At 41.1% G+C, this 72,089-nt stretch overlaps 1 protein-coding gene across 1 annotated transcript; it reads left to right on the top strand.

Moving 5' to 3' along the window:
• The first annotated feature begins 25,072 nt into the window (after positions 1–25,072).
• On the top strand, positions 25,073–45,798 carry LOC122038803. The gene is made up of 3 exons (XM_042598748.1): positions 25,073–25,269; positions 45,415–45,481; positions 45,550–45,798. The coding sequence occupies exons 1-3, from the start codon at positions 25,073–25,075 to the stop codon at positions 45,796–45,798; spliced, it is 513 nt and encodes a 170-aa protein (XP_042454682.1).
• Positions 45,799–72,089: the final 26,291 nt, after the last annotated feature.

The raw sequence follows: 72,089 nt of genomic DNA, 5'->3' as shown, positions 1-72,089 counted from the left end.
CATCGATTATCAGCATCAGCTTCCTATTGGTGACACGTGTGTACTTGACATCATATATGTACCTTTGTTACTGTATCCAATGCCTCATTTGATCATCTAACGGCTCACAATTGATCCCGTCCTTTATATTGCTAGGATCCAACAGTTTCCCTTAACTAGTCTTTTTGAAAAATCCTTATAAACATTTGGCGAAAACTCTAAGACTTCATCATCTTTCCCTTGACTCTCTATTCTTCTCCGATCCTTTCTCTCCAAGAAATCGGGGTATAGCGAGTGGTATACTCAATGTTCTTCCAGTTTCACCCTCCATTAGGCTTATGAACTCAAGGAGAACTATGACATTCCTTCTTACATAGTTTTTCTTGTTGGAGCAATCCCAATGATCCATGAGACCATGTGTTTTGATGTTTGGACAAAGAGTTTAAATTAGGTTCACCATTGTATTTGATATGTGTATTTGAGTTGTGCAGGTTTGCAGGATACACATATGACTTAGGTTGATGGCTTCGGGTTCAGTGAAGAATGGAGTATCCAAGAGACCATGGACAAGGCAACAAGGACAAGGGTCGAGAGAACTGACTTCGAAGCATATGCGAAAGATGGCATTGGGATGAGCTACAGGCTTGGGTGCATCCAAGGGATGAGAGCCAAAGGAAGTAAGCTTGAAGATAAGAGGTCAAAGCTGCAATGAAGAGTCAAGTGAGTCGTAAGGGTGAGGGTCTGAGTACTGAGAGATTGTACTTGAGTACCAGTCGACTGGTGGTTTCATCACTACTCTCGAGTTACATTCGAGTCTAAACTATTTTACAACAGGAAATAAAATAGAAAGGCACGACGCGCAGGTCGCGTATCACATATACAACACGCATAATCACACAAAAATGGCTCGCAGGCCATATTATGAATTACAATACATGTAACCAATCCAATTGGGGGTTTTTAGGCCATGACCATCACAAATCATACATAATTCTAAATTATGTATTTTATATAAATTTCTGTAATTTTATTATTGTTTTTTATGATTTTATGAGTCGCAACTTCCCGACGGTCCCGTTTAGCGATTTTCGGGTGCGATAGCAGGACAATACCCCTTGCGGGGTTAGGGGCAGCACCCCTTCTCGCAAAATGAGTCTCACGAGTGTCCCACGATGATCTTACAACGCCTTTAGCCGTTGTCCCAAAATATTTTGGGCGAGACCTTACCGTTACGGAAGGTGTTTCTCGGTAATCGAAGCCTACAAGTGTTCAAACACTTGTTGCTTTGCTTCTACGAGAAAAATACTCTTAAAACCCATAAAATTAATAAAATCACAGAAACTTACAGAACTATAATTTTTCATAAAAATTAAAATAAAACAAGTACACGCTTCGCACGTGACTCTGATACCACTGTTGGGCCTTTCGGGCCGCAAAAACCACTTTTTACGTTGCGGGAACCCAGAAGTCTTTCCACCAGATCCGTACAAAGATTAAAATTTATTCATGTACATGTTTGTAATCCTAGATCTACCTTAGATCTACATGAAATGAAGTATACCTTTGAAGCGAAGCCCTTTGCAAATCCCGCTCGTCCAAGGTCCGTCGGATCTCAAGTGTGTTTAAGTGTACACACCTCTATGGAATATCCACACGGACAAGAGATGGAAGAAAAACACTTAGAGTGTGCTAGCACTCTCAAGGTGTTTCGGCCAAGGAGGATGAGAGGGAGAGAAGAGAAGAGATGAGGAAGAAGGAGTGAATGAATCACAAAAATTGTAACCCACACAATAATGTGGCCGGCCACTTCATGAGGAGTTTTAAACTCCATGGAATACCAAGAGTCATGGCTCTTGGTATTCTTCATGAGGTGGCACACACATAATCCAACCTTGATGATGTGGAACATCATCATTGGCCCACCATATGCCAACACACAAATGATGTGGCATTGGTCAAGTCAAACTTGACCTTTCATCTTCCCTCTCAAGTCAAGTCAAACTTGACCTCTTATCTCCCCATGGTTGATCAAATTTAACCATTGGTTCAAGTCAATTTGATTTAATGAATCTCTATTCATTGAATTAAATTGACTCAATGAGTCCAAGTCTAAATTAGACTCATTTAACACATGAATCAAATTGAGTCTAACTCAATTAGTTTAATTTAGATTACTCTTAATCCAATTTGGTTCATCATATGAACCTAATCCTCTTGGTTCATCATATGAACCCATTCTCCATCTAATTGCCCTTTATGTGTGACCCTATAGGTTCTTATAACGTTGGCAATGCTCCTAAACCCATTTAGAATCATAAGTAATGAGCGGTATCTAGTAACACATCATTACTACCCAAGTTACAAGAATGTTGAGATCCAACATCACCTTGTGACTACTAATTGTGACCATTCACAATATATGATAATGTCCTTCTATCCTTGACATCTAGATTGATCAAAAGAGGCATAGACCGTGTCATCCTCTAATCAATCTATATCTTGAACTCCAAGTAGACTCACTCTAATCAAATGAGCTCAATATCTCATATTGACTCATTTGGGCATGGTCATGCACTTAGTGGTCTCACTCTATCAAGAATAAGCTCACTTATAACTCACACTGGGGCGAGAGTCTGGGACAGCCGACCAGGAAGGTCGTTGGGGGTGAGAGCATAGCTCACTTATAACTCACACTGGGGTGAGAGTCTGGGACAGCCGACCGGGAAGGTCGTTGGGCGTGAGAACATAGCTCACTTATAACTCGCATTGGGGCGAGAGTCTAGGACCCGACCTGGACGCTCGTTGGGCGTGAGAGCATAGCTCACTTATAACTCGCACTGGGGCGAGAGTCTGGGACCCGACCTGGACGGTCGTTGGGCGTGAGAGCATAGCTCACTTATAACTCGCACTGGGGCGAGAGTCTGGAACAACCAACCGAGACTTCTTAGGTAAGCCCATTCGGGGACAGATGCTGCCGACCTGGGTGTGAGTTTCCGACCAGGGATTGCTTGGAGGGAACACTCTGACCTCGATTGCAATCAAGAAATATACAGTATCAGACGTAAGTGAAGATAAAAATTATTAAAACCTTACTCAACCCTCGGGAAAATGATGTCGTGTAGCCTTGCAACATTCGAATTTATCTCCCGCCAATTTTCTTTGCCGCTTCCCGAGAAGATCGCATGGCAGACGCTTTCGTACGCCCGCTCCCTCTCATGATTTCCTTATCACGTCTATCATTAATACGCTTCCTAGGGTAGTGACACCTGTCCCACGCCTTTATTGCTTACGCCATATGACGCCGCCAACTTAACTCCTTTTTGTACATGACTTCCCATAAGGGTATGTCGTTCTATGATCGGACGGCATTGGGCGCTTTACCTAAAAATATACTCAACTCATCTTTCGGCATTCCCCAGGAAAACTTGCTTTATAAACCCTAAAGGCAGTCCGCAGTCGTCGTCTTAGCGCTTCGACCACCATCACCACCTCGTTGTTATGCTCTTCCGGTGCCTTGGATCTTCCCCTTCTCGACTCCCCCCGCCTAGTACTCTTCATACTTTCGTCTGATTTCTCCCTCAACCTTCCTCATTTTGATAATGGCGGACAGTAAGGCATTCTTCTGGTATTCTTATTACATTTCTGGCATAGACGACCATGACTTGTCCATGATCCGTTCTAACCTGGAACTTAACGAAGATTATGAACTTCGACTCCCCACACCCAGTGAACATCCCTCATCTCCTCCTGAAGGCTTCATGACTATTTTCAAGGACCAGCTTCTAGGAGGCCTTCGTTTTCCCCTACATCCCTTCATCTCCTCCCTGAGCCAATACTTTGTTATCTGCCCTTCTCAATTCGCTCCCAATTTCTTCAGGGCCATATGCAGGCACCGTCATTTTATGTCGCGTATATCAGATCCCCTTGACCATCCAGCTATTTCATCATTTTTATTCTTTCAAATGATCTGAACCAAGGGTATTCATGGTGCAAGCTAGACCTGGTTATAAATTCTTTTCTGACATGCCTTCTTCCAACAAAGGTTGGAAATCTTGTTTCTTCTTTATTAGATTACCTGAGCCGCTGATCGGACCAGCCCAATGGCGTTATGATCTTCCTACTAATCTTCCTATGAACCATCACCAACCCTCCTGCCACGCCGCTTCAGAAAAACTCCAAGGTGTGAGCGTTCGCTTGTCTATAATACTATTGGAAGGCTTTTTGTACTTTTTCGGGCTCAGCCCAGTTCGTGCAGCGATAGGAGCTCCGTTAGGTAAGACCCTGCTTTCCTTCTGGCTATTCTTCGCTAACTGAGGTATTTCTCTTCCACTTTGCAGAGGTTTCTATGCTCCGGGCCTATTCTTCAAATATAAATCAACAATCTCTTGCTGTTTTGAAAGCCCTGAGCGTGGAGCTTAAACAGGGCCTGGCAGCTTCCTCACAGTCTGTCCCTCCTGTGCCAGCCCGGGCGAAAGCCCCCCATATTCTTCCCCTGGATGCTGCCCCTCGGGAAGACCTTACCACATTAGAACAGCCCGAGGGAGAACGAGCCGCTTCTCCCCCTCCCGCTAAACGACTACGTCTTCAACGCAAAAGGAAGAGGGTTATTCCTACGGTCTAGGCGTCTCCTCCGCCTCTTCCTTCCGGCCAGCGTTCATCCGCAGCCTCCCAATCTTCTGAGGCTAAGGCTGCTACTCCTGATCGGGAGATTGCTCTAGGGCCAGAGGTTCCCACCTTGTCGCCCAGAGTATCAGCCCTACACCCGTTCGGGCTCTGTCTCCCGAACATACCTCTCTTCCCGCTCGGGCCTTATCTCCCGGGCAGATCCCTCTTCCCGTAATGGACCAACCCGGGAGCTCTACCACTTTGTCTGCCTCGTTTCCTATGGCTGCTCTGGCCTCCACTTCTCGAACCTGGGAGAGAATCCCCAAAAAGTATACCTTCACTGCCTCCTGGAGCCTGCCTTCCTCCACCGATCCTGATGCCACCAAGAAGCTGCGGAAGATGCCCCTCCTGCTATTGGCTTGGTTCAACTACAGGGCGAGCTAGCCATGTCCTAGCAGTCAAGCAATCGATGATTCTGGAACAATCTGCCAATGGAAGGGTTGGACCAAGCCTCTCGCTAGATAATTTCTGTGAGTTTTCTTTTATCAGGGCTCTTCCTCTGGAATTCCTTATAATCCTCCCTTCTATGTCTTATGTAGGCCTGTTCCGCCAGCATGAGTGCGATCCAATATGCCGCCAACTTGCAGAGGGAGTATGAGGTATTGAAGGCTCGTCTTCAAGAATTGGAGCTACCGCTTACTCCCCGCGATCCGCTCAACCCAACGCCTGTCGACTTGGCAGGGTATCTTTGGTTGATTGGGGAGTGTGCTGAGTCTGCCCGAAGCATCTCCCATGCAGCTTTTGACAAAATAAAGACCTTAGAGGTGGCTCTGAAGAATAGCGAGTCCAAGTTGGCTTCGGAGGGGGAGCGTCGTTGCTCGCTCGTGGCTGAATTAGAGGAGAAAGATGCTAAGTTGACCTCTTTATCCTCCGATCTGAAGAATTTACAAGAAACACAAGAGACTCTTCAGAAAAACTTAACAGAGGTTCAGAATCAACTAGCTTCCAGCGCCGACTGGGAGAAAGCCCTCTAAAGTCGTTGGGAGGCCAGTCAAACCACATTCAAATCACTGCAGGCCGATCTTCTGAAGGCCCAGGAGACTGCTTTCCAGGGTCAAAAAGAGTTGGTTTCTATCCGAACCGATGCTGAGAAGACCCAGGCCGAGCTGGCGGATTATCAGGCAGGTGAAGCCGGTAGTCTTAGAGCGTACAGACTATCCTACGTCACCTCTCCTTTCTTCTTGAAGAAGATGGGAGGTTTGATGAACCTTATGTTATGTTGCGGAGCGGCCAGCGGGGCTCGTCAACTATTTGAGCAGGGCCTACTCCACTTTGCACCTTCAGAGAACTTTCTAGACGCGGCCTGCCTGATGCGTGAACTTCTCGCAGGGTCATATCCTACCTTCAAAGACGACGACGACCTCTTTCTCCTCCCCGTGTCTCCTACTGATGTTGAACTTTGATGTAACAATGACATTGCCAAACCTTTGCCAATATTATTTGCATGTAATTTCAAATTTGTTGCTGTCTCGAACTACTTAACCTTTTCATGATATGTTATGATATGACTGCCTATTTTCGATCTTCCCTTGGCTCGTCAATTTCTTGACATTACCTTGTGTATTTTCAGATTGGTATGAACTATGGCGTTATGGATGTATACTTCGACCTTCTGGTTTCTAGTTTAGGTTTCAACTGGTCCCGATCGGGACTCACTTCCTTACCCCGACCTGTTTCACTCTCCTTTCCCCACTGACCGCCTTGGCTCAGCCAAACACCCTGGTCTGCTTTTTTCCATCTTAATCCAGTATAAGATAATACTAGAGCGGGAAAGCAAGGGTTAAGAGTTCATAGGACACTTATAACTGTTACGTCTTTTCCCAAAGTTTATCTCCTCGTACTTCGCACCGACACTTTTCCAGATATACCCTTAGGCGTTATTTTCTAAGACGATCCATTGGCCCTCTTTGCTCCCGCCAATTGTTGTGGACCGTGGATGATAACTGACTAAATTGCCCCTCTACCCAGCGGCTATAAATACTTCCCCCTCATCTCTACCTCCCACCTTTTCCCCGCCTTCTTCTTCCTTCCACCTGAATCCATTGTTGCGCTTAAACCTCTATTTTTGCTTCAGTAGCTTCTTGCTTAATTTTTTCTCCTTCTGTTTCTTTTCACATGGCATCCTCCTCTCATCTGTCTTCTCTAGCGGCAATGTATTTTCCTGGCTCATCCATCTTCGATGAATTAAACCTGGATGATCTGCGATATACCTACGGAGTTGCTGCTAACACACATGTGATCATCCCAACTGGAGTGCATCAATTTTCCGCCCCTCCCAACGGCTATTGCACCTTCTTTAAAGAGCAATTTACGGTCGGCCTTCGTCTCCCTCTTCACCCTTTCTTTTCTGATGTGTGCCGCTACTTCAAAATTCCCATGGGCCAACTGACACCCAATTCTATAAGGCTCCTCTGTGGATTCATAGTACTCTGCAAAGTATGTGAGCTATCCTGGTCTGCCCCTTTGTTCCATTACTTCTTCACCCTTCGACGGCAGGAAGAAGGCTCATTCCGCTTCCAGCCGCGCATTCGAACTGCTTTTTTCTCACCCCTATAGCCTCCTGAAACGAACTGGAGGAGCAAGTTCTTCTTCATTCAATTCCCTCATGAAGTAGAATGGCCCCTGCAATGGCAACCGCTACTTCCCTCGACCCCGCAATTAGGAGAGTTTCATCGTGATACCTCTTATATAGAGGCTTCATCTTGCTTAATAGGATGGCAGCTGAATTTAATGCGCTTATTATTTGAGGAATTGTTGTCCTATTTCCGACTGAGCCACCTTACTTCTGAAATACCTCACTCCCTGGGTAAGCTTCTCTTTTGGTTCTTTTGTGACTTCATGCATTTTGTTTTACCTACTATAACTAACCCCCTACTCTGCCTTGTACAGCTGATGCTTTAACCCGTGACTCAGAAATTCAACCTCTTCCTCTAAGTGATACGGAAATAATGCGACGCGGTCGAGTCATCCTAGAAAGGAGATCGCTCCCCTACTCGACTTCAACCCAGGTCGGTATGACTGCCTCTGCAAACCCCCAACCCAGTCTTCCTCCAAAAGCCTCGTCTACTTCCAGGCCTGCCTCCTCTGCTCGTCCCAGAACCTCGCCTACATCCCGGCCTGCCACCTCTGTTCATCCCCGGGCCTCGCCTACATCCCGGCCTGCCGCCTCTGTTCGTCTCCAATCAGCTGATCCTTCCCGACCGACTTCTAGCCCGGGTCGCGACCGTGGTCGAAGATTAGCCAACGTAACTTATGCCAGCCCTGCCTTCAGAGAGGCATCTCAGGCGGCTCGTCGGGCACGTTCTATAAATGACCGCTCGAGTCGGGATACACAGTCCTCTTCTCGACGCAGGGCTCGACTGCCTTCTGAGGATTCTGACTCGAATGATCGGCCTTTGGCTCATAGACTTCGCCGCAGAGCCCCCAATCCTAGCCAAGACTCAGGCCCTTCCGCTGTTCCTCATCTTCGCCTCCTATCACAACCACTACTCCTATCCCGAGCCAGACAGACGCGCCTCCTGATCCTCCTGAGGTTCCGCCCGAGCCTCCACTAGCTCAACCTTCACCCTCACAACAGCACCAGAGCACCGAAGCTGGCCCCCCACCTTCTTTTTCACCCACCACCTTGTAACACCCATGGGGTCCTTAGCAAAATTCTAGAATATTTTATCATGAATAAAGAAAAAATATATATGTTTTAGTTAAATTTTGCTCCTAGCCGAACACTTAAACAAATAAAATAAAAATAAAAATATATAAGGTCTAGGACTTGAACTCTAGATCTCTCATTAGATGCCTGAATAAGATAACCACTAGACCAAGAGAAATTATTGTTAGAAAAGAGAGGGAAACCATAATTGAATGCAAGAAGAAAAGGCTCTTCTCTTAGAAGGAGAAGTGAGAGTTGTCCTCTTCCTCTCTAATGAAGAGATGCTCTAGAATATTCTTTTCTTACTCACCAAGAAGGGATGTATCTAGACTTTTCTCTTAATTATGAAGAGAGTAAAAGAAAGGAGGAAGAAAAATATATTTTTCCTTCCTCCTCTCATGATGAATAAAAGGAGGAAATTAAAATGAGTTGGCATTTTTCCTCATTCACCTTCCTACTCCCTCCTCCTCCACCGTGACCTTTTCTTCACCATTACCTCTTCTTACCGAGACCAAGGAGCAAGGAAGCTTCCCCTCTCTAGGAAGGATCCACAACAAAGGTTAAATCTCTAAGGAAAACAAGCGCAAGGAAGTGAGTATCCCTTCACTGCAGTACAAGTAGCTTCGGTTTAAAATGTTTTTCGAAACTCTAAAAATTTTCTTGCAAGAATGTGGTCAAGATAAAGAATAGGTAGTCACTTAGGGTTAACAAGTGATAAGAGATGCTTCATGTTATAGAAAAAGAAAAAAGAGAAATTTAGAGCCTTATTGCATGTTTCGGCCAAGGATGGAAGAGAGGACCTAGAACAAGTTTTCTTTGATCACATGCTTAATTTTTCTACTCTATGATATATGAATTTCACATGTTGTTAGTTAAGTCTTCATTCTTCATGTTGTGAAAAAAAAGAAGAGATACCTATCTATATGGTTCGGCCAAAATTGATTATAAGGCCTTAGGTCAAGAATTTTAGATAGAAACCATACTAGTTGTACCTCTTTGTGATGTATGAATTTTTACATGTTTATAACCAAGGTTTTTATGCTTCTTATGGAATAAAATGGTATGAAACCCTACTGATATGTTTGAGCAAATTGAAATAAATGGGTTAGGGTTAAAGTTTTGAACTCAAATATGCTTAGATCATGAAGTACAATACCTTGTATGCACTTAGATTAAATGGGCTTGTTATATGTTTAAGTTTTATGCTCCTTATGGAATAAAATGATATGAAACCCTACTGATATGTTTCGGCCAAATGAAAATAAATGGGTTAGGATTAGAGTTTTTGAGCTCAAATAGGCTTATTCTTGAAGTATAGTGCCTTGTAGGTACTTGTACAATGCTCTATAGGTACTTAGATTAAATGTGCATGTTACATGTTTAAGTCTTATGCTTCTTATGGAATAAAATGATATGAAACCCTACTGATATGTTTCGGCCAAATTGAGATAAATGGATTAAGGTTAGAGTTTTGAACTCAAACATGCTTATTCATGAAGTATAATGCCTTGTATGTGCTTAGATCAAGTTTACATGTTATGTGGATAAGTTCTATGCTTCATATGGAACCAAATGATATAAGAACCCTAATGATACATTTCGGCCAAATTGAGATAAATGGGTTAAGGTTAGAGTTTTGAACCCAAACATGCTTATTCATGAAGTAATATGCCTTGTATGTGCTTAGATCAAGTTTACATGTTATGTGGATAAGCTCTATGCTTCATATGGAACCAAATGATATAAGAACCCTACTGATATGTTTCGGCCAAATTGAGATAAATGGGTTAAGGTTAGAGTTTTGAACTCAAACATGCTTATTCATGAAGTATAATGCCTTGTATGTGCTTAGATCAAGTTTACATGTTATGTGGATAAGTTCTATGCTTCATATGGAACCAAATGATATAAGAACCCTACTGATATGTTTCGGCCAAATTGAGATAAATGGGTTAAGGTTGGAGTTTTGAACTTAAACATGCTTATTCATGAAGTATAATGCCTTGTATGTGCTTAGATCAAGTTTACATGTTATGTGGATAAGTTCTATGCTTCATATGGAACCAAATGATATAAGAACCCTACTGATATGTTTCGACCAAATTGAGATAAATGGGTTAAGGTTAGAGTTTTGAACTCAAACATGCTTATTCATGAAGTATAATGCCTTGTATGTGCTTAGATCAAGTTTACATGTTATGTGGATAAGTTCTATGCTTCATATGGAATAAAATGAGGTTGAAACCTACTGATATGGTTCGGCCAAGATGGATTAATTGGGTTAGGAAAGAGTTTAAACCTAACCAAACATGCTTATGTATTTTCATGATATGTAGCCTTTGATATATAAGTAGATTAAGCTTTCATGCTTTATGATGTGATGAAAATATGCTTTACGATATGTTGCATTTCTATGTCTTATGATAAGATGTGCCATGTTTATGATATGATATGATAGACTTATGACATGATAGGCTATGGTCATGATATGATATGCTAGACTCATGATATGATATGCCATGTTCATGATATGTTATGCTAAGTTCATGAGATGATATGCCAAGGTTGATGATAAGAAAATAACATGTTATACTTTATGTTATGATAAGAACATGTTATATAATGCATGTGTGAATGGCTTATGTAAGAAGAAAAGCCTAAAGAGTTGCTTCCCTTAAGTTGGGACCAAGAGCATTCTTCATGTTATGAAAAAGAGTTGCTTCCCTTAAGTTGGGACCAAGAGCACTCTTCATGTTATGAAAAAGAGTTGCTTCCCTTAAGTTGGGATCAAGAGCACTCTTCATGCTATGGTAAAGAGATGCTTCCCTTAAGTTGGGGATCAAGAGCTCTCTTCATGATATGACAAGAATTATGACATGTATGATATGATGAGATATGATATGCATGATATTTTACTTTGTATGGCTTGTACCAAGGGTGGGCTCCATAAGCGCCCCGGGGTCGACGGACTATGAACGGACCTCGTTAAGGGATGGGCTCCTCAGTACGCCCCTAGGTCGACGGACTATGAACGGACCTAGATCCCTAGTAGGTTCGGGGCTAGCTACCCTGTCCTAGGGATTGCGCGCATTTATGTTTACATGTGGTACAAGCCGGGACCCTTTTCATGATGATGATATGATATTCAAGTATGTATACTATATGTTTTGAAAGAAGCATGATGCATATGTGCATTCCATGATACATGTTTTAAAAATATACATATTGCATCTACATGCACATATTATGAAATTATGTTTATGCACCTTTATGAACATGTATGAGTTATGATACATGTTTACATGATATGATAGGCTTCATGATATGTGCTTACAGAATGTGATATGAATCATGATATACACTCACATGCTATACTCTGATATGTTATGCTCCTTATGTGATATGATATATTATGTTCTGTTTTCCCTCATGTTATGTTATGAGATGTTATGGTTTTTACATGATAAGATATGTTCTATGTTATGATTCTCCATGCTATGTTATGCTATGCTATGGTTTCTACATGTTATGATATGTTATGTGTTTTTCGGATTTATGGGTAGGCAAGGATCTCACTAAGCCTTTAGCTTATAGCTACACGTTTTCTTGTACTGCAGATAAAGGCAAGGAATGGATTGTTTAAGGGGAGCAGAGCAAGAAAGGCAATGAGGATGTGTGTGGAAGTGCTGGTGGATAGATCTATTTAAGTTTTTGAATTATCTAAGTTATGCATGTGAACAATGTTGGACCTATGCTTATGATAATGTTCAGCTAGTATGATATCCTACTCATGTTATGTTGGTACGTTTGACTTCACATGACATGTTAAGAGAACTAGATGCATATGGTATATGTTATGATATGAAAAAAAAAATTAATTATATATGTCTTCCGCTGCCATGAATCCATATGCATTAGTATAATTGATGTCTATGTTTTAGTGACGTCCGTCCCTCTGGGGTGGCCTTAGTGTTACTTGGAAGGGCGGGCGTTACAGTTTGGTATCAGAGCAGGTCTACCTTCCACTACACACACATCAAGCCTTTATCCTGCCGCTCCAAGTAAGAATTTTATGCTTAAATTTTATTTTGATGTGATATTTATGCTTGATCTATTTCTTTATGATGTTTAATAATATGCATGCTTATTATCTTATTTATTTAGTTATCACATTTTTAGCTTAGATATATATGATGGTAGATTAGGAACGATAACAACCTTTGGGTAGCCTGGTCATGAATAACGATAACTTATATTAGTTTATTGTGATTTATGAAGATAAAGCATGGTTAGAACACGAAATACCCGAGCAGATGAGATGGTACCTCCACCCGATCTGATGCATGTGATTACCGAGCTCCAGCGTCAGGTCACGGAACAGCAACAAACGATCACTGCATTGATGAATCAGCAAGGGAATCCTGTTACCCCACCAGGGAACCCGAATGTGATACCTATTATACCTGCGGCTGTACCAGTACCTCCGGCACCGGTACCACCGTTAGTTCCTATTCCAGTGATCCGACAAGAGGCATACCTGATTCAGTGGCAGAGGCTGAAGCCAGAAGCCTTCTCCGGAAACTGTGAGCCATGGGATGCTCAGGCGTGGCTTAAGACTGTGGAAAGCATCGTGGAGCTTTTAGATTGGCCCGAACATGAGAAGGTTAAGTGTGCATCATTTTGCCTTACAGGCGACGCCAGAATGTGGTGGGACCGAGTCAAAGCAAGGAGACAGGTGAATCAGATGAGATGGACAGACTTCGAGACTGAATTCCTTGAAGAGTTCTTCCATATGCGGGTGACCAATAAACACTACGACGAGTTCACCGAGTTCCGGCAAGGTGACCTATCAGTGAATGAGGCCGTGAAGAAATTTAACCGATTAGCACGCCTATGTCCAGAGCTGGTCAGTACAGAAAGAGAAAGGGTCAGACTTATGCTGAAGATGTTCAGACCCGAAATAGCCCTAAATGTGGCCGGCGGCGTTAATAGACCACAAACCACCGAGGAATTAATTAGCAGTGCTCTGATCACTGAACACTATCAGAAGGCGATGAATGAGGGTAAGAGTCAAGCTCAGAAACCTCAACATATCAGAACCAACTGGAATGGAAACTCCAACGGTAAAAGAAAACAATGGAACTGTTCTCAGGGTGGTTCAGCGAACAAGCAACCTATGTTTCCTCAGTGCACCACCTGCGGAAAGAAGCATCCGGGAAAATGCCGTGTGGGCACGAATAAGTGCTACAGCTGCGGATTGGAAGGACACTTGGCCAGAAATTGTCCTACTAGATGCAGACACCTCAGCAGCAGAATATCTAGAACAGATGTGCCCCCTCACAGCTACTGTTGGTGCGGGTAGCACTAATGGTCTAACCCAGGTTTTGATGAATGACAAATAGGTTAAGTTAGTTGTGTTGTTGTCTGACACTTTGATCGAGTATGCAGGAGAAGTCCAGACAGGTCGACGGGCTGACCAGATGTCTGGCACGAAGTCCAGCTAGGTCGACGGGCTGACCGGATAGCTGGCGAGAAGTCCAAGCGGGTCGACGGGCTGACCGGACGCTTGGCGAGAAGTCCAGCTAGGTCGACGGGCTGACCGGATAGATGGCAAGAAGACCAAGCGGGTCGACGGGCTGACCGGACGCTTGGCAAGAAGTCCAGACGGGTCGACGGGCTGACCGGACGTCTGGCAGGTAAGTGAGGTAAGTCACTCGAGGGGAGTGACTGCGAGGACGCGTTCCCGGGAAGGGAACATTAGGCGTCGATCCGGCTTAGATCCATTTCGGATATCTAAGTCGAGATCGTGACTAGATTCCGGTCTCGGAAAGACGGAATCTAAGTCATACTTTGCTTATTTATAAAACTGTGCTAACAATCTTTGCTGCAGGGTACATTTGCCTCGGACTAACCTTTTCTTGCAGGAGAAGGACTTTCTGGAGAAGAGGGGTCCGGGCGCCCGGAGGTCCGGGCGCCCGGAGGCAAGTTTTATCCCCAGGACGGCGTTGACACTTGGAGCATGCTGGTTGGGAGTGTTACGTCACATTCCAGGCGCCCGGAAGGGATCCAGGCGCCCGGAGCAGCATATAAAAGAAGCCCCAGGCAGGAGCTTCAAGATATTAGTCTTCTGAGAACTCTGAGTCCAATCACTCTGCTGCTCTGCGCTCCAACGACGTTCACAAAGCTCCGACGACTCACTCCGGCTCTCTTTTTAATTCATTGTTTGTCGGTTAGCTTTGTTTTCTTTCTTTTCATTAGCAATATTTGTACGTAAATTGTAATTATCCGAATTGCTAGTGAATTACCCAACAAAAGTACTCAAGGAGTACGGGCCTTCGAGTAGGAGTCGTCACAGGCTCCGAACGAAGTAAAAATCAACAGTGTTCATCTCTTTACTTCTTTACTTTTCCGCTGCGTCTTAACTCGAGATTTTCGAATCGATATTCACCCCCCCTCTATCGAATCTAACGGTCTTACAAGTGGTATCAGAGCAGGTACCGCTCTGATTTGGTGCAACCACCAATCAGACAGGGGGTGAAATCATTTTTTTTAACAATTCCAAACTGATATTATTATCTTTTTGGAAGATTTTTTTCTCGTTGCATTTAAAATCTAAATTGGTACAACACCAACTTAGAGTTTCTATTTCTCCCGCATTGCTAATCCAAGACGAAGTCTTGGGATTTTTTTCCAGTTAATTTAGTGTGTGCAGGATAAGATGTCTCAATAAGAAGGCTTCAGCACAGTACGTCCTCCCCTATTCAACGGGGATGACTTTTCGTACTGGAAGAGGAGAATGGAGGTCTACATGAAGACAGACTACGACCAATGGATGAGCGTCACAAGGGCTTACAAAATTCCAGTAGACAACTCCGGGAACATAGTAGATCCTGAAGACTGGACAAATGATATAAAGAAAAAGGCATCAATTGAAAACAAAGCCATCAATACTCTACACTGCGGACTAACACGAGAAGAACTGAACCGGGTCGGACCGCATCAAAACGCTAAGGAGCTTTGGGATAAACTGATCGAGCTGCACGAAGGAACAAGCGACGCGAAGGTAACAAAAAGAGATTTGCTGTTAAATAAAATTTTTAATATAAAAATGCAGGAAGGAGAAACGGCAAGTCAGCTCCACGCGAGGGTCAAAGATATCCTCAACGGTCTCCACGCGATAGGCCACCAAATGGAGAACCGAGACTTAATCAGGTACGCGTTAAATGCTTTTCCGCGAAACAATTTGTGGGCATCAATCGTAGATGCCTACAAAATTTCAAAAAATTTATCTAAATTAAAATTGGATGAACTCTTTTGTGAATTAGAACTTCATGAGCAAACTAACGCCGGGATCAAGAAAGGTGTAGTTTTATTTGCAGGTTCCTCTAAAGAAAAGAAGAACAAGCCCGAATCTGAAGAAGATTCCGATCAAGACTCTGAAGACGAAGAACACCTGGGTAAGGAAAAGGTTCACCAGGAAAAAGAGAAGCTTCAGCAAACAGGATCTTCAGAAGATCAGTTCGCCAGCCGACTCAAGAAATGTCACATGTTTCGGATGTAACAAAAAGGGGCACTACAAGAACGAATGCCCAAGATTGAAACTTGACAAACCAAAGTCAACAAAGAAGAAAGCCCTCAAAGCAACATGGGACGATTCCTCATCAGACGAATCGGAAGGAGAAAAGCACCAAAGTCACCTCGCGCTGATGGCTCGCGAAGCTGAAACGGAAGACGAATCGGAAGACGGGTCCGAGCCACGAGTCCGCACTCGTTTCTGAAGGTTCAAGAGGTATACCTAAACTTAAATCGTAAATTCTTTAGAATTATCTCGTGTTTAAATAAAAAATTAGTTAAATTGGAAAATAAAAATAAATCGGTTCTTGAGGAAAATCAAAACCTCAAGGAACAATTAAAAAATTCAAATCCAACTCAAGATCGAACACTTGAGGAAGAGAATTTATCATTAAAAAATGAAATTAATAAGTTAAAAGAATTGTTGGAAAAATTCACAACAAGATCTAAAAATTTAGATTTAATTCTAAATAACCAAAAGGCATGCTATAATAAAATCGGACTTGGATATAAGTCAAACTCAAACAAAACCTTTAAATCATTATTAACCCAACACAAAGCAACTAAACAAGCTTGGGTCCCGAAAGCGTGCTTAACCACGCAAATAGGACTTAATCAAATCTATATACGTAAAGATAAAATACATTATATAAACTTGAATAAATCAGATCAAAAACTAAAATATAAATCTAAATTAAAATCAAAATTCAAAACTCAACAAAATTTAGATTATCACCAAGTTGATTATAACTATAAAAAGAATCGACACAAACCCAAAATCTAAATTAATGGCCAATAATTCAGGGGGAGGCTCCAGAATAGCTGGCACCTCCAAAACTAACCTACCCGACAGGGTAACCCAAAACAAACTAACCCGGCAGGGTAATTAGGATTAGTTAAAGAGAGACCAAGTTTAACTTGACTCATGGTACTAGTGAAGTTTTTGGATGATAGTACGTTAGGGAAGCTTGGGCATCGCATGTCTAGAAAGATATGGCTTCGATCTGGTGCATTTGGCCAAGTGGAACTGACCGAAGCTACCCTTAAACGAATCCTAACCAGTTAGACCAAGATTTAGTACTAAGTTCCGTGGATAGAACTATTCGGAAAACTTCGAAAGGTTGGTTACTTCTAATGATGTCCATGTGACTCACCAAGCTTAGAAATTTATCCGAAAAATGCCTATTTGTGGAAACCAAAACTAAATCTGAATCTAACACACGTTAAACCAAAACTCCATAATTAAAAATCTAATTTCATCTCACAAAATCATAGGATTCCCTGATTGATAATATAGATCGGGTGAGATGAATAAGGCTTAAAAATTAATTTCAAAATTTCAAAATTTTAAACTTAAAAATTATTTTCAAAATTTTAACTTAAAAATTATTTTCAAAATTTTTAACTTAAAAATTAATTTCAAAATTTCAAAATTTTAAACTTGAAAATTATTTTCAAAATTTTAACTTAAAAATTAATTTCAAAACTTCAAAATTTTAAACTTAAAAATTATTTTCAAAATTTTAACTTAAAAATTATTTTCAAAATTTTAATTTTAAACTTAAAAATTATTTTCAAAATTTTAACTTAAAAATTAATTTCAAAATTTTTTTCAAAACTTTAACTTAAAAATTATTTTCAAAATTTTAATTTTAAACTTAAAAATTATTTTCAAAATTTTAACTTAAAAATTAATTTCAAAATCTCAAAATTTTAAACTTAAAATTTTTTTTCAAAATTTTAACTTAAAAATTATTTTCAAAATTTTAAATTTAAACTTAAAAATTATTTTCAAAATTTTAACTTAAAAATTATTTTCAAAATTTTAAATTTAAACTTAAAAATTATTTTCAAAATTTTAACTTAAAAATTAATTTTAAAATTTAAACTTAAAAATTATTTTCAAAATTTTAATTTTAACTTAAAAATTATTTTCAAAATTTTAACTTAATTTCAAAATTTTAATTTTAACTTAAAAATTAATTTCAAAATTTTAACTTAAAAATTAATTTCAAAATTTTAATTTTAACTTTAATTTTAACTTAAAAATTAATTTCAAAATTTTAATTTCAACTTAAAATTTAATTTCAAAATTTTAATTTTAACTTTAAAATTAATTTCAATTTTAACTTAAAAATTAATTTCAAAATTTTAATTTTAACTTAAAAATTAATTTCAAAATTTTAATTTTATCTTAAAAATTAACTTCAAAATTTTAAACTTAAATTAATTTCAAAATTAAGATTTTTTAAAAATTGATAAACTAAGACTAACATAAAAATCCTACTTGTTGTAGGAAACCAAGTGGATTTTGGACAGTGGTTGCTCCAAACATATGACTGGAGATCACACCAAGTTCACTCAATTAACCTACAAAAGCCTAGGAACAGTTGCCTTTGGAAACAACGGTAAACTCAAGGTAATTGGTATAGGTAATATTGAATTAAAAATAGATTTCATAATTACAAATGTTCTACTTGTTGAAAATTTTAAATACAATCTTCTGAGCATAAGTCAATTATGTGACACTAGGTATAAGGTAAATTTCTATCTACAGAATGTTTGATCAAACATCTAGATAATCCAACTATAAGCCTAAAAGGCTTTAGAAAAGACAATATTTATGCCATTAACTTAACCACTTCTTCAGTCAAGTGTTATTTAACACAAAAAGAAGAAACCTGGTTATGGGATAGAAGAATGTCACACACACATTTCAGAAACATAACTAAATTAAATGGTTTAGTTAGAGGCTTACCAAAATTACCTAACTTAGATTTAACGATATGTAATGCTTGTCAACAAGGCAAACAAACAAAATCTACCCACAAACCAATTAATGAATCCCAAACCAACTCAGTCCTAGAACTTTTACACTTAGACCTATTTGACTCCCATGGAGTTAAATCAATAAATGGAAGTCTATACTGTTTAGTTATAATAGACGACTATTCTAGGTTCACTTGGGTCAAATTCTTAAAAAATAAAGATGAAACCTTTGAAATTTTTACAAATTTCTGCAAACAAATTGAAAATGAAAAAGGCATAAAAATCAAAAGAATCAGAAGTGATAATGGAGGAGAATTTAAAAATCATAATTTTGATAAATTTTGCCTTGAAAATGGCTATCATCATGAATTCTCTTGCCCTAAAACTCCCCAACAAAATGGAATTGTAGAAAGGAAAAATAGAACTTTACTTGAAGCATCTAGAACTATGCTAAACGAATACAACTTACCTAAATATTTTTGGGTTAGTACAGCCTGCTATGTACAAAACCGAACAACACTAAACAAAAAACACAATAAAACATTTTTTTGAAATATTTTACAACAAACAACCTAATGTAAAACACTTTAAGGTATTTGGTTGCCCAGCCTTTATCCTAAATACTAGAGAACACTTAGGCAAATTCACTTCCAAAATAGAAAATGGAATTTTTCTAGGGTACTCTCTGAATAGCAGAGGCTACAGAATTTATAATAAAGTTACCTTAAGAATTGAGGAAACCACCAATGTAAAATTCAAAGAATCCAATCAAAATCTAGAACAAGCCCAACCTCAACCAATTGACCCTGGTCATGAACATATCAATTCTGAAGGAACAAACCAAACCCAAAATCATGAAGAAGAAGAACAACTACAAGAAAGTCAACCTTCTAGAACCATAAGAGTCAACCCAAACCATCCTACTGATCAAATAATTGGTGACCCAGACCTTAGGGTCCAAACTAGGTCATCTTTCAGAAACCTAAGTCAAATCTCGTTAATCTCAAATATTGAACCCAAAACTGTAGCTGAATCCCTACTTGACCCAGACTGGGTCATAGCTATGCAAGAAGAATTAGCTCAATTTGAGCGCAATGAAGTTTGGGACCTAGTACCTCCACCTAACGATAAGAAAATAATATAAACCAAATGGGTATTTAGAAACAAGTTAAGTGAAACTGGAGAAATTACTAGAAACAAGGCCAGGTTAGTTGCCAAAGGGTTCAGTCAAGTTGAAGGACTTGACTATGATGAAACTTATGCCCCGGTAGCTAGACTAGAGTCCATTAGAATGTTACTAAGCTATGCAGCCCATAAAGGATTCAAACTATACCAAATGGATGTCAAGTCTGCCTTTCTTAATGGATTAATTAAAGAAGAAGTTTATGTAGGTCAGCCACCTGGTTTTGAAAGCCTAGAACACCCTGATTATGTCTACAAATTAAAAAAGGCATTATATGGACTTAAACAGACACCTAGGGCATGGTATGAAAGACTAACTTCTTACTTAATCTCTAAAGGGTTCAACCAAGGTCAAGTTGACCCAACACTATTTGTGAAATCAATAAAAGAAGATATTTTTATAGCTCAAATTTATGTTGATGATATCATCTTTGGTTCAACAAACTCAGAGTTTTTAAACGAATTTACAAATCTAATGGAACACGAATTCGAAATGAGTCTGGTAAGAAAATTAACTTATTTTCTAGGTTTACAAGTCAAACAAACAAATGAAGGAAAGTATATTTATCAAAAAAATATACTAAGGAGTTACTTAGAAAATTTGGAATGGAAAATACTAAAGAAATAAAAACACCTATGGCAGTAAACACAATCCTAGATGATGATTCTAATGGGAAATCAGTAGACTTAAAACATTATCGAAGTGAATAGGTGCCTACTTTACTTAACTGCAAGTCGACCGACATTTTATTTACAGTTAGTATGTGTGCTCGATACCAAACCTGTGCTAAAGAATCTCATTTGACTCAAGTCAAAAGAATCTTTAGATACCTCAAGGGAACCACAAATGTAGGAATCTGGTATCCTAGAACCAACAACTTTGAATTAATAGGTTATTCTGACTCAGATTATGCCGGATGCAAATTAGACCGAAAAAGTACAAGTGGTGGATGCCAACTACTTGGTCCATCCCTTATCAGCTGGTTTAGTAGAAAGCAACACTGTGTTGCACTATCTACAACTGAGTCAGAATACATAGCTATAGGCGAATGTGTTGCAATTATTATGGATGATGCATACTCTAAAAGATTTCAACTTAAATATCACAAATGTAAAAGTATTAATTGACAACATAAGTTCAATTAACTTAACCAAGAATCCTGTGCATCATTCAAGAACCAAACATATTGAAATTAGGCACCACTTCATCAGGGATCATGTTACTAAAGGTGATATTGAACTCAAGTACGTTGAGTCTAAATCAAATTTAGCTGACATTTTTACAAAACCACTCCCTGAAAGTGAATTTAGCAACTTACGACGACAATTAGGGATGTGCTTAATAAACTAGGTAATTTCAAAAATACTTTCAAAATTGATTTCACCAACTTATAGGCTAAACTTGTTTGTTTTCAAACTTTCCATTTTTTAGACTTTCGAAAACAGTTTTGGCCTTAGACTAGTTTTGAATCCTTAGAAAGCATGTACCCATAGGTTTAGTTCTTGAGCATCTCACCAACATCTTAGGTTTACCTTGCTTGTGTTTGATAAACATAGAAAGGGGTGAGATGCATAGGCCAACTGTCTGGACTTAAGATGCTTATTTCAGTGCATCAACATAAGTCTGGACATTAAATACAATTCAGATATTAATCAGATTAAAGTTCATCAGTCAAGTCAAACACTGACTGATCATAATTAACTTAATCTGACTAACCAAGTGAAAGCTACTATCTTCTGATAGTTAGTTAGTACCTAATTGGTTAGACAGCTGGTAAGCGTTAAGTATCAAATTCAGGGGGAGAAATAAAACTACTTTAGTTTTTCAAATTAAATTTTAAACTTAATTTTGAAAATCAAAATTTAAAAATAAACAACTGGTTTAAAATTGTGAAATTTTTTTCACAAACCTTTTATCCTTTTTACCTAATCTTTGAAAACTGAACTTTTCAAGTATTTTAAACCATGGTTTTGAATCTAGTACGTTTAAACTTTAAAAAATTTTTTTTGGAAAACAAAGTTTATCAAAACATTCTAAAAAGTAAAGATTTAAATTTAATTTAACCTTACTTTGAAATGTTCCTGAATCTAGTTCTTAACATTTGATTTTACTTAGTTTTGACAATTTGATTTGAAAGTTAAATTTTACAAAACTTATTTTACAAACTAAGCTTCTCAAAAACATTAGTTTTTCAAACTTGATTTTTGAAATTTGAATCTCTTACAAACTTAGTGTTGAAAAATAAATTTCAATTTGTTTGGAAAAATAGATTTTTAAAACTTAGTTTGGAAATTTTGGTTTTGAAAACTTATGTTTGAAAAGCGTTTCAAAGTTGAAACTTGTTTTGAAATTTTAATCTTGAAATTTAGACCTTATACACTTATGTTTGAAAATTAAAACTTAGCAATGTTTCTAAAAGCTAAAAGCTACTGCTTAATAAAAGTTTTCAAATCTTTATACTCCCCCCAGTCAACTTGATGTTTTCTTGGATGTAAAAACTCAGTTATTTTTCAAGATTAAGTGTTATTGTTTTAAGTAACTCTACACTATGATTGTTTACCCTTGTTTTTTTTGATGAATGCCAAAGGGGGAGAAGGGTTAGGTGGTTAAGTTAGCTAAACTAATCTGAAAAATACAAACTAACTTTAAAACCACACAAATGCTTGTGTTTCGTACATATGCTTTCACTAACTTAACCAGGTTGTCATTCCATCAAAAAGGGGGAGATTGTTGGTGCGGGTAGCACTAACGGTCTAACCCAGGTTTTGATGAATGACAAATAGGTTAAGTTAGTTGTGTTGTTGTCTGACACTTTGATCGAGTGTGCAGGAGAAGTCCAGACAGGTCGACGGGCTGACCAGATGTCTGGCACGAAGTCCAGCTAGGTCGACGGGCTCTGGCGAGAAGTCCAAGCGGTCGACGGGTTGACCGGATAGTGGCAAGAAGTCCAAGCGGGTCGGGGGACCGGACGCTTGCAAGAAGTCCGGGTCGACGGGTTGGACCGGACGTCGGCGGTAAGTGAGTAAGTCACCGAGGGGATTGAGGGCGTTCGAAGGGAACATTAGGCGTCGATCCGGCTTAGATCCATTTCGGATATCTAAGTCGAGATCGTGACTAGATTCCGGTCTCGGAAAGACGGAATCTAAGTCATACTTTGCTTATCTATAAAACTGTGCTAACAATCTTTGCTGCAGGGTACATTTGCCTCGGACTAACCTTTTCTTGCAGGAGAAGGACTTTCTGGAGAAGAGGGGTCCGGGCGCCCGGGAGGCAAGTTTTATCCCCAGGACGACGTTGACACTTGGAGCATGCTGGTTGGGAGTGTTACGTCACATTCCAGGCGCCCGGAAGGGATCCAGGCGCCCGGAGCAGCATATAAAAGAAGCCCCAGGCAGGAGCTTCAAGATATCAGTCTTCTGAGAACTCTGAGTCCAATCACTCTGCTGCTCTGCGCTCCAACGACGTTCACAAAGCTCCGACGACTCACTCCGGCTCTCTTTTTAATTCATTGTTTGTCGGTTAGCTTTGTTTTCTTTCTTTTCATTAGCAATATTTGTACGTAAATTGTAATTATCCGAATTGCTAGTGAATTGCCCAACGAAAGTACTCAAGGAGTACGGGCCTTCGAGTAGGAGTCGTCACAGGCTCCGAACGAAGTAAAAATCAACAGTGTTCATCTCTTTACTTCTTTACTTTTCCGCTGCGTCTTAACTCGAGATTTTCGAATCAATATTCACCCCCCCTCTATCGAATCTAACGGTCTTACAGCTACATCTAATGCAAGCTACACTAGAAGGCCCTCAGATTGGCCAAGGGAGACTGGAAGCCCCGCCAGCTATGACGAATGCCAGGATCCACTCCCTTACTAGAGAAGATGTGGCGAACGCTTCGACTGTTGTCACAGGTCAGATACTCATTTTCAGTCAGTATGCTACTGTATTATTTGACACTGGGCAACACACTCGTTTATCTCTACACCCTTCACAAGTAAGATAGATATGCCACCGCAAGCCTTAGATGGCAAATTTTTAACGACCCTGCCTTCAGGAGAAGTAATGCCATCCACTCATATGCTGCGAGCCGCACCTATCCGAATCGCAGACAGGGAACTATACTGTGATCTGATAGTGCTTGATATGCAGGATTATGATATAATATTGGGCATGGATTTTTTGAGCAAATACGGAGCTTCGATTGAGTGCCGTAAAAGAAAGGTGGTCTTCCGGCCCGAGGCAGAATTGATATTTGAATTTAGCGGAATGCCAAGGGGAGAGACTGAGAAATTCCTATCAGCTCTGGAAGCAAGGAAGCTGTTGGACAATGGATGCATGGGGTTTCTAGCACATGCGGTTGATGCAAGTAGAGCAGAGGATCAGAAGCTAGAGAATGTCAGAGTTGTATGCAACTTTCCAGATGTCTTCCCCGATGAACTGCCAGGGTTAGCACCTGACAGAGAAATTGAATTTGAGATCGAATTGATTCCTGGTACTAAACCGATCTCTAAGGCACCCTACCGTATGGCGCCAGCTGAATTGAAAGAGCTACAGGAACAGTTACGGGAGTTACTTGACAAGGGACTTATTCGCCCTAGCCACTCTCCATGGGGAGCTCCCGTACTATTTGTGAAGAAAAGGGATGGATCTATGCGAATGTGCATAGATTACCGAGCGCTGAATAAGGTAACAATCAAGAACAGGTACCCTTTACCTCGGATTGATGACTTATTTGACCAATTGAAAGGTGCCACCGTCTTCTCCAAGATTGATTTGAGATCTGGCTATCATCAAGTGAAAGTGAAACAAGATGATATACCAAAGACGACCTTCCGAACGAGATACGGACATTATGAATTCGTAGTAATGCCCTTCGGAGTTACAAATGCTCCTGCCCTATTCATGGAATTGATGAATCGAGTGTTCTCAGAATATCTCGATAAATTTGTGATAGTCTTCATCGATGATATTCTTATCTACTCGAAGACCCAGGAAGAGCACGCTGAGCACCTGAGCATAACATTACAAATTCTCCGAGAGAGACAATTGTATGCCAAATTCTCAAAGTGCGAATTTTGGCTTGACCAGGTGTCGTTTTTGGGTCACGTGATCTCTAAGGATGGAATTATGGTAGACCCAAGCAAGATAGAAGCCGTGAGTAACTGGAACAGACCAAAGAATGCCAGTGAAATCCGAAGTTTCCTCGGACTAGCCGGCTATTATCGGAAATTCGTAGAGGGTTTTTCCAGAATTGCAGCCCCCATGACGGCCCTCACCAAGAAGAACAAGAGGTACGAATGGACGGAGGATTGTGAGAGAAGCTTCGCGGAGTTGAAGAGAAAATTGACTAGTGCTCCAATTCTCACTCTTCCAGAAAGTAATGGGGGATTCGATATGTATAGCAATGCTTCCAGATTGGGACTCGGAGCTGTACTTATGCAGAATGGAAAAGTCATTGCGTATGCCTCTCGACAACTCAAGGAGCATGAAAAGAATTATCCCACACATGACTTAGAGCTAGCCGCTGTAGTCTTTGCTCTCAAGATATGGAGGCATTATCTATATGGGGCCCAGTGTAAAATTTATGCAGATCACCAGAGTCTGAAATATTTCTTTACACAGAAAGACCTAAACATGCGACAACGGAGATGGCTCGAGCTAGTCAAGGATTATAACTGCGAGATCTTCTATCATCCGGGAAAAGCAAACAAGGTAGCAGATGCGCTCAGTAGGAAGTTCTGAGTTACCGGAACTTTTTTTTTAAGTTCGAGGACGAACTTTTATGAGGTATGGGAGACTGTAACACCCATGGGATCCTTAGCAAAATTCTAGAATATTTTATCATGAATAAAGAAAAAATATATATGTTTTAGTTAAATTTTGCTCCTAGCCGAACACTTAAACAAATAAAATAGAAATAAAAATATATAAGGTCTAGGACTTGAACTCTAGATCTCTCATTAGATGCCTGAATAAGATAACCACTAGACCAAGAGAAATTATTGTTAGAAAAGAGAGGGAAACCATAATTAAATGTAAGAAGAAAAGGCTCTTCTCTTAGAAGGAGAAGTGAGAGTTGTCTTCTTCCTCTCTAATGAAGAGATGCTCTAGAATATTCTTTTCTTACTCACCAAGAAGGGATGTATCTAGACTTTTCTCTTAATTATGAAGAGAGTAAAAGAAAGGAGGAAGAAAAATATATTTTTCCTTCCTCCTCTCATGATGAATAAAAGGAGGAAATTAAAATGAGTTGGCATTTTTCCTCATTCACCTTCCTACTCCCTCCTCCTCCACCGTGACCTTTTCTTCACCATTTCCTCTTCTTGTCGAGACCAAGGAGCAAGGAAGCTTCCCCTCTCTAGGAAGGATCCACAACAAAGGTTAAATCTCTAAGGAAAACAAGCGCAAGGAAGTGAGTATCCCCTCACTGCAGTACAAGTAGCTTCGGTTTAAAATGTTTTTCGAAACTCTAAAAATTTTCTTGCAAGAATGTGGTCAAGATAAAGAATAGGTAGTCACTTAGGGTTAACAAGTGATAAGAGATGCTTCATGTTATAGAAAAATAAAAAGAGAAATTTAGAGCCTTATTGCATGTTTCGGCCAAGGATGGAAGAGAGGACCTAGAACAAGTTTTCTTTGATCACATGCTTAATTTTTCTACTCTATGATATATGAATTTCACATGTTGTTAGTTAAGTCTTCATTCTTCATGTTGTGAAAAAAAAGAAGAGATACCTATCTATATGGTTCGGCCAAAATTGATTATAAGGCCTTAGGTCAAGAATTTTAGATAGAAACCATACTAGTTGTACCTCTTTGTGATGTATGAATTTTTACATGTTTATAACCAAGGTTTTTATGCTTCTTATGGAATAAAATGGTATGAAACCCTACTGATATGTTTGGCCAAATTGAAATAAATGGGTTAAGGTTAAAGTTTTGAACTCAAATATGCTTAGATCATGAAGTACAATACCTTGTATGCACTTAGATTAAATGGGCTTGTTATATGTTTAAGTTTTATGCTCCTTATGGAATAAAATGATATGAAACTCTACTGATATGTTTCAGCCAAATGAAAATAAATGGGTTAGGATTAGAGTTTTTGAACTCAAATAGGCTTATTCATGAAGTAGAGTGCCTTGTAGGTACTTGTACAATGCTCTATAGGTACTTAGATTAAATGTGCATGTTACATGTTTAAGTCTTATGCTTCTTATGGAATAAAATGATATGAAACCCTACTGATATGTTTCGGCCAAATTGAGATAAATGGGTTAAGGTTAGAGTTTTGAACTCAAACATGCTTATTCATGAAGTATAATGCCTTGTATGTGCTTAGATCAAGTTTACATGTTATGTGGATAAGTTCTATGCTTCATATGGAACCAAATGATATAAGAACCCTACTGATACGTTTCGGCCAAATTGAGATAAATGGGTTAAGGTTAGAGTTTTGAACACAAACATGCTTATTCATGAAATAATATGCCTTGTATGTGCTTAGATCAAGTTTACATGTTATGTGGATAAGTTCTATGCTTCATATGAAACCAAATGATATAAGAACCCTACTGATATGTTTCGGCCAAATTGAGATAAATGGGTTAAGGTTAGAGTTTTGAACTCAAACATGCTTATTCATGAAGTATAATGCCTTGTATGTGCTTAGATCAAGTTTACATGTTATGTGGATAAGTTCTATGCTTCATATGGAACCAAATGATATAAGATCCCTACTGATATGTTTCTGCCAAATTGAGATAAATGGGTTAAGGTTGGAGTTTTGAACTTAAACATGCTTATTCATGAAGTATAATGCCTTGTATGTGCTTAGATCAAGTTTACATGTTATGTGGATAAGTTCTATGCTTCATATGGAACCAAATGATATAAGAACCCTACTGATATGTTTCGGCCAAATTGAGATAAATGGGTTAAGGTTAGAGTTTTGAACTCAAACATGCTTATTCATGAAGTATAATGCCTTGTATGTGCTTAGATCAAGTTTACATGTTATGTGGATAAGTTCTATGCTTCATATGGAATAAAATGAGGTTGAAACCTACTGATATGGTTCGGCCAAGATGGATTAATTGGGTTAGGAAAGAGTTTAAACCTAACCAAACATGCTTATGTATTTTCATGATATGTAGCCTTTGATATATAAGTAGATTAAGCTTTCATGCTTTATGATGTGATGAAAATATGCTTTACGATATGTTGCATTTCTATGTCTTATGATAAGATGTGCCATGTTTATGATATGATATGATAGACTTATGACATGATAGGCTATGGTCATGATATGATATGCTAGACTCATGATATGATATGCCATGTTCATGATATGTTATGCTAAGTGTTGGTGCAACATCCCTTAGGTCAAGGTTGACCTGGTTAACCAAGCTGAGTCTTGGTTTGGGTTTAGATGTTTGACAATAAGATAGTGATTGAAGTAGAGTCAAGTAGGTCAAGAGTGACCGGATACTTGACTGGAAAGTCCTGGTGAGTGAAGCCAGGTGAAAGTCCTAGTGAGTGAAGCTAGGCAGAAGGAAATCCTGGTGAGTGAAGCCAGGTGAAAGTCCTGGTGAGTGAAGCTAGGCAGAAGGAAATCCTGGTGAGTGAAGCCAGGTGAAAGTCCTAGTGAGTGAAGCTAGGCAGAAGGAAATCCTGGTGAGTGAAGCCAGGTGAAAGTCCTAGTGAGTGAAGCTAGGCAGATGGAAACCCTAGTGAGTGAAGCTAGGTGAAAGTCCTGGTGAGTGAAGCCAGGCAAGGGAAATCCAGATGGATCAAGGATGATCGGACATCTGGTGTTGGGAAGTCCAAGTAGGTCAAAGGATTGACTGGATACTTGGCATAAGGAAATCCAGATGGGTCAAGGTTGACCAGACATCTGGTGGAAGTCCAAGTAGGTCAATGGAGTGACCGGATACTTGGCACGACGAGTAAAAGTCCAAGTGGGTCAAAGGGATTGACCGGACACTTGGTGGGGAGTCCTGGCAGGTCAAGGGAGTGACCAGATGCTAGGCATGATGTACCAACAGGTCAAGGTTGACCGGATGTTGGTTAGGGAGGTTTGGGACTTGGTTTTGGGCAAAAATCAAGTGCTGGATCGATCCGTGGATCGATTCAGGCTCTGGATCGATCAGTGGATCGATCCAGATGCTAGTTCCCGCGTACAGTAGGGTCCTGGATCGATCACTAGAGCGATTGCCGAACCTGGATCGATCAGCCGATCGATCCAGATTGGTCTCCGTGCACAGTAGCACGCTGGATCGATCCGTGGATCGATCCAAAGCCTCGTTCGAGCTGAAAACACTTGAGTTCAGCTCCAGATGACAGCAAAGCCCTAGAACACCCTCTTCACGATCTCATCTCGGCTCCTCGCCAGCTTCTCCACAGCTCTCTACAAGCACGTGATCGCCAGTTCTTGAAGGATCTTGGAGGCTTTCCAAGTCAAGAGGCGGATCTATTGCAAGAAGAAGAAACTAGGGTTAGGGTTTGCACTCATTGTAAGCTTGTAAGCTTCTATTTCTTGTACTCTTTCCCTTTCTTCTTGTATTGAGTGTTGTAGGGCTTCTCCGCCTTTGGTAGTTATCATAAAGGAGAGTTTATTTAGTGGAGGGTGTGTGCGTTGGTGTGGATCCTTGGATTAGTCACCTCTTGTGAGGTGGATACCAAGTAAAATCCTAGTGTTAGCGTGGTTGTATTTGTTTCTGTATTTTACGCTGCATATCCTTGAAGAAACAAGCCACGCCGAGCGACGAGCACGCGACGAGCTATTCACCCCCCCCTCTAGCTACTTTTGGTCCTAACAAGTGGTATCAGAGCGAGGCCGCTCTTCACCGGAATCATCGCCGGAAGGGTCAAGCATATCAAGAAAAGCTAGAGGGTGAAGAAGTTGGAGCAAATTCTTCAAGTTCAAGATTTTATCAAGCTCAACTTCAAGATGCAATTCCAAGATGGACTTGGATTTGACACAAGGGTGGCTCCACCATACACTTCTACAAGTTTTGATTCTTGGAGATCAAGAATCGAAAACTTTCTTATGATGGAGATAGAGCAATGGTTTGCTCTAATGGAAGGCTTCAAAGCTCCAACGAACTCCAAGGGCAAGCTTCTAAAGAAAAGCAGATGGAGCTCGGAGCAAATTCAAAGGGGCGAGGCAAATGACAAAGTGACCAAACTTTTGGTCAACTTATTGCCTAGCCACATCTTGGCTCAAGTTGGAGAATTCGAAGATGCCAAGGAGCTTTGGAGCAAATTGGCCTCATGAAGAGATCCCCTCCACTGTACGAGATCAAGAAGAATCCAGAGAGGGAGACTCTTTGGAGCAAGACCAAGAGGAGGATTCCGAGGTTGAGAGATGCTCAACCTCCGAAGAAGAGGAAATCCAAGAAGCTTCATCCTCAAGGGAATGCAACGAAGGGAACAAGGAGGGAGCATATTCCTTGTTTCATATTCAAGATGATGAAGCCTCCACCTCTAGGATTGAGGGGGAGCAATCCTTGGTGACACCGGATCAAGAAGAAGGAGAAGCCTCTACATCCGGTCAAGAGAAGAAGAGGAGGAAGAAGCTTCTACCTCCACAAGTCAAGAAAAATCAAATGGAGGAGAATCAAGGTCCGATCAAGAGGAAGCTTCTACCTCCGGATCCAAAGAAAAAGATGCCACCCCTACAAGCAAAGGTATGAATATTTCAATTAATAATAAAAATCATATAATATGTTTTGAGTGTAGGGAAAGCGGGCACTACAAGAGCAAGTGCCCTAAATTGGCCAAGAAGAAGGGCCAAGTGGCACAAAAGGGCAAGGTGAAGCCTAAGGAGACCATCCCTGGAACAAAGAAGAGCAAGGAGCACATTGTGTGCTTTTTGTGCAATCAAAAGGGGCATTACCGGAGTCAATGCCCCAAGGGGAAGAAGATGGTCAAGGCTCAAGGAGGCACTAGTCAAGGGGGAGCCTCCAAGGTAAAGAAGAAGGTATCTTTTATTGAGCCTACTCCTTTACATTATGGTAAAAAGCATGCTAGGTCAAATTTATATCATTTCAATGCTATTTACCATGAACATAGGAAGCATGATAGCATTAAAGAAAAACATGTAGCTCTTCATGCCAAAACTACTACACCTAAGGTTAGGAATGTAGGTAGAAATCTAGGCAATAACTCTAAGGATTTTAGATACAAGCCTAGAAACCAAAATGCTCATGGATCAAATGAAAAATCAAAATCTAAGGATTTAATGGTAGAAAATCAAGTCTTGAGGTCAAGACTTGATAAAATGGAAAAGACCCTAAAAAGGATGGAAAATATCCTAAAAGGGCAAAATGAGCATAACTTAGGGTTAGGAAAATCAAAGCCATCAAATAGCCATAGAGGTTTGGGATACAAACCAAAGGCTAAGAAGGATGTGCCTAGTTATCATAGGGTTCCATATAGTTATGGAACAAACCCTAGGTTTAATGGTCAAGTCAAGAATACTAGGGAAGTCATCCCTAAGAGTATTTTTGCAACCAAAGTGACTAAGACTTCTAAGAAGTCTAAGAAAGTCACTAACAAGGTCACAAGGAGGCTATCCCTAGGGTTGACCTAGAAAATGTGACCAAGGCTTCTAAGAAGCCCAACAAGGTCACTAGGAAGGTATCTAGGGAAGTTATCCCTAGTGAGTACCTAGAGCATCCAAGGAGCACCAATAGGTGTTGGGTTCCTAGGAGCATCTTCTCTATCCCATAAATGGGTTAGAGTGTCAACTCCAATTAGAAGGGTAGTTAACCCAACTTTGAGGAAATTGACACTCAAGGAGCATTTTCAAGGTTTTGTTAACCTTGAAATGAAATGGAACTATTATTTACTCCTTGAAAGAGTAAAATGTGCCTAGTGGTGAAAATTTGATTTTAATCTTAAAAGGCACATATTGGGAAATTCATAAGAGCTACCAAGTTGGGATTTTGGTATGTTCTTAGAAAATTAAAGGAAATTGAAGCCTTATGTTGAAGTGCTACTCTTGTGGAAAAATGAAATATGCCAACATTTGAGGATATGCTTAATTTCAACTGGCATAAATTAATCAAGGGAATTAGAAATGCCAATTTAGGCTTTGACATTTTCTTGAAGCACTTTAGGGCAATCTAGGTTTAAGTTGTAAGTTTAGCTAAGGTTTTAAGGATACTTAGATAGTTAATCTAGGTATATTTTATTTATGCTAAATCTTGCCATGATTGTTTGCCCATCATATGTCATGACATCATGTCTATTTTTGCGTTCATGTTTTATTATGAAAAATCCAAAAATACCATGTCATGACATTCATACATCATGTAATTATAGGATATTTTCTTTTGAAAATTATTTCTTTTTGATGTATGTCATAACATTATCATGCATTAAGTTTAATTCCTTGTAATTAAGGACAAAAGGCATTTAACAACACTTATTAACAAGTGACATCCTAGGTGGGTGTCTAATATCTCCAAAATGCCTAGATAGATATGCATGATCCCTAGATTAGGGCAAAACCAAAATCTACATCTCACAAAGACCTATAAGATGACTTGTATGTATTTTAGTGCACATTAGATACAAGTGAGATGTTAGGATGATGAACAAAACTCAAGATGTTGATTTAGTGCATTCTTTTGAGTTTTAGTTTCATCAAAACACATAGATATGTGTTTTCCCATCATTGGGAAAGCTAATGTACAAGTCATGTGCATTATGCCCAAGGAACATGGTGGGATATTGGTTTTGAAAAAGTTTTCAAAATGATTTTGGAAAACCTTGGTGAAGGCTATCTTTTGATAGTAATCACCATTGAATAGTTAGACACAAACTTGAAGAAAACACTAAAGTTTTTGCAAGTTTTCAAGTTTGTGTCAATCTTTGAAAAGATGATGTATTTTCATAGAAAACTATTTTCCTTGATAATATATGCCCTAAATAATGTCTACACGAAATTTCATAATTTTGGATTTTGTAGAATTTTCTAGGGTTTCGTTGACTGGAATGGAATTTCAGCAACTATCGAGTCTGATCGATCCATGGATCGATTGGAGTGCTGAATCGATCCATGGATCGATTCGGCCAATTGCAGAAACTCGGATCGATCAGCCGATCGATCCAGTAGTCTGAATCGATCGGTGGATCGATTCAGCAGAGTTCAATCGATTGGAACCCAACTCCAATCGATCCAAGATTTTGGTTGGGAAAGCCTGATTTCAGCACTTTGAACCTATTTTAGTCAATGTAACCTTTCCAAACCCCTAAATATACATTTGTATACATAAGGAGGGTGTTTTCATGTGAAAACAAGGATGGATTGGTTAAGGAAGGCTAAGTTGAAGTTTAGGTTGAGGTTTGTTTCAAATTTTGAATATTTGAACCTCAAAACTTCTACAATTGGGTTTCCTAAAGGTTTAGGGATTCCAAGTCATTGTTGGTGCAATGACAGAAGTTACCACCATGTCTTTAGGGGGAGGGACTCTTTAAAGGCATGAAAATTATTTTTCATGAACCTTGGAAGGTGGTTAACCTTCTTTAAAGAATATGCTCAAGGTTGAGCATGGGTTGAACCTGAATGAGGAGTGTATATCCTCATTGTTCAGTGATTTCATTGGATAATGCTCAAGGATGGGCATTTGCCTACATTGGGGGAGAATGTAGGGGTAAGAATAATGAAGGGTATGGGACCTTCAGTATCGTGTTGATCACAACGAGTGATGTTGTGAACAACGATGAGCAACTTTTCAGGGGGAGAGTTTTCAACAAATGGAGTTGTTGAAGTGTGCCCAAAATTGGAGCATCGGTTGATGTGTGTCCAAAGATGGGTTGATGTGTTTTATCAATAGGGGATTGATGTGTGCCAATAGGGGGAGAATGAAAGGGCTTGTGAAAGGAAGTAAGTTAGGCTTTCATTACCTAGAGGGAGTTTGCCCTCTTAGGAGGAGAATGAAGAGCTTAACTTATGCTTTCATTACCTAGTGGCATGAAGAATGAGGCTATGGGATTAGCCTAACACATGTGGTATTGTAAGGTATTGTGGTATTGTCAAACATCAAGGGAGATTGGCACATCCCTTAGGTCAAGGTTGACTGGTTAACAAGCTGAGTCTTGGTTTGGGTTTAGATGTTTGACAATAGATAAGATGGATTGATTGTAAGTCAAGTAGGGTGAGGAGGACCTTGAAATCGACAGGAATGTCTAGTGGAAAGTCCTAGAAACTGGTGAGTGAAGGAAGGCAGAAAGTCCGAATGAAGCGTGAGTCCCGTGAGTGAAGCTAGGGAGGAGGAAACTCGTGAGTGAAGCCGGTGAAAGTCCTAGTGAGGAAGCTAGGCTAAGAAATCATCGTGAGTGAAGCCGGTGAAAGTCCTAGTGAGTGAAGCTGGCAAGTGGAAACCCTAGTGAGTGAAGCTAGGTGAAAGTCCCGTGAGTGAAGCCAAAATCCAGATGGATCAAGGATGATCGGACATCCGGTGTTGGGAAGTCCAAGTAGGTCAAAGGATTGACTGGATACTTGGCATAAGGAAATCCATATGGGTCAAGGTTGACCAGATTGTTGAGAGTCCAGAGTAGCCAAGGGATGCTGACTCCGACGAGAGAAAAAGTCCAAGTGGGTCAAAGGGATTGACCGGACACTTGGTGAGTCTGGCAGGGTCAGAGTGACCGATGCGGGCATGATGTACCAACAGTCAAGGTTGACGGATGTTGTTAGGGAGGTTTAGGGACTTGGTTTTGGGCAAAATCAAATCGATCCGTGGATCGATCTCAGTGATCGATGATCGATCGGATCCGACTCCCGCCGGTCAGCATAGTGAGATTCATCGATCAGATCCGATCCGATCGGATCGTCGATCAGGAGTGCCATCCCGATCGATCGGCCGGATCGTCGGGTCGTCACGGGAGATCGGATCGTATTCTTCGAGCAGGCGCTGGATCGATCCGTGGATCGATCCAAAGCCTCCTCGATCGATCATTAACGCGAACGATCCGGATAACGTGTGTTTAAAGAAGTCTGCGTCGTCTCTTCACGATCTCATCTCGCTCTGGCCTTCTCTCTCTCTACAAGCATGTGATCGCCAGTTCTTGAAGGATCTTGGAGGCTTTCCAAGTCAAGAGGCGGATCTATTGCAAGAAGAAGAAACTAGGGTTAGGGTTTGCACTCATTGTAAGCTTGTAAGCTTCTATTTCTTGTACTCTTTCCCTTTCTTCTTGTATTGAGTGTTGTAGGGCTTCTCCGCCTTTGGTAGTTATCATAAAGGAGAGTTTATTTAGTGGAGGGTGTGTGCGTTGGTGTGGATCCTTGGATTAGTCACCTCTTGTGAGGTGGATACCAAGTAAAATCCTAGTGTTAGCGTGGTTGTATTTGTTTCTGTATTTTACGCTGCATATCCTTGAAGAAACAAGCCACGCCGAGCGACGAGCACGCGACGAGCTATTCACCCCCCCCTCTAGCTACTTTTGGTCCTAACATTAAGTTCATGAGATGATATGCCAAGGTTGATGATAAGAAAATAACATGTTATACTTTATGTTATGATAAGAACATGTTATATAATGCATGTGTGAATGGCTTATGTAAGAAGAAAAGTCTAAAGAGTTGCTTCCCTTAAGTTGGGACCAAGAGCATTCTTCATGTTATGAAAAAGAGTTGCTTCCCTTAAGTTGGGACCAAGAGCACTCTTCATGTTATGAAAAAGAGTTGCTTCCCTTAAGTTGGGATCAAGAGCACTCTTCATGCTATGGTAAAGAGATGCTTCCCTTAAGTTGGGGATCAAGAGCTCTCTTCATGATATGACAAGAATTATGACATGTATGATATGATGAGATATGATATGCATGATATTTTACTTTGTATGGCTTGTACCAAGGGTGGGCTCCATAAGCGCCCGGCCGACGGACTATGAACGGACCTCGTTAAGGGATGGGCTCCTCAGTACGCCCCTAGGTTGACGGACTATGAGCGGATCCTAGGTTCGGGGCTAGCTACCCTGTCCTAGGGATTGCGCGCATTTATGTTTACATGTGGTACAAGCCGAGGCCCTTCTCATGATGATGATATGATATTCAAGTATGTATACTATATATTTTGAAAGAAGCATGATGCATATGTGCATTCCATGATACATGTTTTAAAAATATACATATTGCATCTACATGCACATATTATGAAATTATGTTTATGCACCTTTATGAACAGGTATGAGTTATGATACATGTTTACATGATATGATAGGCTTCATGATATGTGCTTACAGAATGTGATATGAATCATGATATACACTCACATGCTATACTCTGATATGTTATGCTTCTTATGTGATATGATATATTATGTTCTATTTTCCCTCATGTTATGTTATGAGATGTTATAGTTTGTACATGATAAGATATGTTCTATGTTATGATTCTCCTTGTTATGTTATGCTATGCTATGGTTTCTACATGTTATGATATGTTATGTGTTTTTCGGATTTATGGGTAGGCAAGGATCTCACTAAGCCTTTGGCTTATAGCTACACGCTTTCCTTATACTGGAGATAAAGGCAAGGAATGGATTGTTTAAGGGGAGCAGAGCAGGAAAGGCAATGAGGATGTGTGTGGAAGTGCTGGTGGATAGATCTATTTAAGTTTTTGAATTATCTAAGTTATGCATGTGAACAATGTTGGACCTATGCTTATGATAATGTTCAGCTAGTATGATATCCTACTCATGTTATGTTGGTACGTTTGACTTCACATGCCATGTTAAGAGAACTAGATGCATATGGTGTTAGTTAGAGCCCTAGAGCCAATCATTTGATGATTGTATGGACTCATGTATATCATATTCTTGTATATTAATAAAGGCATTTGTTTGGTTATTATACTTATTTGTATTAGTGCCAAATAGACTAAGTATAATAGCGTCCTTGAGTAGAGGGTTCATACCTATATCAATCGATTAGTTGAATCGATAGTGAGATGATATAGGGAACACTACTCTAAATCATTCCTAGTCGAGTATTAACATTCAGGGACAATGTTAATGCAATAAGACTAGCATGTAGGTCAGTTCGATGACTTGATCTCACAAGTCATGGATATAGAGATATCAAGCTGACACATGGGTATACATTGGATAATGTATACTGAATGACCCGCCATGAGAAAGTATCATGGATCGTTATATGAGTGTCATATACTTTCTCATGTGGCTATTAGTATGACTATTAGTCCTTAGACCTGAAGTCACCATGGATCCCTACATAAGGAGTTATGTACTTTAGTTTCGTCAACCGTCTCCCGTAACTGGGTGGACTATAAAGGCGATTTCTGTGTATGTAATGAATTATGCAGAGGGATGTGAGTGATGTAGATGGGATCTATCCCTCCCATATGAGCGACATCGCTATTCTTGATAGAGTGAGAGCACTAAGTGCATGGCCATGCCCAAATGAGTCAACATTAGGTGTTGAGCTCATTTGATCAAGTGAGTCTACTTGGAGTTCAAGATTTAGATTGATTAGAGGATGACACGGTCTATGCCTCACATTGATCAATCTAGATGTCTAGGATAGAAGGACAATGTCACATATTGTGAGGAGTCACAATTAGTAGTCACAAGGTAATGTCGGATCTTGACATTCTTGTAACTTGGGTAGTAATGATGTGTTGCTAGATACCGCTCATTACTTATGCTCCTAAATGGGTTTAGGGCATTGCCAACGTTACAAGAACCTATAGGGTCACACACTTAGGACAATTAGATGGAGATTAGGTTCATATGATGAACCAAGAGGATTAGATTCATTTGATGAATCAAATTGGATTAAGAGTAATCCAAATTGGGCTAACTTGAGTTTGACTCAAGTTGATTCAAGTATTTAATGAGTCTAATTTAGATTATGACTCATTAAATCAATTTAATTTAATGAATTAGATTCATTATATTAAGTTGGCTCGAATCAAATGGTTGGATTAGATCAACCATGGTAGAGATTGGGTCAAGTTGGACTTGACTAGAGAAGGAAGACCAAAGGTCAATTTTGACTTGACCTTTTGCCACCTCATTGGTGAGTTGGCATTAGGTGGACCAATGATGATGTTCCACATCATCATATTGTGCCACCTCATGGAAGTTACAAAGCCATTTTCTTATTAACTCCACATTAATTGCATTTAATGGGGAGTTACTCTTGTGGAGAAAGTGGCCGGCCACTTTGTGAGTAAATGAGAATTTGATTTTCATTGAAGTGGTGCATCTTCTTCCTCCTTCCTTTCAAGCTCTCCCTCTCCCTCTCCTCCTTACTTGGCCAAACCTTACCAAGGTGCTAGCACACCTTTGTGTGAGGTTTTCTCCATCTAACTTGACCGTGTGGATACTTCTAGAGGACCGGCGCTTGACGGTCTTGAGATCCGGCAAAACCTTGGAAGAGCGGGATTCGCGTAGGGCGCGCATCAAGGGTAAACACTTTTTCTCGTAGATCTAAGTAGTAGATCGGTTTTTGAACTCGTACAAGAAATAGTTTTTCGAATTTTGTATACGAATCTTTGCACGGATCTACGACTTTGGGTCTTTCGGGGTTTCCGCGACGCGAAAAAGCGGTTTTCGAGGCCCGAAAAGACTTGTACGAGTTAGTTTTTGGTTTTTGGAAAACAAAAAGCTTCTGTGATTTTCTGTAAAAATTCAATTTTTATGTTTTTATGGGTAATTTTTCCTTATAGGCGAAGCACAAGGGTCTCGGCACTTGTAGGCTTCGGCTATCGGGAAGAATTTTCCCAAACGGCTTCGTTTCAACCCAAAATCTTTTGGGACAGCAGACTCGGGTGCCTTTAGATCGCAACGGAGCAACTCACGATGGTTAGATCGTGGGTAGGGGCGCTGCCCCTAACCCCGCAAGGGGATTTGCTCCACGATCGCACCCGAAATCGCTAAAAACGAACCCGTCGAAAAGATTTTTCCGAAACGGTAATGTCTCGGCCCAAATCGTTTTGGGACAGCGGGTTTAGGCGCTGTTGGATCGCAATGGGACCCTCGCGATGGTTAGATCGCGAGTATGGGCGCTGCCCCTGGCCCCGCAAGGGGATCCGTTCCGCGATTGCGCCCGAAACCACTAACCGGGACCGCCGGGAAATTTTACTTGTAAAATTGTAAAAAAAAATTTTTTTTTTAAATTACAGAAAATAAGAAAATATATAATTTTTAATTATATATTAATTTTGTGATAGTCATGGCCCAAAACCCAATATGATTGGTTGTGTTGTAATTCATACGTGTTGTATTTATTTTATTATTCGCGACCTGCGCGTCGTGCCTCGTCTTTTATTCTTGTTGTAAATTAGATTTAGACTCGAATGTAACTCGAGTTTCAAATTGTAATGTACAAATTGGAGCGGTGGAGGGTCCACACGAGACGGAGTTCCGAGGCGGGCACGAGCAACACAAGGTGGTCAAAGGGAGGAGCTTGGAGAAGCTGTTGACCCTAGGTTGACCATTCGATCTTCTCATTGGCTTGAGAAGATCGTAGTAGGGCCACGACTAAATCACAAATAGATTAATTAATTAATTGTTATGTATATGATGCATGTTTAATAGTTAATTAATTAATTAGTGCCTTCACGATTAGATTAGATCTAAGTCGTGCACATGATGCACCCTTGCGATTAGATTAGATCTAAGTCATGCACAAGATGCATCCTTCTCGATTAGATTAGATCTAGATCGAACCAACTCTAAATGCCTAACCATGCCGTGATACCTATCACTACCTCGATCACATGTATTGTTGAATCTGCCAAAGCAGAGCAATACATATTATCTTGGTAGGGTACGGAGGGACAATCTTGGTCTCGCCTATCAACGCATGGGTCAATACAAACTCAATTAGATTGAGTATTCCTAGTTGGATCGAGTCAACTATAGGCATTATTCCAACGGTTGGAAAAGATAGGTCAAAATCACATCTATATTAACTCTCGGGCGTATTAGCCAAAGCTAACTCGAGTTTTAATATAAATGCAGATATTGATTCTATAAACAAGAGTTGCATAGAGATGTAATTGGTAATCGTTACCTACCGATCATACTAAGCCTTGGGCGTATTAGCCAAAACTAACTCAAGGGTTAGTATGATGTGGATCTTGTCCCACAAGAATTATAGAATTCAGTGGGAGCATCATTTAATTAAAGGCCTAATTAGATGATTTAAAAGAATATGATATTTATTTCTGCAAATTTTCTGTTGTAGATAACCATGACGTCGAATACGAACTTTTTCTCTCTCGTTCCGTCCTTAAGAAGGACAAGCTCAACGAAGCAAATTTCTGGTACATGAACTTGAGAATAGTTCTCACCCAAGAACGTAAACTGTACGTTCGGAGCAGCCCATCCCCGCGAGCTGACCGTGATGCTTACAAGAAGCATCAAGATGGATGTGTCTGTCTAATGCTCGCAACCATGAACTCGAGCTTGAAGCAACATGAGTTGATGGGTGCTTACGATATGGTTGCACATCTTCGTCAACTATATCAAGGACAAGCGAAGCACGAGAGAACTTCAGGATACCGGAAGATCTTAACAAGAAGAGAAATAAGATTTCTACTTGATAAAAGTTATAGAAGTCAACCTCTCTATTTCTTCGTGGGTATTAGATATCGGATGTGCTTACATTTGTACTAATGTACAAGCACTAAGAAATAACGAGCATTGACAAAGGCGAGATAGACCTACGAGTAGGCAATGGAGCAGGTCTGTAGGGACTTATTTTCTATCTCTCCCTCCGGGCTTATACTAGAGTTAGACGATTGTTGTTATGTGCCTGCATTGACTAAGAACATTATATCAGTTTCTTGTTTGGACAAGAAAGGATTCTCGTTTATAATAAAGAACAAATGTTGTTCTGTCTATTTAAACGATATGTTCTATTGTAGTGCACCTCTGATGAACGGACTCTATATTCTAGACCTTGAGAGCTCTATCTATAACGTTAGTACCAAGAGGTTCAAATCGAACGATATGAACCACACCTATCTCTGGCACTGTAAATGACAAGCACTTATCCCAACTCCATAAGGATGGTTTGCTGGACTCATTTGATTTAGAATCATATGAGATATGTGAGTCATGCCTATGAGGCAAGATGACCAAGACTCCCTTTAGTGGGCACAGCGAGAGAGCGACTGATTTGTTAGTACTGATACATAGTGATGTATGTGGCCCTTTCAATGTCGCTGCTAGAGGCGGTTATAGGTACTTCATTACATTTACTGATGACTTCAGTAGATATGGTTATGTGTATTTGATGACACATAAGTCTGAATCCTTTGAAAAGTTCAAAGAATTCAAGAATGAAGTACAGAACCAGCTTGGCAAGAGTATTAAGATACTTCGATCAGATCAAGGTGGAGAATACTTAATGACTACTTAGCCGAGTGTGGGATTTTATCTCAACTCACTCCTCCTGGAACACCATAGTAGAATGGTGTATCCGAAAGGAGGAATCGTACCCTATTAGATATGGTGCGATCTATGATGAGTCACACAGATCTTCCGACATTCCTTTGGGGCTATGCTCTAGACACGACAACTTTTATACTCAACCGAGTTCCATCAAAGGCCGTGATAAAGACACCATATAGGATATGGACCGGGTGTCTTTCATGAGGATTTGGGGTTGTGAGGCTTACGTCAGACGTCAAGTCTCGGACAAACCCAAATCCGACAAGTGCTATTTCATCGGATATCCCAAGGAAACTAAGGATATCACTTCTACATTCCCAATCAGCACACAACGGTCTTTCTAGAAAGGGACTTTGTTTCTAGAAAGACTAGTGGGGGCACGTTCAATCTTGAAGAAGTTCAAGATGCGAACAATAGCCGATGCCTCGATAAATTGGAACCACAAAGTGTTGTGGATGATGTTGTTCCACAAAGAGTTGAGGAACAACAATCGGTTCAAGTAGACATACCTCTTCGCAGGTCCGATAGTCGTCAGCCTGAGAGATACTCATTTCTCTTGTCAGACCATGATGACATTGTGCTCATAGAGGATGAGCCTACCACCTATCAAGAAGCTGTGATGAGACCAGATTCTGAGAAATGGCTAGAAGCCATGAGATCCGAGATAGAATCCATGTACACCAACCAAGTATGGACTTTGGTTGATCCACCTGAAGGGGTAAAACCCATTGGGTGCAAGTGGGTCTTTAAGAGAAAGACTGACATGGATGGACTTATCTATAAGGGTCGCTTGGTAGCTAAAGGTTTCAAGCAGATTCATGGTATTGACTATGATGAAACCTTTTCTCCAGTGGCGATGTTTAAGTCCATTCGGATCATGCTTGCTATTGCATGACTATGAGATATGGCAGATGGATGTCAAAACCGCGTTTCTGAATGGAAACCTACTCGAGGATGTGTACATGACACAACTTGAGGGTTTTGTAGATCCACAGCATACTAGCAGAGTATGCAAGCTGCATAGGTCCATTTATGGACTAAAGCAAGCTTCTCGGAGCTGGAATCTTCGATTCGATGATGCGATCAAACAGTTTGGTTTCATCAAGAACGAAGATGAGCCTTGTGTCTACAAGAAGGTTGTAGGGGACATAGTTGTCTTCCTCATATGTGGATGACATACTACTCATTGGGAAGGACATCCCTATGCTTGCAGACATGGCTAGGAGTTGCTTCTCAATGAAGGACTTATGTGAGGCATCTCGCATTCTTGGGATACTGATCTATAGAGATAGATCTAAAAGATTGCTTAGTCGAGTACATATATTGACAAGGTACTCCTTCGGTTTGCCATGCAGAAATTTCTATCGATGTCACATGGCGTGAGTCTTTCGAAGACTCAAGGTCCCTCTTCTAGAGAGAGAGACCGCATGGATCAGATCCCTTATACCTCAGCCATAGGATCGATCATGTACGCCATGTTCTCGACCGATGTCTCGTATGCTTTGAGCATGACGAGAAGATACATCCGGTGAAAGTCATGGATAGCGGTCAAGAATATTCTTAAGTACTTACGAAGGACTAAAGAATATTTCTTGATATATGGAGAATGATGAGCTAACCGTAAGGGTTACGGTGATGCGACTTCGGATGATTACCGATCGCGATTCGTATTTTGCATTAATGGTGGTCAACCGAGTTCGGATCGATGGTGATTCTACAACGAAGTGCCGCATCGAGGCGAAGGAGGCGATTGGATCCAAGTTCATCATCGAACTTGGGGTGGTTCATCGCTGACCAGTTGAGCTCTATTGTGAAAACAATGGAGCTATAGCATAGGTGAAGGAACCTCGCTCACACCAGCATATACTACGGCGCTTCCATCTCATTCGAGAGATTATCGATAGAGGAGATGTGAAGATTTCCAGAGGCTAACATCGCAGATCCCTTGACCAAGGTTTTGGAGGAAGCATGATGGTCACACTAGGTCATTAGGCCTTAGAGCCTATACTGATTGGCACTAGTGCTAGTGGGAGATTGTTAGTTAGAGCCCTAGAGCCAATCATTTGATGATTGTATGGACTCATGTATATCATATTCTTGTATATTAATAAAGGCATTTGTTTGGTTATTATACTTATTTGTATTAGTGCCAAATAGACTAAGTATAATAGCGTTCTTGAGTAGAGGGTTCATACCTATATCAATCGATTAGTTGAATCTATAGTGAGATGATATAGGGAACACTACTCTAAATCATTCCTAGTCGAGTATTAACATTCAGGGACAATGTTAATGCAATAAGACTAGCATGTAGGTCAGTTCGATGACTTGATCTCACAAGTCATGGATATAGAGATATCAAGCTGACACATGGGTATACATTGGAGAATGTATACTGAATGACCCGCCATGAGAAAGTATCATGGATCGTTATATGAGTGTCATATACTTTCTCATGTGGCTATTAGTATGACTATTAGTCCTTAGACCTGAAGTCACCATGGATCCCTACATAAGGAGTTATGTACTTTAGTTTCGTCACCCGTAACTGGGTGGACTATAAAGGCGATTACTGGGTATGTAATGAATTATGCAGAGGGATGTGAGTGATGTAGATGGGATCTATCCCTCCCATATGACGGGAGCGACATCGCTATTCTTGATAGAGTGAGACCACTAGGTGCATGGCCATGCCCAAATGAGTCAACATTAGGTGTTGAGCTCATTTGATCAAGTGAGTCTACTAGGAGTTCAAGATTTAGATTGATTAGAGGATGACACGGTCTATGCCTCACATTGATCAATCTAGATGTCTAGGATAGAAGGACAATGTCACATATTGTGAGGAGTCACAATTAGTAGTCACAAGGTAATGTCGGATCTTGACATTCTTGTAACTTGGGTAGTAATGATGTGTTGCTAGATACCGCTCATTACTTATGCTCCTAAATGGGTTTAGGGCATTGCCAACGTTACAAGAACCTATAGGGTCACACACTTAGGACAATTAGATGGAGATTAGGTTCATATGATGAACCAAGAGGATTAGATTCATTTGATGAATCAAATTGGATTAAGAGTAATCCTAATTGGGCTAACTTGAGTTTGACTCAAGTTGATTCAAGTATTTAATGAGTCTAATTTAGATTATGACTTATTAAATCAATTTAATTTAATGAATTAGATTCATTATATTAAGTTGGCTCGAATCAAATGGTTGGATTAGATCAACCATGGTAGAGATTGGGTCAAGTTGGACTTGACTAGAGAAGGAAGACCAAAGGTCAATTTTGACTTGACCTTTTGCCACCTCATTGGTGAGTTGGCATTAGGTGGACCAATGATGATGTTCCACATCATCATGGTGTGCCACCTCATGGAAGTTACAAAGCCATTTTCTTATTAACTCCACATTAATTACTCTTGTGGAGAAAGTGGCCGGCCACTTTGTGAGTAAATGAGAATTTGATTTTCATTGAAGTGGTGCATCTTCTTCCTCCTTCCTTTCAAGCTCTCCCTCTCCCTCTCCTCCTTACTTGGCCAAACCTTACCAAGGTGCTAGCACACCTTTGTGTGAGGTTTTCTCCAACTAACTGACCGTGTGGATACTTCTAGAGGACCGGCGCTTGACGGTCTTGAGATCCGGCAAAACTTGGAAGAGCGGGATCGCGAAGGGCATCGCATCAAGGGTAAACTTTTTCTCGTAGATCTAAGTAGTAGATCGGTTTTGAACTCGTACAAGAAATAGTTTTTGAATTTTGTATACGAATCTTTGCACGGATCTACGGCTTTATGCCATGTTAAGAGAACCCAACATATGGTATATGTTATGATATGAAAAAAAATAATTAATTATATATGTCTTCCGCTGCCATGAATCCATATGCATTAGTATAATTGATGTCTATGTTTTAATGACGTCCGTCCCTCTGGGGCGGCCTTAGTGTTACCTGGAAGGGCGGGCGTTACACACCTTACCTCCGGAGCCTTCCCGCGTGCCCCCTTCAGCTCCCTCTGGCTCAACTACTGGGCCTTCACAGCCACCACCACCTGCTCATCACCATTACCATACCACTACCCCTTCTGAGGTGGGGTTAAGGTCAAGGCAAAACATTCCTACCAGCACCCTGACCATGAAAGGTTATTTGGCCACTTTATGGGAATAAAGTATGCACCAGATGGAACTCTTGTCGTTGCCTGCCCAAATGGATAGATTCTCAGAGCTATATTCTAAGGTAAGCTTTAATGATTCCAACACCTATTATCCTTCCTGCTTTTATTAAATATTTCCTTTATGTATCAGGCTTGTGCAGAGTCCCCGATAATAAATCAATCCTTGCATACTACTCATTACCAGAATAAGGTGCTGCGGGACAAGGTAACAGAATTGGAGCTTCAGTTAAATGACCTCGCACAAGCTAGTTATGCCCTAAGAGCTGAAATAAAAGACCTGACCAGAAGGAATATCCATCTGGAAGTATCCCTGGCGCAGGCTAACCATAAGCTTAAAGGCCTTCAAGCAGAAAAGAGCCAGATTGATGTCGTGCACTAGCAACACGTGGATCAACAAGCTTTAGTGCATCAACAAGCCATTGACCAGTTAACCCAGAAACTATGTTCCGAAGAAACCCTAGCACAAGAGCAGAGCAAAAGATTAGAGTCCCAGGCGGCCCAACTGCCGTCTCAAGCAACAAAACTTCTGGTCGTCCGGGCTGAACTATCGCAGGCTCGTGCTACTGCAGAGGGGGTATCCACAGCCCTGGTCGTCTATAAGGGGAGAATGATGGCTGCAAGTAGAGCCGCAACTTGTACCTGCGCTCTCCAGAGTTTTGTACACAAGCGGGACAACGTTTCTCCATAGCTGTTATTTATGGTGCGGCTGGGGCTCTGCGACAACTCTACGAATAGGGCTACTTGAAATCCGCTCCTCCTGCCGAGTTTCTGGATCATGATCGGATCATTAAAGAGATTTTGGATAATATTTTTGCTCCCTTTGAATGATTGATGCTGAATGCCTATGTATATTACGACTTAACGATGTCATGTAGAATACTTTATTACTTTACTTCCTACACACTCATTTGAAATTTTCTGAAATATTTTAGTCTGTTGATAGAAATGTTAGGATATACAATCCCCACTCTGACATATCCTTTTATGCTATCTGGTCAGCGTTTGACCCCGGTCTGGCAGACATTTTACAGCTCGGCCTCTTCTTCTTTATACAATTCTTCACACTCAGTAAGGTCGCAGGTAGTTTGCACTTCACGGCCGATCTAGCTTCCTACCTTGGTTATCTTGTAAATAGTAAGCTCCAGACGACAATTTCTTAATGACCTTATAAGGCCCATCCCACTGCGGTTCTAGCTTAGCCACATCCCCCACGGGCTTTACTTGCTTCCAGACCAGGTCTCCCTCCAAAGAATCGAGGAACTACTCTTCTATTATAATTTTGCCTCATTCTTTGTCTGAATTAGATCTAGACTCGAATGTAACTCGAGTTTCAAATTGTAATGTACAAATTGGAGCGGTGGAGGGTCCACACGAGACAGAGTTCCGAGGCGGGCACGAGCAACACAAGGTGGTCAAAGGGAGTAACTTGAAGAAGCTGTTGACCCTAGGTTGACCAATTGATCTTCTCATTGGCTTGAGAAGATCGTAGTAGGGCCATGACTAAATCACAAATAGATTAATTAATTGCTTGTGTATGTGATGCATATTTAATAAGTAGTTAATTAATTAGTGCCTTATGATTAGATTAGATCTAAGTCGTGCACATGATGCACCCTTGCGATTAGATTAGATCTAAGTCGTGCACAAGATGCATCCCTTCTCGATTAGATTAGATCTCAATCGACTCAACTCTAATGCCTAACCGTGCCGTGATACCTATCACTACCTCGATCATATGTATTGTTGAATCTGCCAAAGCAGAGCAATACATATTATCTTGGTAGGATACGGAGGGACAATCTTGGTCCCGTCTATCAACGCATGGGTGAATACAAACTCAATTAGATTGAGTATTCATAGTTACTCGGTTGGATCGAGTCAACTATAGGCATTCTTCCAATAGTTGGAAAGATAGATCAATATCACATCTATATTAACTCTCGGGCGTATTAGCCAAAGCTAACTCGAGTTTTAATATAAATGCGGATATTGATTCTATAAACAAGAGTTACATAAAGATGTAATTGGTAATCGTTACCTACCGATCATACTAAGCCTTGGGCGTATTAGCCAAAGCTAACTCAAGGGTTAGTATGATGTGGATCTTGTCCCACAAGAATTATAGAATTCAGTGGGAGTATCATTTAATTAAAAGGCCTAATTAAATGATTTTTAAAGAATATGATATTTATTTCTGCAAATTTTTCTGTTGTAGATAACCATGACGTCGAACACGAATTCCTTCTCCCTGCGATCTATCCTTGAGAAGGACAAGCTCAACGGAGCGAATTTCCTGGACTGGTACAGGAACTTGAGAATAGTTCTCACCCAGGAGCGTAGTCAGACGTTCTGGAGCAGCCCATTCGGAGGCTCCTCCCGCCAATGCCCCATGAGGCGACAAAGATGCTTACAAGAAGCATCAAGACGCGACATTAGATGTGTCTGCTAATGCTCGACCATGAACTCGAGCTTGAGCAAACATGAGTTGATGGGCACTTTGATATGGTTGAGCATCTTCGCCAACTATATCGTGGACAAGCGAGGCATGAGAGATTTGAGATCTCGAAAGGCATGTTTGATCAGCAAGATGTCGACGGTCTCCGGTCCTAGTACTCAAGATGATGATGTCATAGAGAACTACAAAGACCTAGGGTTCCCACTTGGCAAGAGTCGGCACGACTTGATCTTGCAGTCCTCAGATAGCTATAGTCAATTCGTTCTCAACTATAACATGAAGCAGATGACAAGCACGCCGCACTACTTTAGTATGTTACTGACGAGATTAACCTTAAGAAGGTTAAGCCCATTCGATGGTCCAAGCAAGGGCAAGCCCAAAGGTGAGGAAAGTCCCAAACCAAGGGCAAAGGCAAGGCCTTTGAGCCTAAAGGAGGGTCGGATGCTACCTGCCCAGGCCGAATGGGATGGAAGAGGAACCGCAAGGTATACTTGGAGGATCAGAAGTGAAGTGAGACTTCCACTTCAGGTATATATTATAGAAGTCAATCTATCTATTTCTACATCATGGGTATTAGATATTGGATGTACTTCTCACATTTGTACTGATGTGCAGGCGCTGAGAAATAGCAGGGCAGTGGTTCCAACACTTATCAGCTATCTCTGCCCTCTGGGCTTGTACTAGATTTAGATGATTGTTGTTATGTGCCTGCTCTTACTAAGAAGATAGTTTCAGTTTCTTGTTTAGACAAGAAAGGATACTCTTTTATAATAAAAGACAAATGTTGTTCTGTTTATTTGAAAGATATGTTCTATTGTAGTGCACCACTAATAAACGGACTCTATATTCTAGATCTTGAGAGCCCTATCTATAACATTAGTACCAAGAGGTTCAAGTCAAATGACATGAACCAAACATACCTTTGGCACTGTCGCTTAGGTCATATAAATGACAAGCGCTTATCCCAGCTCCATAAGGAAGGTTTGTTTGATTTTGAATCATATGAGATATGCGAGTCATGCCTACGAGGCAAGATGACCAAGACCCCCTTTAGTGGGCATAGCGAGAGAGCAACTGATTTGTTAGGACTCATACATAGTGATGTATGTGTCCCTTTCAATGTTGCTGCTAGAGGCGGTTATAGGTACTTCATCACATTTACTGATGATTTCAGTAGATACGGTTATGTGTACTTGATGACACATAAGTCTGAATCCTTTGAAAAGTTCAAAGAATTCAAGAATGAAGTACAGAACCAGCTTGGCAAGAGTATTTAGGTACTTCGATCAGATCGAGGTGGTGAATACTTAAGCCATGAGTTTCGTGACTACTTAGCTGAGTGTGGGATTTTATCTCAACTCACTCCTCCTGGAACACCACAGTGGAATGGTGTATCCGAAAGAAGGAATCGTACCTTATTAGATATGGTGCGATCTATGATGAGTCACACAGATCTTCCGACATATCTATGGGGATATGCTCTAGACATGGCAGCTTTCATACTCAACCGAGTTCCATCAAAGGCCGTGATAAAGACACCATATAGGATGGGAGAGATGCCCAGGTGTCTTTCATGAGGATTTGGGGTTGTGAGGCTTACGTACGACGTCAAGTCTCAGACAAATTAGGACCCAAATCCGACAAGTGCTATTTCATTGGATATCCCAAGGAAACTAAGGGATATTACTTCTACATTCCCAGTCAGCACAAGGTAGTTGTGGCAAAGACTGGGGTCTTTCTAGAAAGACTAGTGGGAGCGCGTTCGATCTTGAAGAAGTTCAAGATGCCAACAATAGCACTGATGCCTCGATGGAAATTGAACTGGAACCACAAAGTGTTGTGGATGATGTTGTTCCACAAGGAGTTGAGGAACAACAACTTGTTCAAGTAGACATACCTCTTCGCAGGTCTGATAGGGTACGTCGTCAGACTAAGAGATACTCATTTCTCTTGTCTGACCATGATGACGTAATGCTCATAGAGGATGAGCCTACCACCTATCAGGAAGCTGTGATGAGACCAGATTCTGAGAAATGGCTAGAGGCCATGAGATCCGAAATGGAGTCCATGTACACCAACCAAGTATGGACTTTGGTTGATCCACCTGAAGGCGTAAAACCCATTGGGTGTAAGTGGGTCTTTAAGAGAAAGACTGACATGGATGGACTTATCTATAAGGGTCGCTTGGTAGCTAAAGGTTTTAAGCAGATTCATGGTATTGACTATGATGAAACCTTTTCTCCAGTAGCGATGTTTAAGTCTATTCGGATCATGCTTGCTATTGCAGCCTACCATGACTATGAGATATGGCAGATGGATGTCAAAACCGCATTTCTGAATGGAAACCTACTCGAGGATGTGTACATGACACAACCTGAGGGTTTTGTATAGTAGAGTATGCAAGTTGTATAGGTCCATTTATGGACTAAAGCAAGCTTCTCGGAGTGGAATCTTCGATTCGATGATGCGATCAAACAGTTTGGTTTCATCAAGAGCGAAGATGAGCCTTGTGTCTACAAGAAGGTTGTAGGGGACATAGTTGTCTTCCTCATATGTGGATGACATACTACTCATTGGGAAGGACATCCCTATGCTTGATCAAGACATGGCTAGGGAGTTGCTTCTCAATGAAGGACTTAGTGAGGCATCTCGCATTCTTGGGATACTGATCTATAGAGATAGATCTAAGAGATTGCTTGGCCTAAGTCATATATTGACAAGGTACTCCTTCGGTTTGCCATGCGAACTCCAAGAAGGGATTTGTCATGTCATGGCGTGAGTCTTCGAAGACTCAAGGTCCCTCTTAGAGGGAGCGCATGGATCAGATCCTTATGCCTCATAGGATCGATCACCATGTACTCGGGCTCGACGACGTCATTACGTCGATGCTTTGGAGTCACGACAAGTCGGATAAAAGTCAGAATGGCGGTCAGAATATTCTTGACTACAATAGAGAGGCTATGATGGAAGATATAGAAGTACGGATGCCAACCGTAACGATTCAAAGCATGCTGATGACCGAATTCTGGGTGCGATGTCATAGCATTAATGGTCTATACCTTGAAGATTCTATGGCAAGTAGTAAAGCATCAGTGACACTCCACAAGTTCAACTCGAACTTGGGGTGGTTCCTAGCCATCGGCGACCGATTGAGCTCTATTGTGACAACAATGGAGCTATAGCGCAGCGAAGGAACCTCGCTCACACCAACGGACCAAGCACATATCACGCGCCCATCTCATTCGAGAGATTATCGATAGAGGAGATGTGAAGATTTAGTACCTACAGAGGCTAACATCGCAGATCCCTTGACCAAGGCTTTGGCACGGAGGAAGCATGATGGTCACACTAGGTCTTTAGGCCTTAGAGCCTATCTTGATTGGCACTAGTGCTAGTGGGAGATTGTTAGTTAGAGCCCTAGAGCCAATCATTTGATGATTGTATGGACTCATGTATATCATATTCTTGTATATTAATAAAGGCATTTGTTTGGTTATTATACTTATTTATATTAGTGCCAAATAGACTAAGTATAATAGCGTCCTTGACTAGAAGGTTCATACCTATATCAATCGATTAGTTGAATCGATAGTGAGATGATATAGGGAACACTACTCTAAATCATTCCTAGTCGAGTATTAGCATTCAGGGACAATGTTAATACAATAAGACTAGCATGTAGGTCAGCTCGATGACTTGATCTCACAAGTCATGGATATAGAGATATCAAGTCGACACATGGGTATGCATTAGAGAATGTATCTTGAATGACCCGCCATGAGAAAGTATCATGGATCATTATATGAGTGTCATATACTTTCTCATGTGGCTATTAGTATGACTATTAGTCCTTAGACCTGAAGTCACCATGGATCCCTACATAAGGAGTTATGTACTTTAGTTTCGTCAAACGTCACCCGTAATTGGGTGGACTATAAAGGCGATTACTGGGTATATAACGAATTATGTAGAGGGATGTGAGTGATGTAGATGGAATCTATCCCTCCCATATGACGGGAGCGACATCGGTATTCTTGATAGAGTGAGACCACTAAGTGCATGGCCATGCCCAAATGAGTCAACATTAGATGTTGAGCTCATTTGATCGAGTGAGTCTACTTGGAGTTCAAGATTTAGATTGATTAGAGGATGACACGGTCTATGCCTCATATTGATCAATCTAGATGTCTAGGATAGAAGGACACTTGTCATTATTTTGTGAGTAGTCACAATTGGTATTCACAAGGTGATGATGGATCTCGACATTCTTGTAACTTGGGTAGTAATGATGTGTTGCTAGATACCGCTCATTACTTATGCTCCTAAATGGGTTTAGGGCATTGCCAACGTTACAAGAACCTATAGGGTCACACACATAGGATAATTAGGTGGAGATTAGGTTCATATGATGAACCAAGAGGATTAGATTCATTTGATGAATCAAATTGGATTAAGAGTAATCCTAATTGGGCTAACTTGAGTTCGACTCAAGTTGATTCATGTGTTAAATGAGTCTAATTTAGATTTTGACTCATTGAATCAATTTAATTTAATGAATTAGATTCATTATATTAAGTTGGCTCGAATCAAATGGTTGGATTAGATCCACCATGGTAGAGATTGAGTCAAGTTTGACTTGACTTGAGAAGGAAGACCAAAGGTCAATTTTGACTTGACCTTTTGCCACCTCATTGGTGAGTTTGCATTAGGTGGACCAATAATGATGTTCCACATCATCATGGGTGCCACCTCATGGAAGTTACAAAGCCACTCTCTTAATGGTTTCATATTAATTGCAATTAATGCAATTAATGTGATTTTTGAAAGTGGCCGGCCACTTGGTTTTTGTGTGAAAAATTCATTTTTCATTCACTTGTGTGCATCTTCTTCCTTCTCCCTCTCAAGCTCTCCCTCTCCCTCTCCTCCCTTGGCCGAACCACATAGGTGCTAGCACACCTTGGTTTTTTGGTCATCTCCATCTAGTGTGTCCGTGTGGATACTTCTAGAGGACCGGCGCTTGATGGTCTTGAGATCCGGCATCATTTGGACGAGCGGGAACGCGAAGGGCATCGCATCAAAGGTATAAAGTGTTTTCTTTTGTAGATCTACTGTAGATCGTAAAGTTTTTCAAACTCGTACTTGTATTTTCGTTCGGTTTTACCTTGCACGAGATCCGTGGCTTGGGCGATTCGGGGTTTCCGCGACGCGAAAAGCGGTTTTCGCGGCCCGAAGAACCCAACAAGGCCAAGCAATCTCTTAGATCTATCTCTATAGATCTGAATCCCTAGAATGCGGGTTGCCTCACCTAAGTCCTTCATTGAGAAGCAACTCCCTAGCCAGGTCTTGACAGACTGAAGCATAGGGATGTCCTTCCCAATGAGTAGTATGTCATCCACATACAATATGAGGAAGACAACTATGTCCCCTACAACCTTCTTGTAGACACAAGGCTCATCTTCGTTCTTGATGAAACTAAACTGTTTGATCGCATCATCGAATCGAAGATTCCAGCTCCGAGAAGCTTGCTTTAGTCCATAAATGGGCCTATGCAGCTTGCATACTCTACTAGTATGCTAACCCACAGGTTGTGTCATGTACACATCCTCGAGTAGGTTTCAGCAACGCGGTTTTGACATCCATCTTCATATCTCATAGTCATGGTAGGTCGAATAGCAAGCATGATCCGAATGGACTTAAACATCGCTATGGAGAAAGGTTTCATCATAGTCAATACCATGAATCATTTGAAACCTTAAGCTACTAAGCGACCCTTATAGATAAGTCCATCCATGCCTCTTTCTCTTAAAGACCCACTTACACCCAATGGGTTTTACCCTTCGTGGATCAACCAAAATCCATACTTGGTTGGTGTACATGGATTCCATCTCGATCTCATGGCTTCTAGCCATTTCGAATCTGGTCTCATCACGCCTCCGGTGGTAGGCTCATCCTCTATGAGCACAATGTCATCATGGTCGACAAGAGAAATGAGTATCTCTCGGGCTGACGACGTACCCTAGAGGTATGTCTACTTGAACTGATTGTTGTTCCTCAACTCTTTGTGGAACAACATCATCCACAACACTTTGTGGTTCCAGTTCAACTTCCATCGAGGCATCAGTGCTATTGTTCGCATCTTGAACTTCTTCAAGATCGAACATTCTTTCTAGAAAGACCCCAGTCTTTGCCACAACTACCTTGTCCTGATGCGAATGTAGAAGTAATATCCCTTAGTTTCCTTGGGATATCCGATGAAATAGCACTTGTCGGATTGGGTCCTAATTTGTCCGAGACTTGACGTCACGTAAGCCTCACAACCCCAAATCCTCATGAAAGACACAGGCATCTCTCCCAATCCATATCCTATATGGTGTCTTTTTCACTGAGATGGAACTCGGTTGAGAATGAAATCTGCCGTGTCTAGAGCATATCCCCATAGACAAGATCTGTGACTCATCATAGACCTACCATATCTAATAAGGTGCGATTCCTCCTTTCGGACACACCATTCCATTGTGGTGTTCCAGAGGAGTGAGTTGGGATAGAATCCACACTCACCTAAATAGTCACGAAACTCATGGCTTAAGTATTCACCACCTCGATCGGATCAAGTATCTTAATACTCTTGCTAAGTTGCTTCATTCTTGAATTCTTTGAACTTTTCAAAGGATTCGACTTATGTGACATCAAGTACACATAACCATATCTATGAAGTCAAATGTGATGAAGTATCTATAACCGCCTATACAGCAACATTGAAAGGGTCACATACATCACTATGTATGAGTCCTAACAAATCAGTCTCTCTGCGCCCACTAAAGGGAGTCTTGGTCATCTTGCCTCGTAGACATGACTCGCATATCTCATATGATTCAAAATCAAATGAGTCCAGCAAACCATCCTTATGGAGCTGGGATAAGCGCTTGTCATTTATATGACCTAAGCGACAGTGCCAGAGGTATGTTTAGTTCATGTGATTTGACTTGAACCTCTTGGTATTTACGTTATAGATAGGGCTCTCTAGATCTAGAATATAGAGTCCGTTTATCAGAGGTGCACTACAATAAAACATATCGTTTAAATAGACGGAACAACATTTGTTCTTTATTATAAACGAAAATCCTTTCTTGTCCAAACAAGAAACGGAAATTATGTTCTTAGTTAAGGCAGGCACATAACAACAATCATCTAATTCTAGTACAAGCCCAGAGGGAAGGGATAGATGATAAGTTCTACAGCAATAGCAACAACTCGTGCTCCATTGCCTACTCGTAGGTCTATCTCACCCTTCGTCAATACCCTGCTATTCCTCAACTTAGTACAAATGTGCGAAGCACATCCCGTATCTAATACCCACAATGAAGAAATAGAGAGGTTGACTTCTATAACATTTATACCTGAAGTAGAAATCTTATTTCTCTTCTTCTTAAGATCTTCCAGTATTCTTTGGAGTTCCTCTTCAGGCCTTGCTTGTCCTTGATATAGGTGACAAAGATGTTCAACCATATCGTAGCGCTCATCAACTCATGTTGCTTCAGAGCTCGAGTTCATGGTTGTGAGCATAAGACAAGACACATCTAATGCGTCATCTTGATGCTTCTTGTAAGCATCTCGGTTTGCTCGCGTGCCTCCGGAATGGGATGCTCCAGAACGTACAGTTTACGTTCTTGGGTGAGAACTATTCTCGGGTTCCTGTACCAGTCTGTTCCGTTGAGCTTGTCCTTCTTAAGGACAAATCGCAGAGAGAAAATGTTCGTATTTGACGTCATGGTTATCTACAACAGAAAATTTGCAGAAATAAATATCATATTCTTTTAAAATCATTTAATTAGGCCATCAATTAAATGATGCTCCCACTGAATTCTATAATTCTTGTGGGACAAGATCCTCATCATACTAACCCTTGAGTTAGCTTTGGCTAATACGCCCAAGGCTTAGTATGATCGGTAGGTAACGATTACCAATTACATCTCTATGCAACTCTTGTTTATAAAATCAATATCCGCATTTATATTAAAACTCGAGTTAGTTTGGGCTAATACGCCCGAGAGTTAATATAGATGTGATTTTGATCTATCTTTTTCAACCGTTGGAATAATGCCTATAGTTGACTCGATCCAACCGAGTAACTAGGAATACTCAATCTAATTGAGCTTGTATTCACCCATGCGTTGATAGGCGGGACCAAGATTGTCCCTCCGTACCCTACCAAGATAATATGTATTGCTCTTCTTTGGCAGATTCAACAATACATGTGATCGAGGTAGTGATAGGTATCACGGCACGGTTAGGCATTTAGAGTTGGTTCGATCGAGATCTAATCTAATCGAAAAGGATGCATCTTGTGCACACTTAGATCTAATCTAATCGCAAGGGTGCATCATGTGCACGACTTAGATCTAATCTAATCGTAAGGCACTAATTAATTAATTATTTATTAAACATGCATCACATACACAAGCAATTAATTAATTTATTTGTGATTTAGTCATGACCCTACTACGATCTTCTCAAGCCAATGAGAAGATCGATTGGTCAACCTAGGGTCAACAGCTTCTCCAAGCTCCTCCCTTTGACCACCTTGTGTTGCTCGTGCCCGCCTCGGAACTCCGTCTCGTGTGGACCCTCCACCGCTCCAATTTGTACATTACAATTTGAAACTCGAGTTACATTCGAGTCTAAATCTAATTTACAACAAGAATATAAGAGAAAGGCACGACGCGCAGGTCACGGAAAAATAAAAACATACAACACGCGCAAACACATAACGGCACGCAGGCCGTATTATGAATTACAACACAATCCAATCATATTGGGTTTTTGGGCCATGACTATCAAAAAATTAATATATAATTCAAAATTATATATTTTCATAATTTTCTATAATTTTTAAAATAATTTTTACAATTTTACGAGTAAAATTTCCCGGCGGTCCCGTTTAGCGGATCCCCTTGCGGGGCCCAGGGGCAGCGCCCCTACCCGCGATCTAACCATCGCGAGGGTTTGTTTTCGATCCAACAGCGCCTAAACCCACTGTCCCAAAACGATTTGGGCCTAGACATTGCCGTTTCGGAAAAATCTTCCCGGCGGGTTCGTTTTAAGCGATTTCGGGTACAATCGCGGAGCAAATCCCCTTGGGGGGTTAGGGGCAGTACCCCTACCCACGATCTAACCATCGTGAGTTTCTCCTTTGCGATCTAATGGCACCCAAGCCCGCTGTCCCAAACGGATTTGGGGCGAAACGAAGCCGGTTTTGAAAGATCTTTCCGGTAGCCGAAGCCTACAAGTGCCGAGACACTTGTGCTTCGCTTCTACGGAAAAATTACCCATAAAATCATAAAAAACTAATTTTTACAGAAAATCACAGAAGGGTTTTATTTTTCATAAAAATAAAAACAAACTCGTACAAGCCTTGCACGTGGCTCTGATACCACTGTTGGGTTTTTCGGGCCGCGAAACCCCGAATCGTCCAAGCCACGGATCTCGTGCAAGGTAAAACTTTCAAAAAATACGAGTACGAGTTTAAAACACGATCGACTCTTAGATCTACGAGGGAAAAACATTTACCCTTGATGCGTGCCCTTCGTAATCCCGCAACATCCAAAAGGTAGCCGAATCTCGAGACCGTCAAGTGAACGGTCCTCTAGCGGTATCCACACGAACAAGGAGTGGTCTTCTACCACTCAAAGATGGAGAGGAGAACCCACAAGTGTGCTAGCACTTTCTAGGGCTCTAGGATTGGATCTAAAAGGTGAGAAAGGAGAGAAGGGAAAAAGGAACTCACACACTCCTCTAGGTACTCTCCTTTTGTGACCTTCACACCACCTAGTTGCTTGGAATCAACTCTCACTTCTTCTCCACCATGAAGCCACGACCATCAGCAAGCTAGAGAGAGGGAGAAGCACCCAAGGAAGAAGAAGCATTGAACACCATTCAATTGCCACCAAATGAAACCCACTCCTCACTTAGTGTGCCCGGCCACCACATGTGTAACCCCCACATTAATGTGGCCGGCCACAGTAAGAGGATTAATGGTGTGTAACCTCCATGAGGTGGCACACCATTATATAAGGGGATGATGTGGCATGCCATGTAGGATGAGTCATCCTCTGATGCAGCAATGTACTCGGCTTCTGTTGTAGAATCAGCTACTGTATCCTGCTTCGAACTCTTCCAGCTGACAGCACCACCATTAATGCAAAATACGAACCCCGACTGCGATCTATAGTCATCCTGGTCGGTCTGGAAGCTAGCATCACTGTAACCCTTTACAGCTAGCTCATCATTGCCTCCATATATCAAGAAATATTCTTTAGTCCTTCTTAAGTACTTAAGAATATTCTTGACCGCTATCCAGTGACTTTCACCTGGATCTGACTGGTATCTGCTCGTCATGCTCAAAGCATACGAGACATCAGGTCGAGTACATAGCATGGCGTACATGATCGATCCTATGGCTGAGGCATAAGGGATCTGATCCATGCGGTCTCTCTCCTCTCTAGAAGAGGGACCTTGAGTCTTCGAAAGACTCACGCCATGTGACATCGGCAGAAATCTCTTCTTGGAGTTCTGCATGGCAAACCTGTTAGTTAGAGCCCTAGAGCCAATCATTTGATGATTGTATGGACTCATGTATATCATATTCTTGTATATTAATAAAGGCATTTGTTTGGTTATTATACTTATTTGTATTAGTGCCAAATAGACTAAGTATAATAGCGTCCTTGAGTAGAAGGTTCATACCTATATCAATCGATTAGTTGAATCGATAGTGAGATGATATAGGGAACACTACTCTAAATCATTCCTAGTCGAGTATTAACATTCAGGGACAATGTTAATACAATAAGACTAGCATGTAGGTCAGCTCGATGACTTGATCTCACAAGTCATGGATATAGAGATATCAAGCTGACACATGGGTATGCATTAGAGAATGTATACTGAATGACCCGCCATGAGAAAGTATCATGGATCGTTATATGAGTGTCATATACTTTCTCATGTGGCTATTAGTATGACTACTAGTCCTTAGACCTGAAGTCACCATGGATCCCTACATAAGGAGTTATGTACTTTAGTTTCGTCAAACGTCACCCATAAGGCGTTACTGGGTATATAACAAATTATGCAGAGGGATGTGAGTGATGTAGATGGGATCTATCCCTCCTATATGACGGGAGAGACATCAATATTCTTGATAGAGTGAGACGACGAAGTGCATGACCATGCCCAAATGAGTCAATATAGGATATTGAGCTCATTTGATTGAGTGAGTCTACTTGGAGTTCAAGATTTAGATTGGTCAGAGGATGACACGGTCTATGCCTCACATTGATCAATCTAGATGTCTAGGATAGAAGGACACTTGTCACATATTGTGAGGAGTCACAATTAGTAGTCACAAGGTGATGTTGGATCTCAACATTTCTTGTAACTTGGGTAGCAATGATGTATTGCTAGATGCCACTCATTGCTTATGTTTTTAAAGGAGTTTATAACATTGCCAACGTTACAAGAACCTATTGGGTCACACACAAAGAACATGTGCATGGAGATTAGGTTTATATGATGAACCAATAGGATTAGATTCATATGATGAATCAAAGATTGGATTCAAATTAGACTTATTGAGTTAGACTCAATTAGATTCAATTGTTGAATGAGTATAATTTAAATTTGATTCATGAGTCAATTTATATTAATGAATTGAGATTCATTAAATTAAAATTGACTTGAATCAAAGCTTGAATTTAACTCAACAAGGAAGAGCATTGGTCAAGTTTGACTTGACCAAATAGAGGTTGACACATCAAGTTTTGACTTGATGAATTGACACATCATGAGGATGACTCATCCTACATGGCATGCCACATCATCCCCTTATATAATGGTGTGTAACCTCCATTAATTTGGCCGGCCACATTAATGTGGGGGTTACACATGTGGTGGCCGGCCACACTAAGTGAGGAGAGGGTTTCATTTGGTGGCAATTGAATGGTGTTCAATGCTTCTTCTTCCTTGGGTGCTTCTCCCTCTCTCGAGCTTGCTGATGGTCGTGGCTTCATGGTGGAGAAGAAGTGAGAGTTGATTCCAAGCAACTAGGTGGTGTGAAGGTCACAAAAGGAGAGTACCTAGAGGAGTGTGTGAGTTCCTTTTTCCCTTCTCTCCTTTCTCACCTTTTAGATCCAATCCGAGAGCCCTAGAAAGTGCTAGCACACTTGTGGGTTCTCCCATAAGTTGAGTTAGATCCCATCTACATCACTCACATCCCTCTGCATAATTTGTTATATACCCAGTAATCGCCTTTATAGTCCACCCAGTTACGGGTGACGTTTGACGAAACTAAAGTACATAACTCCTTATGTAGGGATCCTTGGTGACTTCAGGTCTAAGGATCCATGATACTTTCTCATGGCGGGTCATTCAGTATACATTCTCTAATGCATACCCATGTGTCAGCTTGATATCTCTATATCCATGACTTGTGAGATCAAGTCATCGAGCTGACCTACATGCTAGTCTTATTGTATTAACATTGTCCCTGAATGTTAATACTCGACTAGGAATGATTTAGAGTAGTGTTCCCTATATCATCTCACTATCGATTCAACTAATCGATTGATATAGGTATGAACGTTCTACTCAAGGATGTTACTATACTTATTTTATCTGACACTAATACAAATAAGCATAATAACCAAAAACCAATGCCTTTATTAATATACAAAAAAAATATGATATACATGAGTCCCTACAATCATCAAATGATTGGCTCTAGAGCTCTAACTAACACGAAAAACCTACGAGTACGAGTTTACAAACTCTAGATCTACATTAGAGTACGAGTTTTACCCTTGATGCGTGCCTTTTGCGAATCCCGCTCGTCCAAGGTGCCGGATCTCAAGATTGTCAAAGTAGACAACCCTCTAGAAGTATCCACACGAACAACTCGATGGAGGGAGAACCTTAGAGTGTGCTAGCACTCCAAGAAGGTCTCGACAAGATGAGGAGAGGGGAAGCAAGAAGAGAGAGCAAGGAAGAAGATGGAATCAAAAATGCCTTGAATGAAAATGAATCCCATTCATTCCCCTTAATGGCCAGCCACAACATTGTAACTCCTCTCTTTTAATGTGGCCGGCCACATTAAAGCAAAGGGAATTTGTAACCTCCATTATGATACGAACCCCACCAACAAATGTGATGGAACCCGAAACAAAGGTGGATAGAACCCCAAGAACTAAACGACAAGAGTGTGAGCCTTGACCCGTAACCAAGAATTGGCACGAACCAAGCCTACGAAGGAAAGAAACACCACACCTAGGGGTAATAAGTTTCGATGGGTTGAACGCCACGAGAGTAGACTCGATAAGTTCAGCAAGTTCTTTCAAGAACTAAGAGAGCACACAATCTCACCAAAAACTAAGTTGCTTCATACTAAGATGTCCCTCCCTTATATAATGGGAGTGAACAAGGAAAAATACAAGATAAGTACATGCACAATTAGAGTCCCAATGTTGCATGTCTCATGCAAGCTATCTAGAAACCCAAAACAAAATAAATGCATGCACAATTAGAGTCCCAAGTTGCATGCTTCATTAAACAATCTAAAATACTTAAGTCTTCATGCATGAACGAATTCCCATGCTTTGCATGCTTATTAGCGTTCTTCCGTTAAGCGTGGCCAGTCATGGATGGTTATGCCCGATTACGTGGATTAGGCCACGACTAGCAGTTACGATTATCTTGGTTTCTTCTTGCTCATAGTCTTCCCAATGTTTTTTGATTAGCCCATTTAGTACTTCCTTGAAACGCTTTGCCCGTAGTCTTGTAATTGGGCCTTCCGGAAGTGATAACTGATCTCTCCTATCTTCAGCCCTTGGGCATACATCATTCTCCCCTTCTTGAAAAGGATTTGTCTTCAAATCATCACCTGCATCAAACGGGGATAAGTCAGCAACATTAAAAGTAGAATGTACGCCATACTCACCTCCTGGTTGTAGGCATTATCATTGATGCGCTCTAATACTTGAAATGGGCCATCCCCTCGAGGTAGAAGTTTAGAACGACGTTTGTCCAGAAATCGCTCCTTTCGAAGGTGCAACCAAACCCATTCTCCTGGTTCAAACACAATTTTCTTGCGCCCCTTGTTAGCTTGTTGCATGTATTGCTGAGTTCTTTTCTCAATATTCAGTCGTGCTTGTTCATGAATCTTCTTTACGAATTCGGCCTTCTGCTTACCATCTAAGTTTATATGCTCACTTACAGCTAGAGGAATCAAATCTAATGGTGACAAGGGATTGAAACCATAAACAATTTCAAATGGAGAAAATTTAGTCGCAGAATGTATGCTCCTATTATAAGCAAATTCAACATGAGGTAGACAATCTTCCCATATTCTCAAATTCTTGTTAATGACCGCACGAAGTAAAAAGGACAAGGTTCGATTGACCACTTCAGTTTGGCCATCAGTTTGGGGGTGACAAGTAGTAGAGAACAACAATTTAGTTCCTAATTTCCCCCCACAAAGTCTTCCAAAAATAACTCAAAAATTTTACATCTCTATCAGAGACAATAGTCCTAGGCATGCCATGCAACCTGATAACCTCTTTAAAGAACAATTCAGCTATATGTGATGTATCATCGGTTTTATGACATGGAATGAAATGCGCCATTTTAGAGAATCTGTCTACCACAACAAAAATTGAATCTCTCCCCCTCGTGGTCCGGGGTAATCCCAAAACAAAGTCCATTGAAATATCAGTCTAAGGTTCACTAGGTATAGGCAAAGGAGTATACAAGCCATGGGGTTTCAATTTAAATTTAGCTTGTTTGCAAGTGATACACTTCTCACAAATTCTTTCCACGTCGCGTTTCATATGAGGCCAAAAGAAATGATCCTGTAAAACCCCTAAAGTCTTAGTAACGCCAAAATGACCCATCAATCAACCACCATGGGCTTCCCTAGTGAATAATTCACGTAACGAACACATAGGCACACACAATCTATTTTCACGAAATAAAAACCCATCATGCCTATAGAACTTACCAAATGCAACCTTATCGCATGATAGGTGGTAGGCTCATCCTCTATAAGCACAACGTCATCATGGTCAGACAAGAGAAATGAGTATCTCTCAGGCTGACGACGTACCCTATCAGATCTGCGAAGAGGTATGTCTACTTGAACTGGTTGTTGTTCCTCAACTCCTTGTGCTACAACATCATCCACAACACTTTGTGGTTCCAGTTCAACTTCCATCGAGGCTTCAGTGCTATGGTCCGCATCTTGAACTTCTTCAAGATCGAACGTACTCCCACTAGTCTTTCTAGAAACAAAATCCCTTTCTAGAAAGACCTCAGTCTTTACCACAACTACCTTGTGCTGACTGGGAATGTAGAAGTAATATCCCTTAGTTTCCTTGGGATATCCAATGAAGTAGCACTTGTCGGATTTGAGTCCTAATTTGTCTGAGACTTGACGTCTAACATAAGCCTAACAACCCCAAATCCTCATAAAAGACACCTGGACATCTCTCCCAGTCCATATCCTATATGGTGTCTTTATTACGGCCTTGGATGGAACTCGGTTGAGTATAAAAGCTGCAGTATCTAGAGCATAGCTCCAAAGGAATGTCGGAAGATCTATGTGACTCATCATATATCGTACCATAACTAATAGGGTGCGATTCCTCCTTTCGGATACACCATTGCACTATGGTGTTCCAGGAGGAGTGAGTTGGGATAGAATCCCACACTCAGCTAGATAGTCACGAAACTCATGGCTAAGGTATTCTCCACCTCGATTTGATCGAAGCGTCTTAATACTCTTGCCAAGCTGGTTCTGTGCTTCATTCTTGAATTCTTTGAACTTTTCAAAGGATTCAGACTTATGTGTCATCAAGTACACAACCATATCTACTGAAGTCATCAGTAAATGTGATGAAGTACCTATAATCGCCTCTTGCAGCGACATTGAAAGGGCCACATACATCACTATGTATAAGTCCTAACAAATCAGTCGCTCTTTCGCTATGCACACTAAAGGGAGTCTTGGTCATCTTGCCTAGTAGGCATGACTCGCACGTCTCATAAGATTCAAAATCAAATGAGTCCAGCAAACCATCCTTATGGAGCTGGGATAAGCGCTTGTCATTTATATGACCTAAGCGACAGTGCCAGAGATAGGTTTGATTCAAGTCATTTGACTTGAACCTCTTGGTATTTATGTTATAGATAGGGTTGTCAAGGTCTAGAATGTAGAGTCTGTTCATCAGAGGTGCACTATAATAGAATATATCTTTTAAATAAACAGAACAATATTTTTCCTTTATAATAAAAGAGAAACCTTTCTTGTCCAAACAAGAAACTGAAATTATGTTCTTAGTTAATGCAGGCACATAACAACATTCATCTAATTCTAATACAAGCCCAGAGGGTAGAGATAGATGATAAGTTCCTACAGCAACAGCAGCAACCCGTGCTCCATTGCCTACGCGTAGGTCCACCTCGCCCTTTGCCAATGTCCTTCTATTTCTCAGCGCCTGCACATTAGTACAAATGTGAGAAGCACATCCGGTATTTAATACCCATGATGAAGAAATAGATAGATTGACTTCTATAACATATATACCTGAAATGGAAGTCTCACTTCGCTTCTTCTTAAGATCTTCCAGGTACACCTTGCAATTCCTCTTCCAGTGCCCGGTCTGACCGCAGTGGAAGCAGGTAGCATCCTTGGCGACCCCTCCTTTAGGCTTCAGTGCCTTGCCTTTGCCCTTGGCTTGGGACTTTCCTTTGTCTTTGGGCTTGCCCTTGCCCTTGTGTTTCTAAACCATCAGAACAGAGTGGGGCTTAGCCTTCTTAAGGTTCAGCTCAGCATTTCTTAACATGCTAAGCAGCTCGGGCAGTGGCTTGTCAATTTCGTTCATATTGTAGTTTAGAACGAATTGACTATAGCTATCCGTCAAGGATTGCAAGATCAGGTCAGTGGCCAGCTCTTGGCCAAGTGGGAATCCCAACCTCTGTAGGTTTTCTATGTACCCAATCATTTTGAGTACATATGGGCCTACGGGAGCCCTATCTGACATCTTGCACTGAAATAGTGCCCTTGAGATCTCAAATCTTTCATGCCCTTGATACAGTTGATGAAGATGTTCAACCATATCATAAGCGCCCATTAACTCGTGTTGCTTCTGAAGCTCAGAGTTCATGGTCGCGAGCATTAGATAGGACACATCTAATGCGTCATCTTGATGCTTCTTGTAAGTATCTTTGTCTGCTCGCGTGGCATTGGCAGGAGGAGCCTCCGGAATGGGCTGCTCCAGAACGTATAGTTTACGTTCCTGGGTGAGAACTATTCTCAAGTTCCTGTATCAGTCCAGGAAATTTGCTCCGTTGTGCTTGTCCTTCTCAAGGACAGAACGCAGGGAGAAAGAGTTCGTATTCGACGTCATGGTTATCTACAACAAAAAATGCAGAAAATAAATATCATATTCTTTTAAATCATTTAATTAGGCCTTTAACTAAATGATGCTCCCACTGAATTCTATAATTCATGTGGGACAAGATCCACATCATACTAACCCTTGAGTTAGCTTTGGCTAATACACCCAAGATTTAGTATGATCGGTAGGTAACGATTTACTAATTGCATCTCTATGCAACTCTTGTTTATAGATATTAAAACTTGAGTTAGCTTTGGCTAATACGCCCAAGAATTAATATAAATGTGATTTATGTCCTGTCTTTCCAACCATTGGAAGAATGTCTATAGTTGTACTCGATCCAACCGAGTTAACTAGGAATACTCAATCTAATTGAGTTTATACTCGCCCATGTGTTGATAAGCGGGACCAAGATTGTCCCTCCATACCCTACCAAGATAATATGTGTTACTCTGCTTTGGCAGATTCAATAACACATGTGATCGAGGTAGTGATAGGTATCATGGCAGGCATTAGAGTTGATGCGATTGAGATCTAATCTAATCGAGAGGGTGCATCTTGTACATGATTTAGATCTAATCTAATCGTTAGGCTGTCACGCCCCGGAGGAGTCCCTGTCAGAAGAAATTTCGACAGCATCTCCCCTGTACGGCGGACAATCTGAAACTTTCTACATATCCAGATACCTCAGCCACATGCAGCTGGAATAATAGCAGAAATAAAATACAATCACAGACATTCCACGGAATTTATATAACAAGTAAACAGAACAATAATACTCTGACTCGAAATCAACCCTACTCAACTACACTCGTAAAGCTCAAATCCGATTTTTCCTACTCCACTACACTCATAAAACACAAATCCAACAAACTCACCTCTCTGCCGTCCAAGCAGGCATGTAGTAAAACATATCGAATAAAAATCCATCAACAAGGACAATCCAAACAATATCCAGGTATCAAACAAAACAAAGTGTAAACATGGTTAAATAAGAAGCAAAACAAAACCAAAAGATCCATAAGTCTTTGGGGTCTTCAGGGAACCAGCAACTAGAACTCTCTCCTGACAGTATCATCCTGAAATATAACAACAATGGAGGCGGGGTGAGTCCAACACTCAGTAGGTACAATTGATATATAAAGTAAGGAAATAACACCTAGCACTAATCATGCGTACAGTCTCCTGATGTAATAAAGGTAAATGCAACTGAAGTAAACAGGAGAGAAACTGTACTAACCAGAACCTGGGTATAAGGACAAACAGTCCGAGTGTTATAGAAATCCTGTATGCATGTCAAACATAGATATCCAAACAATATGCAGCATATAAATGCAGCAAACACAAACACAAGCAATAAATGCATAATGCATATGATGTCAATGATGCATCCTGGTCACCCCTGACGTCAGTCGATCATCTCACACCCAATAGTGAGGCCGAGTGGGTAGGGTTGTGACAACCGTGCACTCTGTCGTCACTACTCCTGATGAGTGACCGAGTGGACGGAATGCTGTCGAAGTACACCTATCCTCCTACCCCAAATCATAAATGGGGGAGCGCAATGCTCTCAACTCCCGGTACACGATGACGGGGAGGAATCTCTGCTGGCTAACACATTGCATCACGCTAACCATGAGCGGACCAACAGAGCCAAACAAAGTCCCTGCTACAACACACACTGCCTAAATCGACCACTAACCCATGAGTGGTGGTGTGTGCAGATCCATGTAACTGGCGATGTGCTCAACAATAATGGAGCGGACTATCGCACAGCATGCAATCATGCAAATGATGCATGACACTAACCACAAAATATCCTGACCTAAACCATGTATATATATAGAAAGTGCACCATAAGTCAATGAATCAAAACAACGGTACACAGATCAGATAAGATATACAATCTAGGTCCTGAACATGGTGAAGAATGGTATATCACTACCCCTATAAGCATGTATAAACAGGTAAAGTATACATGAGATGTAAACCAAGCAATCAATCAAGCATGTAATAAGTTTTGGGTAGTGATTAACCGAAACAGAATGAGGACCATAAATAATGCAATTTGTTAAATTCACTTCTATGTATATCAAACGACTTAAAGTCAAAAGTACCCGCCTCCGATAAAATGGTCCAAATCTGACTCCGAGATACTCGTCTCGCGTCAAAGTCCTGTGTCACCAAAATATATATATATTATTTAGCTAATATTCAAATGAATGGCTAAATAAAATCCTTAAGGTTAAATTAGGATAAAACTCTAACCAACCTAACCATCGAGTATAACCCACCTACAACAAAATAATAATACCTAACTAATATCAAGTTCGAAACATGAACTATAATTTACCATGTATCAAAACGTACCTAAATCACTTCATAACCAACACCACAATATTTATTGATCGGATTAGTGCTCAACATGGAAACTAACCTTAGTAACCTCCTTCTTTCAATCCTCAACTGAAGCAAAATCGCTGCAATAAATCAACAAGCCCCAAAACTGAATGCCCAACTATTAGGTCACTACCGAATAGGATCTGTTGTAGAGCAAAGTAATTAACCCTAATAGATGTTACTGCCAAAACAAACTACGCCAATTTGCAAAACATCACTTACAAAAATCTAATATCAACCATGTCTTACCTAAAGCGGTGCTAATGGCTTCCTCTTTGGCAAATTGTGCATCTAACCAATAACACTCTACTGTTGGCTCATGATCCGAAAAACCCACTGCTGAATGCTGAAGAGACTCTTGCTCTCGGAGCCGAAACCAAAGTTGAAATGGTTGCTGCGATGGGTGAAGAAAGAGCCCGTCAGTGGAAATCTAGTGCTCGGCAGAACTTGGTGGCTGGCTGTCATTGCTAGGGCAGAGGCTCTGCTCGACGATCGGAGGGAAGGCTCTAGGGCTAAGGAAGGCCGGCGGCAGCGCTGGGTCGATGGCGGCGAAGCAAACTCGGCGGCGGCACAACCCAATCTAGGGCACGGCTGGCGCTGCTCCGGTCCAGAGAGGGCAGCGGCGTCGGCAGGGTTCGGCTAGGGCACTCGAGAGGGAGGTCGATAGGGCAGAGAAATCGCGGCGGTGCTGCTCCCTTCAGCCTCAAGTGGTGGCACCGTCCAATGCGGCTCGGAAAGGATGAATAGAGGGAGAGGCCGGCACTAGGGCTCGGACGCCGGTGGATTGGGAGTGAGGGCATGCACACGAGGGAGAAGAAGGGATGCTCAACCGCCGACTCTCTGTTCCATGGCGTCGCCGGCGTCGGCAGAGGAGAGGGAGGAAGATTTGTCCCGTACGAAGAGGGGACGGCGTCGCATGGGTTAGGGCACGGGAATAAGAGGAAAAGAAAAAGAATAAAAGAAAAAGGAGAAATTAAAAACTTTTCCTCTTTAAAATAGGGTAGCCTAAACAGGCTTTTCCGGGCCTCATTTTTGTCCCCGTTAACTCGTCCATACGAGCTCCGAAAAATTCCCGAAAAATTTCCAAAAATTCCAGAAAATTCCCTTATTAATATTCGCCTATTTCCGATATTTTACATTCTCCCCCACTAATAAAAATTTGGTCCCCAAATTTCGTTATCTACCATCAGCAAACACTAACAACAGGTAAAGCGTATAAATGCTGAACGACAAATTAAATCACATACCTCAAGGGAAAAGATGAGGGTATCGAGCTCGGATAGTATCCTCGAGCTCTCAAGTAGCCTCCTCATCCGAATGATGCTGTCATCCGACTTTAACTAGCCGGATAGTCTTGTTCCGCAACTGACGCTCTTTCCGGTCTAAAATCCGTACTGGAACCTCCTCATAAGTGACGTCAGGCTGAACGGGAACTGATATATCTGCCAGCACATGCGTCGGGTCGAGCACGTATCTCCGCAGCATAGATACGTGGAATACATCGTGGACGCCTGACAAGGACGGTGGTAGTGCCAGTCAGTAAGCTACCGCTCCGATCCTCTCCAAGATCTCGAAAGGGCCAATGTACCGCGGAGCTAGCTTACCTCTGAGGCCAAATCTCTTCACCCCTTTCATGGGTGAAACTCGCAGAAATACATGGTCGCCAACAGAGAACTCTAGTGGTCTGTGTCTCCGATCAGCATAACTCTTCTGGCGGTCCTGCGCCTCTGACATCCTCCGTCTAATAGTATGGACCAACTCTGCATCCTGCTGAACTTTATGAGGTCCCAACATCTGGGCCTCTCCAACCTCATCCAGAGGATGGGTGTCCGACAAGGTCTACCATACAACGCCTCAAACGGTGCCATCTGGATAGCCAAATGCAAACCGTTGTTGTAGGTGAACACTACCAATGGCAAATGGTCCTCCCAACTGCCTCTAAAAATCCAACATACATGACCTCAACAAATCCTCTAGAATCTGTATGGTCCGCACTGACTGTCCATCTGTCTGCGGATGGGAAGTTGTACTGAAACGGAGCTGCGTTCGCAAGGCCTGCTGCAGACTCTGCCAGACACGAGACGTGAACCGGGGTCTCTATCCGAAATAATAGTCAAAGGGACACCATGTAATCTGATGATCTCCCGGCAATACAGATCTGTCAACTGATCCAGGAAATCAGTCTCCCGAATCGCTAAGAAGTGCGCGGACTTTGTTAATAGATCAACGATTACCCAAATCGCGTCATGGCCTCGTCGTGTCCTCGGCAAACCCACCACAAAGTCCATGGTAATGTGATCCCACTTCCACTCAGGAATAGGAATCCGCTGAAGTAATCCTGCAGGTCTCTGGTGCTCAGCCTTCACCTGCTGACAAACAAGACATCTAGCTACAAAATCCGCTATGTCTTCCTTCATGTCGTTCCACCAATAGGAATGCCTCAAATCTTGGTACATACGGGTACCGCCTGGGTGGACAGCAAATCATGAGCGATGAGCCTCCGGAAGTAACGCCTATAAGACCGGATGAGACTGAAGTACGCACAATCTACCTCGGAAGTGTATAACACCCTCCTCATCTCGTGTGAACTCGGTCTGCTGCCTGGCGCAAATAAAGCGCAAATCGATCGTGACCTTAGGGCTCTCGGATCCTCGTCCTGATCGACGACTGAGCAACCATGGTAACCAGAGTACCCTACTCTGTCTGTCCTTACCCCTCAAGGCCCAAATCGGAGAAACCTTAAATCAAGTCTGTGACCACAACTCGGTTGCAAACTAAAGTTCCTCCGGACTTTCTACTAAGCGCATCGGCAACCACATTAGCTCTCCCCGGGTGATAGCTAATGGTACAATCAAAATCCTTCAGGAACTCCATCCATCTCCTCTGTCGGAGATTAAGTTCCTTCTAAGTAAACAAATATTTGAGACTCTTAGGGTCAGTGAGAATCTCAAATGTAACGCCATATAAATAATGTCGCCAAATCTTCATGACAAAAATAATGGCGACTTGCTCCAGATCATGTACAAGGTAGTTCTTCTCATGCTCCTTCAACCGACGAGAAGCATAGGAGACTACCATATCGTGCTGCATCAGAACAACGCTCAAACCCTGAATAGATGCGTCGGTGTAGAGGACATATCCGTCCTCTCAAGAAGGTAAAAAATCAAAATCGGAGCTGACACTAGTCTCCACTTCAGCTCCTAGAAGCTGATCTCATAATCCTCAGTCCAAGTGAACTTCACGCCTTTCCTATCAGGCATGTAAGTAGCATAGCAATCCGTGAGAAACCCTCAACGTATCTCCGAAAATATCGAGCCAAACAAAGGAAGTTACGAGCCTCTTCTATAGACTCTGTCTACTCCCAATGGTAACAACCTCTATCTCTTGTGAAACCACGGTATACTCCTACTGGTGTCCGTGTGTCTCAAGCATCTCACAAAAGACAGCGAAAATACGCACTACTGATCTTCACATATAGACGTTTCAGTCAAAACATCTCTAGAATTATGCGAAGATAGTGTACGTGATACACCTCAGATCAGGAATAAAACACCACGTCATCAATAACGATAACGAATTCTGATCCAATATCCTAGGGATACCCAAATCATCGAGTCCATGAAAACATCTAAGGCTCCGCAAGCCCTACTGGTAAAATCAAGACACATAATGTCCGTATCACAACATTCCTAACCATAAGATCCTCGACAATAAACAGATCTGATCACCAACGATATAAATCACCAAAGAATAGATCCTCCAGTGTGAGAGCAACGCTCCATCACACGAAATACCACATATGTGGGAGCAACGCTCTACCACAAGAAATCCTCAATATGTGGGAGCAACGCTCCACCACAAATAATTCGAAATATGTATCCACAATAAATATAGGAGCAATGCTCCGCTACAACCAATCCGCAATATGTGAGAGAACAAACCTAAGTGCCCAAAGCACCTAACTATCTAACCAGTGACTATCTGGGATCGCTCTACCACAGATCACTGTGGGCAGCCAAAGGTATAAACAACCTAGTAAATAAATCAAATCCATAGTCAACTCTATCATCATCCTAGTGGGTTGGTCACCCACTAATAGGAGAATTAGTTGACAGGGTTATACAACCAATAACCTAATGTAGACACTCAGCATTCTACATTCAACTTAGGTAGAATCATCATGATGCTACTCACCATACACCTGGCACAGGTATAATTCAGTGTGATACCTCCAATAATACCTACCGCACCCGTGTGCATATATCAACATAGGTATAATCGATAATACACCTCAAACAACCTCACATGGCATATATACACCTATGCCAAGAGTATAATCAACATAATACTTCCAACAAAGTCATAATA

The sequence above is a fragment of the Zingiber officinale genome, chromosome 1B, assembly GCF_018446385.1.
Source record: "Zingiber officinale cultivar Zhangliang chromosome 1B, Zo_v1.1, whole genome shotgun sequence".
In the NCBI taxonomy this organism is placed as follows: Eukaryota; Viridiplantae; Streptophyta; class Magnoliopsida; order Zingiberales; family Zingiberaceae; genus Zingiber; species Zingiber officinale.
This window is presented reverse-complemented; position numbering and strand designations above follow the sequence as displayed.

What these genes read in the sequence shown, in the direction of transcription:
- LOC122038803 (XM_042598748.1), top strand. Translation starts at nt 25,073, where the DNA reads ATGACGGCCCTCACCAAGAAGAACAAGAGGTACGAATGGACGGAGGAT. An exon ending in CAGAATGGAAAAGTCATTGC is followed by an intron (nt 25,270 to 45,414) that starts GTATGCCTCTCG and finishes ATGGGAATAAAG; the next exon opens with TATGCACCAGATGGAACTCT. An exon ending in TCTCAGAGCTATATTCTAAG is followed by an intron (nt 45,482 to 45,549) that starts GTAAGCTTTAAT and finishes TTTATGTATCAG; the next exon opens with GCTTGTGCAGAGTCCCCGAT.